This window comes from Podarcis liolepis (genome assembly GCF_965112155.1).
Source record: "Podarcis liolepis genome assembly, chromosome: 8".
In the NCBI taxonomy this organism is placed as follows: domain Eukaryota; kingdom Metazoa; phylum Chordata; class Lepidosauria; order Squamata; family Lacertidae; genus Podarcis; species Podarcis liolepis.
The window spans coordinates 29803191-29873896 of NC_139560.1; the positions used below are offsets into that span (position 1 = coordinate 29803191).

Consider the following 70706-nt stretch of genomic DNA (forward strand, 5'->3'; position numbering starts at 1 on the left):
TAAAAATCAATGAAGACCAAAAGCAGAACAGGAAAAGATATAGCATTATGAGTTGTGCCAGCTTGACTGCTGAGAATGAGTGCCAATGCCTTACAAAAGAATACTAAGAGCTAGGTTTCTTACAGTGCAACCCTTACATGCCTGGCTGGAAGTATACTTAGGGTTACCAACCTTTTGGAGCCTGTGGGCATGTGTGTGTACCAGAGAAACACTTGGGGGCATGACACACACACCACAATCTATTCTATTGGCTACAACATAAAGCTTCTTGAAGCTAAATTTCAGTGGGTGGAGCAGCAAAAAGACATTATGGATGCCAGGGAAGGCCTTTGAAGGACCCCAAGGATGTGTATAAAGAACTGCAGGCACAAACTGCACAGTTCCCTGAATAGGCAATTAGGAAATTCCTAATTCCTGAAGGAGCATCTCCACCCCCATCATCCAGCCTGGACACTGAGGTCCAGCGCCGAGGGCCTTCTGGTGGTTCCCTCACTGCGAGAAGCGAAGTTACAGGGAACCAGGCAGAGGGCCTTCTCAGTAGTGGCGCCTGCCCTGTGGAATGCCCTCCCACCAGATGTCAAGGCAATAAACAACTACTTTACTTTTAAAAGACAACTGAAGGCGGCCCTGTTTAGGGAAGTTTTTAATGTCTGACGCTGTATTGTTTTTAATATTCGGTTGGAAGCCGCCCAGAGTGGCTGGGCAAACCCAGCCAGATGGGCGGGGTATAAATAACAAATTGTTATTATTATTATTATTAGTTCAAGTGTAAGTTCTGAAATCACTTGTCAGGGACGGAGAGGTGGCAGGAGAGAGGAAAGAATAAAGTAAGGCAGTCTCACTTTTGGAGACACCAAAGACTTAGACAGCACTGTGAGTTGTCTGAAGGCTAAGTATCTTAGGGTGGAGTGGCTCCCTCCTTGGCAGGTATGAGGAACCTTTGGTCCTCCAGAAGTTGCTGAAGTACATCTCCCAGCAATCCCAGCTGGCATGCCCAACAGCCTAGGATGAAGCACCAAAGCTTCTGATTTATGGGAACCTGCTGCATGCATATATATTATTTAAATATATTACTTACCAGGCAGAGGGCCTTCTCAGTAGTGGCACCCGCCCTGTGGAACACCCTCCCATCAGATGTCAAGGAAATAAACAACTGACTTTTAGAAGACATCTGAAGGCAACCCTGTTTAGGGAAGTTTTTAAAGTTAAATGTTTAGTGTGTTTTTAATATTCTGTTCGCAGCTGCCCAGAGTGGCTGGGGAAACCCAGCCAAATGGGCTGGGTATAAATAATAAATTATTATTATTAAACTTAATACAGAAAATACTACAAAAGCACCGACACCTTCAGTACTCTGCTCTCTCATCGAAATGAAGCTCAGGCTGCAAAGGGAATTTTCAGTTTTTGCAGAAGTTATGAGCCGGCACCACTATTAAACAAATCCATTTGTTTTCTGGCTTCTTGGTTTATTTATTTTTTAAAGGGGTGGGCTTAAAACGAACCTAGGTAGTTAAAAAAAAAAAAAAACCAAGCATGACAATGCAATCCTTTACTTGCCTACGCAGAACTAAGCCCCATTGGGGATCAATGGAACTCGCGCCCAGGTAAGTGCATTTAGGATTGCAGTCGTGAAACTTTAACTAAATATCACGAGGATTGGCTTGTTTGTTTTTTGAGGGGGCGGCAGTTGATTGGCAGGCAGGAAAACATGGAGACGCGACACTTTTCCTTGCATTCCCCAGCGGACAAGTGAATTTAGGGTACAGCCGCCAACCGCGCGAACTTTAAAGCCGGATCTGCTTCCCTTGGTTAAACACTACCGCATTAGGCCAGTCTTAGCAGCGCAGCGAGTCTTTTCTCACTACCTGTTCCTGAAGTAGCACAACACCTCTCTCCCCCCCCACAGAACTACAAATCCCAGCAGGCTATGCGGGAACAGGTGGCGGAAGGAAGGTGGAATGTTTTCAGCCAGCTTTTCCAGAATACGCCGATTCACGGGTTGCGCGCTTGGCCGCGCTGCTTGTCGGGACTTGAAGTTTTTTTTTTTCTCTTTCAAGCGGCGGTGTTTAGTCCGCGGAGGGGCAGAGCAGGTCTGGCCGCGGTGCACCCCGGGAGCTGTAGTCGGAGACGGGCTGAGGAACCGTGGCGGCGGCTTGTGGCGGCTCGTACCTCTTGGGACTCCGCAGGGGCGGCCGGCGAGGGTGCCTCCGGCGCGCAACAGGTAGGCGACGCCGGGAGCGCGTCCTTGTAGCGCCTTGGCCTCGCCTGGCCAAGCGGAGTGCGGGGGAAGGAGGACCAGGGGCCGGGGCGGCCGGCGAAGGGCAGGAGGCGTCGCGTGAGTAAATGCCCAGACCGAAGATCGTCGAGTGGGAAGGGGTCGCGAGGGTCATCTAGTCCAGCCCCTTGCGGGGCAGGGATCTGTCGCTCAACGCGGGACTCGAACCCGCGACCCTGAGAACGCGCGTCTCCTTCTCCACCGGCTGAGCTGTGGAGCGGAGGGGACGGTGGTCCCGAGCCCCTGGTGGAGGGTGAGGGGCTCACACGTCGGAAACGAAGGTGGGCCTGGGAGAATGTTGCTCACAAATCTTCCCTCGTAAATCTTCCTTCCTTCGCTCGCTGATAGTTTGCAGGCTGCTGCTCCCTGCGGTTCGAGGAATCGGCTTCAGCGCCCCAGTAATAACTAATGGCCACAGCCAAAGTAAGAGGGGGAGCGAGAGAGTTTTGTGGCGCCTCGAAAGGGCTTTATTGTGGTCTACAATTTTGTGGTCTTTGGAGCCTCGTCAGATGCACGGGACTGGCAACTGAATATGCAAAAACTGGTAAACATCTCGAGTAATGATTTGGCTTATTTGCTTGTTAGGGTTGCACCCTGCCCTTCACCACGTTGAAGGGCGGGATATAAATCTAACAAACAGACGGTCTCTTGATTTTCATTGGCCTTTTGCCCTATGTAGGGTTTTTCTTTCTTTTCTTTATAGTTATGTATTTATCTTTGCCAGTCTATATTAATACTTCATGGATCAAATGAAATGGATTTTTGTCCATGAAAGCTTATGTCACTACTTATACTTCATTCATTTATAACCACAACTGAAACACAAGAGTTAATAATACTTTGAAATATTACTAAATAGCCAATGAAATACTACCCTAAACTTTCCACAAAAGCTGTGGCAAAAAGGTATGCTTTAGGCAGTGCCAAAATACAGAGATGGTGTTTGCCTTATCTCAAGGGGGATGGAATTCCATAACTGAGGGGCCACCATGGACAAGGCTCTGTCATGCCCCACTGCAGGACTCCCGTAGTGACAGAACCACAAGAAGGATTTCACCTGCAGATCTTAGTAACCATTGCTGTTGATCTGGGTGCATCAGGACTGGTAGCCTAGTGCTAGAATTACTGTTGGACATGCTGCTAGCATTGTGTTTTTAAAGACAATTTCTACTGTACAGCAGTAGAAATACTGTTGTCAGATGTAAACCACACAGAGTATAACTCTTTTCTTCTGGGCAGGAATAGTTGAGCTAAGTATCATCATCCATAATACTCCCTCCCTCACAGCAAGGAATTTGTACTGTGGGATAGTCTTTACATGCCTTTCCAGAATGTGAACAAATCAAAAAGGAACTGCAATACCTCCTTCTGCCCTGTTCTTTCCTATGGCTGTTTCAATAGGGAGTAAAGTACTTAGCTGCAGAAATTAGTGTGGGAGTAAATGGCTGTAGGTGGAACTCAGTATTTGCCAAAGGGAAGCACTGGGCGCATGACATCCCTGTAGTGGAGTCAGTGCTGCTTCCAGGGAAGGAGGAGGCAAGTTGACAGGGGCATCAACATTGTGAAAGTGCACTGGTTGAGTCACTCTGATGCTCCTTCTGATGTGCCCCACAATGCCAACATCTCCTCTCCCTGCCAGTAAGGAGCAGCAACTACACTGCAGTGGGCTGTCAGGTGCAGAGCGCACCTTTTCCTGCTTGCTGCTATTGAGTCGCATCTACAGTTACAACTGTCAATTGCTTCCATATTAATCTCTGCACTAAAATGGTGGTGAAAAGAGAAAGCATAGCTGAGAGAGAATGGGTTAAAAAGAGATAACTAGGTCGAAATACAGCAATACCTCCATGAACGTCCGCCTCATCTAGCGTCCGTTCCAGTGAATGTCCACAGCAAACCTGGAAGTACCAGAACTGGTTACTTCCAGGTTTGCCACTCGCACATGCGCAGAAGCGCAAACCGCTCTGTGCACATGTGCAGACATGGTGCTTTGGGCTGCATCCTTTTTGGCTAGCGACTGGGGCTCCAGAATGGATCCCGGCCACAAAACGAGGTATGACTGTAGTAAAGAAAATATTGCCTGCTCTTGATGGTGTTACACTTCCTGTGAAGGAGCGGGTATATAGCTTGGGGGGATACTCCTGAATCCATTGCTATTGCTTGAGGCTGAGGTTGTCTCAATGGCGTGGAGTGTCTCTCATCAGCTTCAGCTGGTGGCTCAGCTATGCTCCTATCTGGACAAGGATAGCCAGACTTCTGCTGTCTATGCTCTGGTAGCCTTTAGGTTAGATTACTGCAATGCATCATACTGGGGACTGCTTTTGAAGATGGTTCAGAAACTTCAGCTGGTGCAAAATTCAGTGGTCAGGTTGCTCACTGGGGCAAAACAGTTTAAACATATAATACCAATCCTGACCTGACTGCACTGACTGCACTGACTGCCAGTTAGTTTCCGGACCCAATTCAAAGTGCTGGTTTTGACCTATAAAGCCTGATGTGGCACAGGACCTCAATGCCATAAGGGCCACCTCTCCCCATATGAACCAATCCAAACCCTGCAATCATCATCTGAGGCCCTTCTTCATGTGGCAACACAAGAACAGGCCTTTTCAGTGGTGGCTCTCCGTTTATGGAATGCTCTCCCTAAGGAGGCTTACCTGGTGCCATCAATATAGATTTTTAGGCGCCAGGCAAAAACGTTCCTCTTTAACCAGTCCTTTGACCTCTGTCTGGCCTTTTGTAGGTGTTTGAAATGTATTTTAATGTATTATTTTAAAGTTGGTTTGGTTTGGTTTAAATGTATCTTTTGGAGTTTTGTTTGTTTGCTCATTTGCCCATAAGTTACTTTGAATTGCCTTTGGCAAGAAAAAGCAACTAATTAATGTAATAAAAAATAATATAAAGAAGGTTACTTCCTGCAGTTAAGTCAATACAGTCCTTGAGTTGGGAAAACTATAAAAGTGAACCTTCAAATTATTTGAAATTTTAGTCCATGTAGTAGTTGGATTACAGGTGTTTCCAGTTTTAAGTGGGAATTTTGGTTGATATAATTTATGCTGTTGAATATCATTTGATGATTCAGAGATCCTGGAATCCAGTCTCTGTAGTATCATTGTGAGGAGATAATCACTTTGGAGAAGAGCATCAGTGTGGCTGCTTATTCTTCTTTACGTTTGCTAATCATACTGTTTAATTATACAACTTCTGCTTTTCCCAAAAAGCATGAAACTAAAAGTGTGGATAAAATTAAAATGTTAAACTATTCTTCAGAAACTCAGGTTCATTTGTTTTCTGTTTTCACTGGATGGAATGAGTCTTGCAGTGAAATGTGGTAGAACTATATTAAATAATACATCAGATAGCCAGCTCATTTAAAATGAACATACTTCCGCTTTACTCAGCATCTTATCAAAATATCTATGCTGGATGATTTTGCTTTCTGCATATGCTAGTCAGTGTTCAAAGCTCCCATTGTTCTAGGTGCATTTTGTGACAGGGAATTTTGTTAGTGCATCTAAAATTTCAGATTCAAACTGCAGAGTGCCTCCCCACTTCCAGCTACTCTCTGAAGACTGCAGAAGATACCCTCTTAAGAATATTAGGGGGTGGACAGGGGAAGGACTAGACCATGTAAAAAATGAGGACAGTGGCAGGAATTTAAAATAATTTGAATTGGATGAAGCAGAAGATGACCTCATAGTTAAGAAGGATGTACCAGGCAGGATTAGGTCAGCATCCCAGGGTGTGAGAATTTACTGAAGCATTTTGTAAGACTTTGTGACATGTAGCAACCCTAAGTTACGTTCTGATTGTGTGAAATTATTTTCCTGTTTTCATTTCTTTATAAAGCCATTCATACTCTGTTGTTGCTTAATAGATACATTGAGGGGAATCTCCATGTTTTAAATAAGGTTATGATAATTTTGTTTGTTTGAAAACCTACTTTCTCTTATTTCCAGATAACGGAAGGGAACACGAATGAGAGTTCCATAAATTCTACAGTCAAGAAGTATAAGCTTTCTTACAGTTGCTAATGAAGGATGGCTACTCCATATGTTCCTGTTCCAATACCTATAGGAAGTTCTACTAGTTTTACCACAAATAGAAACCAAAGAAGATCATCTCTTGGGAGCATTTCAACATGTTCAGATTCTTCAAAAGCACAGCTAGAGGAATCTTCTATCAGTAGTTTTAAAAAGAGGAGTGTCCCTGATGCAATTGGTGCCACTTCATCTCCTTGCAATAGTCCGCTTCTTAGGACTAAATTTATAGGTACGAACACATCTATGGAATATTGCACTCAACCATCAGAAGATAGTGAGCAAAACATAAACTCTGGGAGCTGGGAAGATCGGCCTGCTACGCCTACGATACTAGGTTATGAGGTGATGGAAGAGAGGGCAAAATTCACTGTAAGTTGTGCTTTTTTCTTCAGGAATTTTGCTAGTAACGCATCATTTAAAGATTCACAGAATCCTTAAAAAATACTAATCACGCTGCACAGTAAGTATGTGACTCTTCGCTGGCTTTCTGAAATGGCTCTTGAATTGCCTGCTAGATGCCATTTCCATACTATTTGATTCCCCGCCACCATTCCTATCTTGTTTTTGACACATATTCTGGACAATGACTGCCTCATAGTATCCGGCTACCAGTGTTGTGATCTGGCCTTTGTGTATGCACTCGGGATTACTAGCATCTGCAGTTGTGGTGTGTGAGTGTGGGTGAATGTGTGCAGGTGTAGTAGATGGATTGAGGTACAGGTGTGTGAGCAGACATAGAAGTTGAGCAGGTGTAAGTGTATTGAGTGAGTGGAATTCTGTGTCACAGGGTTTGATGTTTTATATATTGTATAATTTATGGGTTCTGATAATTTCCATACAGTATTTCTATTGTTTTACCATTATTGTTGGTTGGTTGTTTATAAGCTGCTAAACTGCTTTATGATCTTTTCTATTGAAAAGTGGAATATAAATACTTGAAACTAATTAATTAATTAAGCCATCTGTACTTGTATAAAAGTTGCTGATTCCAGCACTGTTGAGCTACTAAAAACAATAAATGCTTTCAGTTCTGCAAATTTTAACCTTGCTCAGCTTTATACACATGGGTAGCTTCAGCATGGCTGGAATTACATAAAGCGGTGTTAATTACTTTTTGCAGTCTGAGCTGGATTCAACAATTGAGGATAACCAAGGCTGTGTTTCTGAAGTGGTTGTTCTGTATAAACAACACTTTAAAAAAACAAAAACATCCACAGAAAGGGAATTTTTATGGTAATTTAGGCTGCAGTCCTATATACTTCCTTATTTGGAAGTAAGACCCATTGAACTCAGTGGGACACTCCTGGATGGACATGTATAGGACTGCACTGAAATCACAAAAGGAGAAGAAGACATATGCAGGCACCATTAGTTTAGATACCAAATAGGTGGGTATAGTCCAACGAGTTCTCCCTTTCATCTGAGTCATCATAAATTAATATTGCAGATTATTGCAATGTACCATACTTTTGTTGGTTATACTTTGAATATGCATTAGATTTTTAATCCTAACCTTAATTTACTGGGAAGCAATACTGTATTCAGATCTTTGAAACTTGATTATGATTAACAGTGCAAGCCAAACTATAGGAACCCAGCATAAATTAGGATGTCATAAATTACCCCATTCCAAACTCAATCCAGGAGCAGAGCCAGCCCAAGCCTGACAGAGGGAAAACAATACTTTATAACAGTATGACTTGCACTACCCTTTCTGCCAGTCTAACTTCCACTCGATTGGTAGGTCATGTGATTGAGGCAACTGGAATTTGGAACAGAGGCAAGTCTCCCCCTTACCCAGTTCCTCCTGAGCTGGGATGAGTGACTCAATGTAGGTAGGATCAGGGTATCTTGTTGAAATACACTATTTTTATGAAAATAGTTTAAAATAGAAAATCCAAATTCCATGAACTGGTTCCTCCTGGGAGCAGTAAAACAATACCAGTTCTATATTTGCATGAGATACCTGTTCATTTTTTATACTTTAGTATATATACATAGGCAAACTTTGATAACGCTTGCTTCCTTTCTGAAAGAATAGTTATGTCAGCTTCCTAGTAATTATAGTGTAATATGACTAAAATGCTCACACAACTTATTGAAACTGCTATAATAGTTTTTTTAATTTAACAGGTTTACAAAATCCTTGTAAAGAAAAATCCAGAGGAAAACTGGGTAGTTTTTAGAAGGTATACAGACTTCTCCAGGCTTAATGACAAGGTATATAATTCTTGATCTCCAGCTATTAATATACCAGATTAACATTTTTGCTTCCAACTTTGAAAAGTTACAATGAGAAAAACAAGCAATTGCTTTGCCATAGAACTAGTAAGTTCACTGAGAAGTTAAATGGTATTTGAAAAGACATTCCAGCCCCATATTTATTTACATTTTTTATTGAATTATTATACCACCCTTCATCTGAAGATCACAGGGTGATCTGCATATTTGACACCCGAAAATAATACCTGCAAGCCCTTTAACTTTTTCTGGTTACCTTCCTCCCCCCCCCCCCCCTCCCGGGTTTGATCTGCAAAATCTTAGGTGGCACTCAACTAAGTTTTACTCAGAGTACACCCATTAAAAATGAACAGGCCTAACTTCCATGTTCATTAATGTTGAATGCTACCCCTTGCTTAATCAAGAGAAGGCTAATTTGCTAAGATTCATATATCTCTGCCTATTGTTGTAAACCTTCTTCTAACAAGATGCATTCCCATAATGTGTTTCTTGACTAGCCATTTGTTTGTACCACAGAAGACAGAGGAATAGTGCAGTGGCATAGATCAAATTTTCACAATTTTTTGCTTTTTTGAAAAAGCACCAAATTTTCACTATACGTGAATTGGCGCACTGGTGTTGCATTTGATATGTTGTTGCTACTCTTCAAACCAGCTTGACCTGCCACCCTTTGCTGAGAAAATCTAATCAAAAGAACCCATTGCACATTAACCTGAGGCAAAGGGACAGAAATAGATAAAAAGCAAGGGGGGGGGGACACCTTAGTGATATATTAAATCTATGCAGAAAGTGTAATTCCTTACTATCTACTTGGTTTACTTTTTTCAGCTCAAAGATATGTTTCCTGGTTTCCGATTGGCACTGCCACCAAAACGCTGGTTCAAGGATAATTACAATCCTGATTTTCTGGAAGATAGACAGCTGGGACTCCAAGCATTCTTACAGAATTTAGTAGCTCACAAAGACATTGCTAACTGGTATGTGATTCTCACCTTCTTCTGTCACTTGGATTATTTTAACAGGGTAACAAAAGAATAAGACCCTCTTTAGCTGTTGCTCTTTTTTGGTAATACTTGGTTTGAGCTCTACTGCCCACTATTCTAAATTGTACTCCTGCTTTTCCAGAATTAGACTAATGAATAATTAAATTGCTTTCTGTGAATAAAGAAACCCTCCCCAGACTAACACCAGCACATATGTTTCTGGGCCAGGTTCAGGATTCTTGTATCAATTCACAAGGACTTTAACAACAGTGGTCCAGGAAATCTTAACAACCACCTAATTCCATATATCCATGCCTAATCACTGAAGCCCTTTCAGGAATAGCTGTTAGTTGTCGTCGATGGCTCAAAAGCACAGCCACATTTTCAGCATTGTGGACCCAATTTTGTAGAACTTCCTCCCAGGTGAGATGAAATAGGCCTTTCTCCTTTGGAACTTCTTACACCTAGTGGAGGCCTTTTTACTTCACTAGGCATTTTAAGCAAGTTTTGTTATTAGTTTTAACTTAACTTTACTGTTACTCAGCACTGCTGAGACAACAGAATTAAGCAATATATAAGCTGTTGAAACTGAAAATTAGTAAAAGTGTAGGAACTTGTGTTATTTTAGGTTACAAAAGGGCAAATGTGTTTAAGACTGGAAATTGCAAAAGGAGTTTTGAGAGGTCTTAAAAAATATTTCACACTTCTACATTCTAGCCGCTAGCAGGGTGGAATCTGTCTAAATTACAGGATTTGCCACAATTGGGATGCAGAGAAAGGGCCAAAGGAAGTCAGGAATGTATTTGTGTAGATAAGAAGATACCCTAAATCTGGGGTCAGCAAACTTTTTCTGCAGGGGGCCAGTTCACTGTCCCTCAGACCTTGTGGGGGGCCGGACTATATTTTGAAAAGGAAAAAAAATGAACGAGTTCCTATGCCCCACAAATAACCCAGAGATGCATTTTAAATAAAAGGACATATTCTACTCATGTAAAAACACCAGGCAGGCCCCACAAATAACCCAAAGATGCATTTTAAATAAAAGGACACATTTTACTCAGGTAAAAATACAATGATTCCCGGACCATCCCGGGCCGGATTTAGAAGGCGATTGGGCTGGATCCAGCCCCTGGGCCTTAGCTTTCCTACCCATGCCCTAAATGGTGTGAATCAAAGTTATTTAAAGGACTGCCTGCACCTGTATGAGAAAGCTCAAGCTTTGAGACCAAATTCTGAAACCCAGGTCTCTGGCTGATCAGTAAGATGGACAGATATCAGAGACAAGGCCTTATGAATAACGGCTCCACATTTGTGGAATTTCCTCACCCAAGAAATACATAACTCTTAAGATAACTTTTGAGATGCTTTTATTTCATTTCACTTTTGATTAGTCTGCTGTGCTTTAATTGAGGATGTGTACTTTAACTGTGTCTAAATTTTCTAGTTTTATGTAGTATTATGTTCTATTTATTATCCGTATACATCACACTGTGAGAGCAATGTATTTGGAAGGTGGTTGGTAAAGTCTTTAAATATACAAAAAATCTGCTGTTGGCTGTTTGGCATTGTGTTTTCAGCATGTGGAGTTACAATATGGGGATTATCCGTTAATTTTATTTTTCAGTTTCTAAAAATACATATAAGAAGAAGATTTTTTAAAAACCCTCTAAAATGCAGATTTGAATGGAATGCCTTTGATTCTGCCTGTATTTGTTATATATATGCTTTCTAAGATGGGTGATTTTGAAGATACTCTTTTATGAATGCTTTAGAGCTTGGCATTGCAATCGAAACCATGTGTTGTTGTTTTTAATTATAGAATCTCTAGTTTTATGCTATCTTGAACCACATATGTTATGAGCAGTGTGCTATTTGGCAGTACATTGAATTCTAAATGCCAACCTTGAAGCTGAAATGTTCCATTTCAGTGTGTTTGTTTGTGTTAATGGTGGCTGGTTATGGATGGGTAATTATAGTAGAATCCTGAATGGTTGGGTGGACTAGACCGCAAGTCGTGACAATTTCTCAATGGATCAGAAATTGGTCGGGGTGGAATTTGTCTTTGCCACTATTGTTGAACATTTCAGTACAGGAGTGGCTAAGCAGTTGTTCTCCAGTTGTTGCCAATGGTTAGTGCTGCTAGGGTGTGGGCATAATCTTAAGAGCACAGGTTAGCTACTTCTGCTTCAATATAGCAGCTGAAAAGTAGTGTCAGAAGTGCCTCTTAGCAGGTACTTTCAGTTCCTATCAACTCTGTTATATATGAACTTCTTGAACTTTTGTCCTTTAGAGGTTTGTGCCATCTGATAGCATGTTGGGAGTCTCTCACAGAAATTGTAGCCTTCTGTGCTGTAGCTGTGACAGCAACAACCATATAGAACTCCTCCACAATAGGTTGTAGACCCAGTGTTCAGCTAAGAACTTGTACTGCATAGTGTTGATGTAATTATGTTTGTGTGTGATTTTATTTTTATATAAAAAAATGCAACCTAAAATGTCCTGAGACGCAACAAATAAACTCATCTTTTTCTGTTGCTTCTAACTTCTGCACTTCATTGCTAATAGACTAGTATGTAGAGTTTTCCAAATTCTTTCAAGATGTCTTGGGCTTCTTATGCCAGAATCAATGTTCTCATTAATGGTTTCTTCCTGACATGCAAAGTAGCGACACTCGTTCAAGACTCTGTGAACCAGTTCTCTTGCCCCAATATTAAACAGGATTTTGTTAGTGAGATTCTTCACTTTATAACGCCATGAATAAGAGTACAGTAAAACTGCATCCTAAAGTAACATCCTCATTGGAATGATTTTTAATAGGGATATAAGTTCACAATGAATATCAGAAATACACATTGTGCAAGCTGTGTTTTCCCTTTTATTTGCGCATGAGTATTTCTTTTTGCGTATTGTGGAAACTGGAGAAAGGTGTTAAACCTGTAAAACAGATGCTTGGATTACTTATTCTTCTGACAGGCTGGGCCGGAGTCATTTGTGGCTCCACCCTATCCTGGAGGAGAATCTAAAAAGGGATTCCGTTCTCTGCTGTTCATAAAAGGCAAGTGTGCATGTGCGTTTTCTGCTGCTCTAGTTGCAGCTTTCTGTAGAAGAAGCATACTTTCTGCTTCTATCAGTATTGCCCATCTTAGTGCAATAGAGCTAAAATAGTAATGCTTAGTTGAGTCTGTGTAAACAGCTTTGCTCAATCAAAAACTGTAAGTTAAAGATGGAATTCCCTTCCCCACATGCACCGCATTATGGTTTGGAAAGAGGAGAGGAAATCCAATATTGCTGTTGCTTCCATTAAAGTTCTAAATGCATTTGAATGAACTTTTGCATCACAATCCTAATCATATAAATCACACATAGGAGCATAAGAAATGACTTGCTCCAGCCTGCATCTAACAGATAACCAGCATTTTGTTTCCAACAGCTGCCAATCAGCTGATTCTAATAAGCTCTCAAGTATTGCACGAAGGCAGCACTCTTCTGTTTTGTACTGCATTTTGTCTCCAACATCTGGTATTCAGAAAGGTGTACTGCTTCTGGCCACAGATCAATGTATATTTTTAGGTTATTACAACCTCAGTTGAGAATATACTTAACAAAACCCTACACTTGAATCCCCCCCCCCTTTCCACTAGTGGACAAAGAACTTTGTTTCTTAACTGCAGCCACATATAGTACTTGTTTATTAGAGCTGCCAAAGGCATCATAGCAAAAAAAAGCCTACCCAAGGCTAGCCAAAACCAACTGATATTTATCTTATTAAGTGCTTGGATTCAGTGGTTATATGTTTTTTATAATCATTCTTCCACACAAAAGCTTTATACCATTAGTCACAAGATACACATTTTGTAGTATTTTTCACATTTTGTAACTTAATATTGCCAAAATTTTCCTTACACTCAGTAACGGGGTCTAAAAGAGGTACAGAACAAGTGAAATCAAGCTTGGAGAAAGCAACAATGCTTTCATATAATAAGCTGTTCTGAGGATGGCCATTTGCGATCTCATTCCACATCTTTTCAAAACAGCAGCTCAACCATGAAGAGAAGCTCTACTGTAAATAAAACGGTTTGGAAAGGGTGTGATAGAACTGTCAAATGAAGCAAAGAAGCATTGTTCCTGTTTTTTCTAGACAGTTCATTTGACTGAATAGATGTTATGAGAGGAAAAGACACATTCTCACTCACTTACAAACTCGCTGACGAACCTGGAAATTCTACAGATGTGATGTTAGAACAGTTTTCCACAAGCTTTCTTCATGTTTTATAATATCAAGCTTCTTTAGTCCCAACCTGTGTGGACTGCTGCTCCAGAATTTCCAGCCGCTCAATGTCCTTCGTTGTTGATTTCTTCAAAACAAACAAACAAACTTTGCATATGTAAACTGGCAAATCTGTGAGAGGAATTCCTTCATAAAAATTATTTGCAATGTGAAGTGTTCTCCATATTTATGGTATTTAAAGCAGCAGGCACACTTGTTTGCATGTTTGGTTGAAGCCTTAGTTTAATCTTCTCAAAAGAGATGCTTCCACACAATTGACACATACAACTTGGTTTGTTTTTGTGTTGTTATATGTTTTGTGTTCTCATTTTGTATTTTTATGTTGTGAACTGCCCTGTGATCCTCAAAAGAAGGGCAGTGTACAAATTTACCATAATAAACAAACAAACTTCTGCTAGTCAAAAGTATGCTGGAAAAGAGACAGTTTAGGAATAGTTACATAGGCTAGACATGGCTTGAGAAAAAATCGAAGCCATCTTCCAGAATACAGCAGTGCAAGTCATTCTTGCTCAGTTTATGCAAGCCTCTCTATCGTCTCCCCTTTGAACAGTCTTTATTGACCCCAAACAAGTAGGCAGACAGTTATGTCTAGTGTACAGATAAGGCGATAATCCTGGGTGAAGGCTTATTGACAATCTTTATTAATCTTCAGTTTGAGTGCGGGGGAGATCCTGTTTGGTATGCATAAAGCAACTATTATTATCTTACATTTGTTTTGAAAAGCAAGGTTTTCATGTTTCAAAAGCAATTTGCTTATGTAGTACAGTATAGAGAAATCTGCTATTTGGGAAATGCAAATTCTAAGCCTCCACTGGGACATGGGATTAGTTAGCGGTTCCCTTACTCCTGGCTGTTGTCATTCTGTATTTTAATTCAGATTTATTTATTTTTTACTTTTTACTGGGGAGTTAATCGGATTTTAAAATCCAGGATAAATTAAACTTAAAAAAAAATCCTCACCCTGAATGTCTTTTGTTTTAAACAATTTCATTTTATACTAGACAAGCATCCATTGCTGGGGAGGGTGAAAATGGTATGGAAAACATTTATTTATACCTGCTAACTGAAACATTACACGTTGGTTATAATAAAAACAAACTTGCTCATTTTTGGAGAAATACTGTGTTTTGTGTTGTTTCTCACTGACTTTAGGCTGTTCTGTTTGGAGACCAACTTCTTTCTTTCTTTTCATTATTTCAAAGTCTTGCAGTGAGGGAGTTCCTTTGTTTGGATGATCCACCAGGACCATTTGATAGCCTTGAAGAGAGTAGGGTAAGTGTAAAGTAGTTATTTTGTTGTTAGAATAAAACACTCTTTACTGGCCTGTTGCATGTGATGTTTGTCATGTGGTACCTTTATAACAGGAGAAGCATCTGTTCTCTTTGAGGCGGACATAAAATATATATGTCTGCCACATAGAAAAAGGCATGGAATGAATAATCTATGGACTGTACATTTACACAACAAGCAGCCCAAAGGCAGAAAGACAGGGCAGCTATGGAGCAGAGATCACGAAAGCCTGGGGAGGTGAGGGTGGGAAAAGAATGCAGGTAAGGTAAAGGGACCCCTGACCATTAGGTCCAGTCGTGACCGACTCTGGGGCTGCGGCGCTCATCTCACTTTATCGGCCAAGGGAGCCGGCGTACAGCTTCCGGGTCATGTGGCCAGCAGGACTAAGCCGCTTCTGGCAAACCAGAGCAGCACCTGGAAACGCCATTTACCTTCCCGCCAGAGCGGTACCTATTTATCTACTTGCACTTTGACGTGCTTTCGAACTGCTAGGTTGGCAGGAGCAGGGACCGAGCAATGGGAGCTCACCCCGTCGCGGGGATTTGAACCGCCAAGCTTCTGATTGGCAAGTCCTAGGCTCTGTGGTTTAACCCACAGCGCCACCCACATCCCTAAAGAATGCAGAAGTTGTAGGAAATAATTACAAAGTTTCTTTTGGCTATATTCTTCCTGCAGATTTTCTCAATCTCCGAGTGTTGACTATTGTTTTATTCTGCTGCCTGGTATATAATTATTGATGACTCATATTTGATGCATTGTTTTAAATCTACCTCTGCGATCTGATCCTTTTGCTTTATCAGTTGTGCATGTATCATACTTTAGGGTTTTCCTTCACTGGTTTAATTATATTTAGCATAAAGTATTTTCTCACATATTTTTAATATGTGTATCTTCATGATTTATCAGTTACACTGCTCAGTCTCACTGCTATTTCCTCCTACCTGAAATAGGATATTTTGTTCGAATTGTATGTGATTCTTTTTATTTGTTTTCCTTGGGCATCTGATTTTTCAGATATTGCAGAACCCATCCAAAAGTCTTTCTGAATTATAATAATACCATTTGCTGAATGCATGCAGAAGAACAAAGAAAGAGACTTTTTTGGCTCACATCTAGCAGATATGAACCAGCTTAACACATTATGTTAATATATCCAGTTCAAATACTTGGTAAAATTACTTTTAAGTTAAAACAGTTGGAATGTTGTTAGCATTCCAAAATATATACAGATTGTGTGTGTGTGTGTGTGTGTGTTTTGAATTTGGCTTTTTAGAGGACAACTTTAACTATTTTAAATTGGTTTCAGTCAAAGTATAATGCCATTGATGTATTTTAATTCCTGTTAATTTTGGCTCTAGTAAATGGCAGGTCCCTTCAGAACTGTCCCATAGTTTAAGGGATTGGCAGCATTATATCTGTACCATCCCCTGGTGGATGCCTGGTTAACTGAATGTGCTACACAACCAAATGAGGATCACTGCCAAATTACATAATAGGCTGTTTTGCTAGTGAAGTTAGCGACAAATTATGAAATGCAAACTTCTTAACGTTAATTGCAGGCTTTCTCCTAAAGAGAAAAAAATTGTAAGCCCTCAGTCCATGCTTTGTGATTTTCTGCATCAAGTGGTTTTCTTGGTAAAGGAGAGCTCACAGCTACAGAGCATCTTATATCTATCAAAAATATAGAGGAAGTCAAGAAGAAAAATATATCCACTTCTTATAGAGACAGTCTCAATAGCATGTGCAGTGTACCCAAGCACTGAATCAAATATTATTTCCTCTAGCAAGCTATTAGCATTTCACCCCCCAAAATGTTAAAATGCGGCATGTATGTTGGTTTAATTTTTCCTTTACCCTGTTTTAAACACACACACTTTTAGAGATTGGAGAAGTGGTTCCATTTAAAGAAAGGGAAGTAACTTTGAATGACTCCTTGTGACATCAGTCAGGGTTCTACAAAATATCAATTAACGATTTTGCAGGATGTTTGCTTTTCAGGTACAGTGGTGCCTCGCAAGACGAAATTAATTCGTTCCGCAATTCTCTTCGTCTTGCGGTTTTTTCGTCTTGCGATGCACGGTTTCCCATAGGAATGCATTGAAAATCAATTAATGCGTTCCTAGGGAAACCGCCTTCAGAGCAGGTCCGGGGACAGTCTGTCCCCGGACCTCTTCTGAAGGCTGGGGGGGGGGACAAGGGCTTTTCTTCCCACCCCCAGCATTTTAAAAAAACCCGGGACAGCGGAGGACTTCTCCGCTGTCCGGGCGATCTTAAAATGCTGGCGGGCGGCATTTTAAAATCGCCCCAGACAGCGGAGGACTTCTCCGCTGTCCGGGGCGATTTAAAAGCCCCTGGGAAGGCAGGCAGGGGGGACAAAGACTTTTGCCCCCCGCCAGCCTTCAGAAGAGGTCCTGGACCTCTTCTGAAGGCAGGCGGGGGGCCAAAGTCTTTGCTCCCCCCCCCCGCCTGCCTTCAAAAGGTGTCCCCGCAGCGGCGGGAGGTGTCCCCAGCCCCCCCGCCCGGCTTCGGAGCACCGGGAGAAGCGATCTCCCCGCAGCCCCTTGCTGCAAAAGACGTCGGGGGAAGCGGGGAAGCGAAGCGCTTCGCTTCCCCGCTTCCCCCGACGTCTTTTGCAGCAAGGGGCTGCGGGGAGATCGCTATCTCCCCCCAGCCCCTTGCTTCAGAAGAGGTCCGGGGGAAGCGGGAAGCGAAGCGCTTCGCTTCCCCGCTTCCCCCGACGTCTTTTGCAGCAAGGGGCTGCAGGGAGATCGCTATCTCCCCCCAGCCCCTTGCTTCAGAAGAGGTCCGGGGGAAGCGGGAAGCGAAGCGCTTCGCTTCCCCGCTTCCCCCCGACGTCTTTTGCAGCAAGGGGCTGCAGGGAGATAGCGATCTCCCTGCAGCCCCTTGCTTCAAAAGAGGTCCGGGGGCAGCGGGAAGCGAAGCGCTTCTTCCCCGCTTCCCCCGGACGTCTTTTGCAGCAAGGGGCTGCAGGGAGATCGCTATCTCTCCCCAGCCCCTTGCTTCAAAAGAGAAGACCCGCTGTCCCCGGGGCAAGCTTCGTTTTGCGAAGCAAGCCCATAGGGAAATTCGTCTTGCGAGGCAACTCGAAAACGAAAAAACCTTTCGTTTTGCGAGTTTTTCGTCTCGCGAGGCGTTCGTCTTGCGGGGTACCACTGTACCGTAACTATTAACCTTAGAAACTCGGCAAGGTATCATTGGACCTGTGTGGCACCTTGGAGATGAACTAGCTTAGTGGCTCATGAGCTTTTGAAGACAATTTCCTCTTTCATTGGACTCATGTCTACAAAAGCTCCTACCTCAAAAACCCAATTGGGCTTAATCCTAAACATACTTACTGAGACATAAATCCCATTAAAATCAGTGGAATTTACTTCCAAATAAGTGTATTTAGGAGTGGGTGTTCTTACTGCAACCGTACTGATCTCTTTGCTGCAGTTCAGTCTTGGGATCTTAAGTTCTGCAATAAAATCTTTTAACATCAGATAACATATTTGATGGGGAGGGGGTTCCACAGTACTTGCAATGTTTATCTATGTCACAAGGGACTGGGGGGAAAATCTCTAGTTGACCTTCTGAGCCCCATGAGGGGATCTGTAGAATTATGTGGCATGGCAACAAGACAGCATCATGTGTGCCAAGATGTAATCTCAAGTCATTACAGTGTGCTTCACCTATGCTTTTTTATCTAGCTTTAGCAGAAAATGTCAACTTTTGGTGGACTTTCTCAGTAGCCACATTCAAACCAATATGTGTTATTTTGTGTTTCATCGTGATTATGCTGTTACTATAAGATTCTGCAATAGATGCAATGCTTTTTCTGTTATGGCATAGTAGTTCCCTTACATTTTCCTAGTTCTGTTTTAATGTGTCAGTGCAATGAATAGTAAAGTTGCTACAGTATGCATGTCTGCAGAGCTGTGGTAGCTGTTCATGCAGATATTCTCAGCTGCATGGTTGGTCACAGCTAGTCATTCTGAAAATATTTTGAAATGTGGGTTAGGACGGTCCCTTTGTGAGCCATTGTCTAGTTGTATACCATGAGGTTAGTTTTTGTTTTGTTTTTTGCTTGCATATAAAATAACAGGCTGATACAGTTTGTCCTCATTACTGCCACATAAAAATGTTCAGTGCAATGAAATAAAATTGAGGTTGTGTGCTTTTATGCATATTAAAAATTAAAACTATTGCAGTAGGGGAACATCATCAGTCTCAAGTCTTTGCATTTCTCACACAAAACTATTGCCTTCAAAAAAATTGTTTACTTTTTCTTCTAGGCTTTCTGCGAGACCCTAGAAGAAACAAACTACCGTCTGCAAAAGGAACTTGCTGAAAAGCAAAAAGAGGTGGAAGCTCTGAAAAAAATGCTAAATGAAAAAGAAGTGTACATAGACGCCATAGAGAAACAATTGGGGTAAGTGGACAGAAAATTCTTGAAACTAGAGTGCAATTTAAAAATTAATCCCAAAACATTGAGCACTTATTCATGCATTTCTGAAAACTTTTTTTGTTGCAACCATACTGCACTGGCTCTCGGTGGAGTACAGGGTCAGGTTTAAATGCTGGTTTTGACCTTTAAAACCCTATGCGGCCTAGGACCCACGTACCTACGGGACCGCCTCTCCTGCTTTGCTCCGGGAGGAACTTAAGGTCCACAAATGAGAACACTTTGGAGGTCCTAAGTTGCAAGATGGTTAGATTAGTCTCAACTAGGGCCAGGGCCTTTTCAGTACAGTGGTACCCCGCAAGACGAATGCCTCGCAAGACGGAAAACCCGCAAGACGAAAGGGTTTTCTGTTTTGGAGGCGCTTCGCAAGACGAATTTCCCTATGGGCTTGCATCGCAAGACGAAAGCCCATAGGGAAATGCTGGCGGTCGGGAGCAAAGACTTTCGCCCACAGCCGGCCTTCAGAAGAGGACCTCTTCTGAAGGCCGGCGGGGGGCAAAAGTCTTTGCTCCCCCCCGCCTGCCTTCCCCCCGCCTGCCCCGGGTGATCTTAAAATGCTGGCGGGCGGGAGCGAAGCGTTCGCTGCCGTCCCCCAGCATTTTAAAATCTCCAAGGGACAGCAGAGAAGTCTCTGTCCCGGGGAGATTTTAAAATGCTGGGGGTCGGGAGCGAAGCGTTAGCTGCCGACCCCCAGCATTTTAAAATCTCCCCCTGTCCCGGGGAGATTTTAAAATGCTGGGGGTCGGGAGCAAAGCGCTGCCGACCCCCAGCATTTTAAAACCTTCCCGGGACACGGGGAGATTTTAAAATGCTGGGGTTCGGCAGCGCTTCGCTCCCGACCCCCAGCATTTTAAAACGCTGTTCCGAAGGGGGGGCGGGGACACCTGCCCCAGCCGCCCCACTTCGGAAAGCTGTTCCGAAGTGGGGAGGGGGGGCGGGGACGCCTGCCCCAGCCGCCCCACTTCGGAAAGCTGTTCCGAAGTGGGGAGGGGGGGGCGGGGACGCCTGCCCCAGCCGCCCCACTTCGGAAAGCTGTTCCGAAGTGGGGAGGGGGGCGGGGACACCTGCCCCAGCCGCCCCACTTCGGAAAGCTGTTCCGAAGTGGGGCGGGAGGCGGGAACACCTTCTGAAGGCGGGCAGGGGGCGAAAGTCTTTGTCCCCCCTGCCTGCCTTCCCAGGGGCTTTTAAATCGCCCGGGACAGCGGAGAAGTCCTCCGCTGTCCCAGGGTTTTTTAAAATGCTGGGGGTGGGAAGAAAAGCCCTTGTCCCCCCCCCCCAGCCTTCAGAAGAGGTCCGGGGACAGACTGTCCCCGGACCTGGTCTGAAGGTGGTTTCCCTAGGAACGCATTAATTGATTTTCAATGCATTCCTATGGGAAACCGTGCATCGCAAGACGAAAAAACCGCAAGACGAAGAGACTTGCGGAACGAATTAATTTCGTCTTGCGAGGCACCACTGTACTGGCCCTGACTTGGTGGAACGCTCTGTCACAAAAGATTAGGGCCCTGTGGGACTTGACATCTTTCCGCAGGGCCTGCGAGACAGAGCTGTTCCACCTGGCCTTTGGTTTGGACTCAGTCTGACCCTTATGCGTCCCTCCCCTTATGGTTTTGATCTATGGGCTACTATTAAAATGAGTCTGCATTTTAAATTGTATTTTAACCCGTATTTTAAATTGGTCTCTCCCCCCCCCCCCATTATGTTTTTATTGTAATTTTACTGGTGTTAGCCACCCTGAGCCTGACTCTGGCCGGGGAGTGTGGCGTGTAAATAAACAATTATTATTATTATTATACCCTCAATTCTCTCCTGAAAGACAGGAGATAACCCCCAGAGTAACTCTTGCATAATTTTAAACTTCAGTTTAAAAAGGAAATAAAAAGTCTTGTGTGAAGTAAAACACTTTAACATGTATGTGAGCCTTTCTGACACAATTGAGGTTGGTGCAGGCCACATATAGCAAGTCAGTTTAACTACGTATTGCTTTGGATAGGAATGATGGGAGGGAGAGCAGTTTCCAAGTAGCAATCTCACAAAGAGGAAATCCTTAGTAAAGTTTCCTGAGGATGAGGACTTCTATTTTACTGTCAGTATGAACCTGAAATCTGGTGAAATAAATGATGCTGCTAATTTTATAGTTATTGCTTACTAGCGGCCTTGTACCTGACATTGCCCGGGAATTCTAAGGAGGGTGGGAATGAATGCAGAGTTAAAATTGGTGCCATTTTGAAAGGTTCAGTGCAGTTTTGAAAGGTTCGCCATCTTGATTCAAAGGACCGTCCAATCTTACCCAAACAGAGAGGAAAAACTGCTCCTTCATCTCCAGAACCACTGTGCAATCTGATTATGAAACCTTAAGAGCTGTCCAAATGCATAGCAAACAAAATACTGTACTTTCCAAAATATTTTGTAGTCTAGCATCTAAAATACTTTTTCAACATCTAATATAATTAGATTTTCAGTGCATAATGGATAAACAGTATGCTGAAGCATCAATACAAAATAGATACAATTTGTAATGAAAGTTCTTTGCTAATTAGTATCAGTGTCATTTCAATATTATGTCTTAAACCTAATAAAGGAATGAAAATATAATTATGTGTAGAAAGTCTTCTAAAAGAAGTTCTGCTTAGGTGCTTTTTCATTATTTCCTAGCTTAACTATATTGGATTGGATCTAAACTAATGTTTAGCAGGAGCTACAATTACATTTGTTCCCCTTTATCCTCCTAGAAAACACTGGGAGAAGGGAGAGTTAGCAAAAATTGTGTATTCCCTTCTATCTCTAAATAGAAAATCTCCTTACATTTGTGAAAGTGATTTTCTGGATCGAATCAGCTGTATCTTGAATTCGTTACACAGGGATTTAAATTTAGGAAAAGTGAAGTCTCGTAAGTTGTCCGGACAAGAGAGTGAGTGCAGTGGAGAAGTGGAATCCTCTGCAATAGAGGCAGATCAAGGAGCCCTGGAAGAAGACAACAGGTACAATCTAAAATTTTCTATGTTTTATTTAAGGTTATTTTCTGAAAAGCCTTTCACTTCTACAGTCTCCTGTGATATGCTGTTGTAGAAGTGCCATTCACATTCCAAATGCAATTCACACATATTAAATATATTTATGTTACTTGTGGTTTCCTGCCTTTTTCTCCCCTTCAAAAAGTCCTTGCCCCAAACTGAGGTTAAAAGGATAATAGTTGAGGGCTGTACCTCTTCAGTAGGAGGTATGCTGAAGAAGCTGCATGTGGATAATGCTGGTTGAACATGAAATGATCTGATAGGCATGCATCTGTGATCCACCTTAACCCAGAGGTCTAGGTATCCATGACTAATAATATAAACAATGGAAAAAACGGCATAAAACACAAAACCAGCAACCTGGCTTAGCATATTTTGCGGGGCAAGGGTCTACCTCTATAAACTCTTAGTAAAAGAGATTAGTTTTCCAAGTGTGCTGATCAGAACCATGAGATAGATATGAAATGACCCCCCCCCCCCAAAAAAAAAGTGTGTCATACATATTGATCTGTCTCTACAGTTCTGAGAAAGAGAATCGGGCAACATCTTGGAGCGGTTCATTGGCTGAAAATCACGTGCCAGAAATCGAAGTTGCTGAGGTAGCGTATACCACCGATGAAGAGATGTAAATGCTACCAGCTGCCTTTAGAGTAGTGTAAAAAAGTCAATGTCTGGATTGCATTGAACAGAAGTATATAGTAGCTGTCAAGCAGAAGCTGAGATGGCAGAAGCTTGAATGTTTACATAAACCAATCTAGAGAAACCTATGGCATAGGAAGGATATAAGTGCTGCTTTGTCTCACCCTTTATCTAGCCTTATGAGAGATATATATTAATATATAAAAAAGCTCTGGTTAAAGGCAGGTCAAGTTGGAATCCTAAGTGATGTATATAAGTTATATGTACCCATATATAAAGGATAAATGCCACACATGTAGATATACCAATCATGTACCATGTTGTATATCACATGCTTGCTATTAATATTTCACATTTTGTATGACAGCTTTTTGGTATTTGGATTTTCAGATTCTTTATATAGGCATGTAACTTCTGCTCTGGGAAATATAATTCTGCCATATGGACTTGGAAAATGTATATGATTTCTTGTGGTTTTTAAAGTCATAAATGTAAATAAGTGATATGTAAATTATAATGCAATGATCTAGGAAAGCTTGCAGTACCAAAATTAAACCTTTCAGTAATGGGAATGTTATTTGTTTTCATAATGCGGAAAGTAATATCACACTGTGGGCATTCACCTGCACTTGAAAACAATATAAAAGCTGTCTTTTAACTGTTTTTCTTTAAATCTCCTTACACTTTTGCCACTCAGCCACATAATCACCGAATCAACAAATTTGCCTTATATAAAGAACACTACCTCTTTCTTTTGTTGCTAATGCATAATTGCTCTGTTTAAAGTATGCATATTATAAACAGATATTTGAGTCATTAAAGCCATACTTCTGCACAGTTAAATAACTAAATCTTAATGCAGTTTATGTTTGTGTGTGTTTATAAAATATTGTATACCCAGGAACACACTATAAGCTTCACTCTCGTTTTAAAATTTGTGTTGAACCTAATAATGCACTTTATAACAAAGAAAATATTGTGCCAAGTTCATTGGCTCTGTGTTTTTTGTGCTTTTTGTTCGACCTTTGGACTGAGGGAAGGTGCAATTGGTTTGTACAGTAGTGCCTTTTTGTATTTTGCTTGTTATAATAGTGTGTCAGCTTTATGGAATCTTCAGAAACATTCTGCTCAGCAGTTATTTGCTGGAAGTGCCTTGTTTTGTCTGCTCTTTCAGTAGGAAGAATGCTTCTTTTGTTCTTCTCTGTGCCACCTACTCCTTCGTTTGATGCTGTTAACACACAGTCTCATGTGCCGGAATTTTCAATGGTCGCTTTGTGTTTTAGGGTGTGAGGACAAAGATCTCTGCAGGACTGTATGAAACCATCTGGGGCAAATAAACCTTTGGACATGACAACATCTTTTTTTGGTCGTCTGTTGCAAAATAATGCTGGGTTTAAAAGAGTCTGGAGCTTAGCTAACTTGCTCCTTGGCTTTTTAAAATCTACATTCCATGTTTTGTCACGGTGCGTGAAATTTTAATGTTGGCTTGGAATGCATTTTCTCTGCCTTTTATTGCAGGAGATTTTTGTATATTAGCACCATTCACTCTGCTACTTCTCCCTTCAACTGTGTACAAACACTCTTACTAGTCATGGGTGACTTGTTCCATCTTCATTGTCAGAGGCAGTAGCTCCCTGGATGCCAGTTTCTGGGAGTTGCAGATGGGCAGATGGGTGTTTGCATGCTTCCCATAGGCATCTCATTCACCACTGTGAGAGCAGGATGCTGGACCGTTGGCCTGATCCAGCAGGCACTTCTTATGCTCTTATATAACAATAATAATTTATTATTTATACCCCGCCCATCTGGCTAGGTTTGCCCAGCCACTCTGGGTGGCTTCCAACAGAATATTAAAATACAGTAATCTATTAAACATTAAAAGCTCCCCTAAACAGGGCTGCCTTCAGATGTCTTCTAAAAGTCTGGTAGTTGTTTTTCTCTTTGACATCTGGTGGGAGGGCGTTCCACAGGGCGGGTGCCACTACCGAGAAGGCCCTCTGCCTGGTTCCCTGTAACTTGGCTTCTCGCAATGAAGGCCCTCGGTGCTGGACCTCAGTGTCCCGGCTGAACGATGGGGGTGGAGACGCTCCTTCAGGTATACTGGACCGAGGCCGTTTAGGGCTTTAAAGGTCAGCACCAACACTTTTAATTGTGCTCGGAAACGCACTGGGAGCCATTGTAGGTCTTTCAAGACCTGTGTTATATGGTCTCGGCGGCCGCTCCCAGTCACCAGTATGGCTGCCGCATTCTGGATTAGTTGTAGTTTCTGGGTCACCTTCAAAGGTAGCCCCACATAGAGTGCATTGCAGTAGTCCAAGTGAGAGATAACCAGAGCATGTACCACTCTGGCGAGACAGTCTGCGGGTAGGTAGGGTCTCAGTCTGCGTACCAGATGGAACTGGTAAACAGCTGCCCTGGACACAGAATTGACCTGTGCCTCCATGGACAGCTGTGAGTCCAGAATGACTCCCAGGCTGCGCACCTGGTCCTTCAGCGGCACAGTTACCTCATTCAGGACCAGGGAGTTGTTCACAATGACAGGTCTCCATAGCTCGATGGGTCAGTGTGTCTGACTGTTAACCAGAAGGTTGGTGGTTCGAGCCCACCCACAGACAGCTGTGGGCAAGATTCCTGCATTGCAGGGAGGTGGACTAAATGACTCTCGGGGCCACTTCCAACTCTACAATTCTATGATTCTATGAAAACAGGTTAGGTAGGTTGGAAGGTAACTGTTATTCTCACCTTGCCTCTCTCTCATTGCTCTGTGCATCTTAAAAAGCCCCATGCATTGTGGCCTACCTTCTTAATGTGAGAAGTCTTTCTTCAAACCCCACCACAGGGCCTTTGTCTCATCACCTTTGCACTATCGCTGTTCCTGCCCATTTACATGGGACCTAATATTGTGCTAACAATGGATTAGGACTACTAGGAGTCTAGTCCTTGTTGTAAAATGGAGGTATGGGGGGGGGGGGAGGAGTTGAAACAACTGGAAAAGCAACCTGCCTACTAGCTTGGGTGTGGATTTGCGTTACTTAGTAGGTATGAAAGCATTAATTGTTGCAGATACTTCAGATTAAATGTGATTATTCAAGCGTCCATTATTAGATACATGCCTAGATTTCACTGTAATAATTTATGGTTAAATCCTTCACTAATTAAATATGAAGGTAGGTTTCTTTGGACTAAACTACGTAGAATCAAAATAAGATTTGTACTGAAAAACCTCATTGTGTTTGAAATTTTGCATAATTCTCAGTCACTGAAGCTTAAAAAAATAACAACAGTTTTTGTTTTATGCATCTGTTTAGAAAAGCTCTGTATGAGAATTTCTTTTGGCTTTATAATAATAATAATTTTATTCATACCCCGCCCATCTGGCTGGGTTTCCCCAGCAGCTCTGGGCAGCTTCCAACATATATAGCTGTGGCAGGAAGGTAAACGGCGTTTCCATGTGCTCTGGTTTCCATCATGGTGTTCCATTGCGCCAGAAGAGGTTTGGTCATGCTTGCCACATGACCCGGAAAGCTGTCTGTGGACAAACCCCAGCTCCATCAGCCTGAAAACTGAGATGAGTGCTGTAACCCCATAGTCACCTTTGACTGGACTTAACTGTCCAGGGGTCCTTTACATTTTCCCCTTTACCTTACAGCATATATAAAACATACCAATGTAATGCTGGCATCCTTCCATACCCAGTTTAGTTCTGGATGGCCTCTTTAACAGCTGCAGTCAAGTTTATTAACAGATCAATTCTAAACTATTCCTCCCACTGCCCCCGGGCTTTTGGTTTGCTGACAGGTTTAAATTGACTCAAAAAAAATATTAAATATAATTCAATAACTATTCTGATGAGCCACTGCCAGACTGTGGTCACATTCGCAACTTGCATTTAAAGCTCTACAACACCACCTTTAAACAGTCATTGTCAATTCCCCCAAATAATTCTGGGAGCTAATTTGTTAAGATACCTCCGTTCCTCTCACAGAGCTATGATTCCATGAGAAAGGCCTTTGATAGATAAATCACTCTGGGAATTGGTCTATAGGAGGGGAATCGGAGTCTAATGACTCTGGAGAAAGTTTCAACGAATTGGGATGTATTCAACTAATGTTTGCTCAGAGGCCCATAGAAATTACGGGACCTAAGTTAGCTGCGGCCATTAATTTCAACGAATCTGCTCTGAGTAAAAGTTAGTTGAATGCAATCCATGTTTATGAGAGAGGGGGGGGATGTTAGTAAACTGTCTCCTAGCCCCCACTCTAGAATAGTCATGTATTTCAAGTTCTGGCCAGGGTGTAAGATCCTGCCAGAAACTGGAAGACCTGTGATGCTTTGTTGCATGGCTCAGCAAGCTTCTCCCCTTCTACTGAAAACTAGATGCAGACCTTGAAAATGGATGGGAGGAAAGTATGAAGTGGGAGCAGTGTATGACTGAACCTAGTGGGAAGTGTTTTGGTGGTGCTATTTCAGATTGACTTGAATAGGAACGTGAAATGGAATTTAATTTCTGGTAATCGGAGGTTGCTTTGAAGAAGCTGTGGAGAAGAAAAGGGGGGGGGGGGAACCCTAAAGGAATCAACTAGTCAAGAGAACAAGGGAATCAGTTGTGTGTTAACCTTGGCAAACATGCATTAAATAGTTCCTTTATTTGCTTTCCAGAACAATCATCCATGGACAGGAAATGTTTTGATCAAAACACTACTGCTTTGTTGGATATTATTTTATATACTGCTTTTATACTATTGTCAATGCTTTTTAAGTAGAGAGCTTTCTTTGCGCACTGTTATTCAGGATAATTAAGGGCTGGCATTCAAGGCTAGAAACATCTGCAGATTGTGTGTGACCATAAGCAGGTCATTTAACTATTTCCTAACTCTGAATTGGATCTAAAAGTGTAGCTACTGTATAAATCTTCTGTTTTTTTTTGTTTTTTGAATAGCTTATTCAATACTGTTTTATGCCATTTACAACAAAGAGTTGCATCATACCTAGAAGACTTAACACATTTATTATGGCACAAGCTTTAGTGGCACAGATTAGACTTTATCAGATGCAATGAAATTTACTTGCTGCTTAACATTCATGGTGTTAAAAAGACACCCTTAGTTTGGAACAAGTGAGCACTAGTAGGCCTGCACTTACTAAAGTGAGTTAAGGAAGTTTGGAAACATTTTCTTTTTTTAATCTACATGCAATTTGGGGGAGAACTGTAGCTTATGTGTTTATTGTGCAGCTTACAACTCTTGACTGCCTTTCAATTGAAAGCCCAAAATAGTAATCAATTGAATTTTGGTTTTTTTTAATGTTATTCAAAATTAAATATAAATTCCATGATGAAAATACATATTGAAAAACTTAGTTTAAAAGGGGGAAAGCTCATATTTCTATATACATGCTTTAACAGGCACTTTGCTTCATAATGAATTATTAATAAATATTCCTTATACACAAATCCACTATTATAAAATATTAAAGTTTTAAATTATTAAGTTTCAACCACTAGAACTAGGAGGACAGGCTCATGTTAATTTTTTTGCTCTAAAAATACAAATCTATTCCGCTCCCCAAAGTTCCTAATTCTAGTTTTATTTAGTGGGTTATGACATTGCAACTCTCTATAACTTCCCTATACTTTTCTTGATCTAAATAATAATCACTGTATTCAAATGTTCCCAAAACCTCCCTAAATAATTGGTTGTAATGTAATATATATAAGGTTGATAGGGCATGGCCATTCCATCAGTCTCACTCCGTTAGTAATACTTCCACTAATATTTTGGACAGAACAATCTTTGGGGTTGGAGAAATGAAGCTACAGAGCCTGTGGGTCCTCAGTCACCCCCCAACAATGGGCCACTGTAGCCCCACAGCTGATGGAACACCACTGGCAGAACACCTGTGTCCACTGAGAATCCACTAGGTGCACCGATGCGATTTCAGTGGCTGGGTGGCACTTAATGCCTCTTTCTATAGCCCATCTGCCTGAATGCTGTTTGTAGGATTGCAGCCTAGGTCCCTTCTGTAAGCAACAAATCAGGATCAGCTAGCAGGTGCTGGGAATGCCTGATAAAACACAGTAAGTTGTGTTGTAACTCTTAATGAAAATGCTTCCATGCATGAAACATAATTTAGAACTTGGCGTTTAAATAAGTGCCATTTATTGCAAAACCTGGGCAAGGTGTTCCATGACTCATTGTTTCCACATCTCCAGTGGTGTCTGATTTTGTTGCTGTTAATGCAGAAACCGGCTAAACCTTTAGCTGCAGCCAAGTTTGGGGAAAGCTGCTAGTTTGTTCAAAGACAGTATCTAACGTTTATTCACTGCCAACAGTATAGGAGCTACTGGGCAAAGATGGCTGGGACAGAGGTCACCAATCTTTTGGGAAGTGTCCTGGAAGTCAAGTCCAAGTAGGAGCAAGCATGTAATGAATAGGAACACAAGGAGAGAGCTCTGCTGAAGTAGGCCAAAGGTGTGTCTAATCCAGCACCCTGCTTTCACAGTGGCAAACTCGATGCCTGTACAAAGCTCACAAGCAGGGCACAGTGCCATATGGTTTTATTTATGTCTACCCTGCATTTCCTTCAACGAGGTCGAGGTTTGTCCCGTCCCTCATCTTAAATTCATGAAAAATTTGTTAGGCTTCTTATCCCACTCCAGCTGTTATTCCCCAACGACAGAGATACAGTGGTACCTCGGGTTACATACGCTTCAGGTAACATACACTTCAGGTTACAGACTCCGCTAACCCAGAAATATTACCTCAGGTTAAGAACTTTGCTTCAGGATGAGAACAGAAATGGCGCGGCGGCAGCAAGAGGCCCCATTAGCTAAAGTGGTGCTTCAGGTTAAGAACAGTTTCAGGTTAAGAACAGACCTCCAGAACGAATTAAGTTCTTAACCTGAGGTACTGTCAGACTTGCGTTAGACCGAGCGACTCTTCCAGTCGAGTCCTCCGACGTGATTAATAACCTGAGCCTTTGATGAGGCTCCAAGTACGTTCCCCCATTACGCAGAGTATCCAGCACGCAGGGAAGGAGCCGAGATAGTGTGAGCTACATTGCAAAGAGTGTCTTATTTCTAACTATGCAGACAGAAAAGAAATATACATGCTCTCTCTCTGAAAGCAGAGAGCAACTGAACAACAAAGGAACAGGAAACCAGTAACATCACATCCGTCTCCTGTCTTCCGTGAGACTTCCAATAGCCTGGAATCTCTGGAATGCAAAACAGAGTCTTGTGACTCGAAGCACTGCACAGTGGCACAAACAGAAACTAACAGGTACCACTGTATACTATTTTGGAATGGTTTTGCCTTTAGTCTGCTGTAGTGGGAAGCTGGTAGAAGCAAAGATATGGAGACAAGCAGTATGAGCTGGACTCTACTGGAACATGCTCAGATCTTCCCCAAACCACAACTGCCTGGGGTGTGTGGGTTGGCCATTTATCTGTGACTGAGAGGGTGACGTAAAGATGAGAATCGTCTCTACCATACATTTGGTGGAGCACTTGTTTCCTAACTTATAAAAAGCAGTTTATTACTTTTGAATAAAAGTGAACCAAAAACAATGCAGCATAGTACAGTGGTACCTCGGGTTAAGTACTTAATTCGTTTCGGAGGTCCGTTCTTAACTTGAAACTGTTCTTAACCTGAAGCACCACTTTAGCTAATGGGGCCTCCCGCTGTCGCCGCGTCACCAGGGCACAATTTCTGTTCTCATCCTGAAGCAAAGTTCTTAACCCGAGATACTATTTCTGGGTTAGCGGAGTCTGTAACCTGAAGCGTATGTAACCTGAAGCGTATGTAACCCGAGGTACCACTGTAGTTTGGGGAACTAAAGAGATCCGAATTCAAATCCCCACTAAGCCATTCATCTCAATGGGTGGCATTGGACCAGTCAGCCTAACTAGGCTCTCAGGCATGTTTTAAGGATAAAGGAAGGGCAAGTGTGCATGGTGGCTGGAAGAGAGGAGTAATAATAAAAACTGAGCCATGTCCATCCTTCTTGACAAAGTATCTTAATATATTGGCACTAGTCTGACACAAGCTATTCTCATAACCTGTGGCCTATAGACATTAACAAATAAGGGGTGGGAAGGAGAGGAAATGTAGCCTTCATTCCCCTGAACTAAATCCAGCACTATATGTCTTCTTGCATTTCTGCAGCAGATTTTAAAAAAAGGCTATCCCTCTGGACCAATTCTATTTCTGTGTATAAAATGAAGCAATATATACATATCCTCAAAAAGAGGTTATGCTGATTTCCTCATGTAAGGGAGCCTAGCATGAGCAGATCTTCAAGCAAAAGTGGTCAAGCAAGTTTAACATTTGTTATTGAATTCAGAGTGCCACCTACAGGCCAGCAAAATACCTCCCATCTTTTTTTTAAAAAAGACATTTCACATGCATCTCTCTCATACATATTAACTTGGTCCAAAGGCCGTTACCATGATGCAGGTGAGTGGTTCTAGAAGTTATAACAATTGTTTCAATCTAGCATTATTATTGGGACGTGGGTGGTGCTGTGGTGTAAACCACTGAGCCTTGAGCTTGCTGATCAGAAGGTTGGTGGTTCGAATCCCCGCAAAGGGGTGAGCTCCCGTTGTTTGGTCCCAGCTCCTGCCAACCTAGCAGTTCAAAAGCACGTCAAAGTGCAAGTAGATAAATAGGTACCGCTCTGGTGGGAAGGTAAATGGCGTTTCCGTGTGCTGCTCTGGTTTTGGTGTTCCGTTCGGCGAGAAGCAACTTAGTCATGCTGGCCACATGACCCGGAAAAACTGTGGACAAAGGTCAGCTCCCTTGGCCAGTAAAGCGAGATGAGCGCTGCAACCCCAGAGTTGTTCCCAACTGGACTTAACTGTCGGGGGTCCTTTACCTTTAGCATTATTATTATTTTGCAGAGATTCTAGTATTTCATTAAAATGAGGAGGGCAGCTTTCCTTCTGAAAGCTTCAGTTGCACTTTGGAGCACAACACAGAAAGGCTCTGTGTCTTTAAGATGGATTTCTAGAGTGTGATTTCCACCAGTCTTACAAGATCTGTCCAGCAGTTCTGTAGACCGCATGTATCTAATGCATCTACACTTAGAAGAAAGTCCCACTGAGTTTACACCCAAGTAGGACTGTATACTTTGACTCTACCTAAAGAAAAGCAACACCTGATCCACTATGATGCAATTCCTAGTTAATAAGACTTCAGCCCCAGCTTGCTTGCTTTGCACCTATCAGGAGAAACAACATTACCAAGCAACTTTTAGCTAGTTTTGGGGTTGTTGTTGTTTTTTAAAAAAATAAAAATAAAGAAGAAATTGGAGACAGAGAGAGAACATGCCAAAATGTGCCATGACTCTATATATAAACTGCAGAAAAATTATTTGCACCAATAGCATTTTAATTTAAAATAATTTTTAAAATCATTTTATCGAAGGATTTCAACAGCTCATGCTTTCTATATCCAAAATCTATATAAATATACTTGTCATAGTGGATGCTGGTCAGGATTCAAAGAGTTGTACACACAAAAGCTTTTTTAGGCTCTCCTGAATGCAGCCCCCTCTCTCTCTACACACACACACACACACACACACACACACACACACACAGCCAAAGGATCATTTACAGCAGAGGGAGCAGGTTTTCGAACTACACAATCTGCTTGTATTTGAACCTGGACATCCACTACCTAGAGCCAGGTACTAAAAATACATATTTACAATAATTTACAGTGGCTCTGAGCTGCTGCTGAGCACAGGATTCGTTTTGAGTACTGTACCAGAATAGACCTCGGCTCACAATTCTTATCCAAGCTGCTTTCACTTAAGCAGTCAAATTTGCTATTATTGAACAACTTAAAACCAGAAATCTTTGCCAAATCTGTTGCAAATCACCCAGAGATCCACCTACCTCCTGATCCATGAAAGAATTATTACTTGATGTTGGGTATGAGTGTCACATTTTCCAGGGTATTACATGATTAAGCATCAGTCATCAGGGTGAAGAAAATATGTGTAACTCATCCCCAATAATGCTGAACCAAAGCATAGGAGTATTAAGCCATATTAATATCACATCCTTTAAAAATAATTTGTGTTTCCATTGGCCAAGCTGGTTGGGACTCAGTCGCACCCTCCCATCAGATGTCAAAGAAATAAACAATTATCTGACTTTTAGAAGACATCTGAAGGCAGCCCTGTTTAGAGACGTTTTTAATATTTGATGAATTGTTGTATTTTAATATTTTGCTGGAAGCCGCCCAGAGTGGCTAAGGAAACCCAGCCAGATGGGTGGGGTATATATTATAACATTATATTATTATTATTATTATTATTATTATTATTATTTTATTAAAACAATATTTGAAGGGGCCAAAGGTTTCCCACCCCTGCTTTACAGCAAGATAGGAAAAACAATTGCCAAGTCAAACACAAATATTTTCAGACAATATATTTATTTGCACCTTCATTATCCAATCATCTGAAACCCAGCTCTGTTTCTCCCAGGTCAAAAAAAATGACCCTGTTTGAAATTTGGTACTTCAAGTTATATAAATTATTCCACTGTAATGTGTTTCATTCAGGCAAAAAGGGAAAAAAGAAACTGAATGAGTGTAAGGAGGACATTTCAAAATCCACAACCTTAAACACCTATTAAGATTCTCCATTTAATAATAGGCATGGCAATATGAAAGGTTCAGTGTTAAAAGAAAGCTAAGTGGGAAGAGGGGAACAGAAGATTCTCGGCCATTCTCTGCCCACTATTCTCCAGCATAAAGTCAGCCCTTTGATTTAGTGGACTGTAACCTCCATGCTAAAACAGTTTGATAAAATCAGTTTTAAGTCGGCTGGTCACATAACCAACCACCCATTATAAACTGGTTTCTCAGCCCACCTGCCTCCCCCCCCCCCCCTCATCAAACATGCTCCACTCAACTACCTTTGTTGGCTAAAATTAACTCCATTTTAGCAATCAAACACACGAAAACTCGGTGGAATTTAGCCACTTATAGCAAGCCAAACTGTATCCAGCATTTTAGACTGCAGAGCTCTTCATGTGTTATGTGCCTATACAAGACCCAAGTTGGCTTTCTATATACAGTGGTACCTCGGGTTAAGTACTTAATTCGTTCCGAAGGTGTGTTCTTAACCTGAAACTGTTCTTAACCTGAAGCACCACTTTAGCTAATGGGGCCTCCCTGCTGCCGCCACGCCGCTGGAGCACGATTTCTGTTCTCATCCTGAAGCAAAGTGCTTAACCCGAGGTACTATTTCTGGGTTAACGGAGTCTGTAACCTGAAGCGTATGTAACTCGAGGTACCACTGTATACGCTTGACAAAGATAGTGTCCTAGTCTTTAAGGTGCCACATCAGTCTTTGACTCTTCCATATAGGACCCCGAGTGAACAAGTAGCTCCATGGAAGGAAACTCCCATAGAAAGCAAAGAAATCCAACAGCACAAAACTCTGGCAGGACTTAGACAAATATTTTCACAACACCCTGTAGGGGTAGATGAATCTGCCAATTTTGGTGTCTCTCAGTTGTTGGTTTGTCAGATTTTAAAATAGGTTCATCATAGTTCCAAATCGGTTTTTGAGATTCTTCTGTTATACATATTTGTGAAGGCAATTTCTCCTAATGTAACACATTTTAATGCAAACTCTCTTAACAGACACATTTATTACACCTTTTGGTTGGAAAACTGCATTGCAAAATTCAGAAAAGTGCAAATATTGAAGGATAAGTGCATTTCGGCTTGTCTGTTGTTTGGGGAGGTGTGCATTAAAATGCAAACGAAATCAAATTTCTCCTTCATCTCTACCTAGTGGGACCAAATGGACCACGTATTCCAACGACTCCAAACTTGTTTGAAACTCTACAGAGGATGTTGCTCTGTATCAGAAACATGCCTGCTCATACCATCCTCTGCAGCAAACAGGGTTTGCAAACTGTACAAGCAAAAGTCAGTATGTATGAAAGAGGAAAAGCAACAGCCTGGGAGAGCTGCATATATCGGCTCTCAGTTTTGAAAGTTTCTATGGAACAGAACCAATTAATTCAAGTAATAAGCATGCATGCCTGTACCTATATACAGAGCTTTCAGAGTCAAAGGATAATACTGTGTAGTAGTAATAGACTACCCCAGTCAATTTTCACCAGTAATTAAAAAAATAATCAGATTTCTTCTGTATGAAAAAAGAAATTCATATGAGGCTGCATCTGAAGAAGGCGGCACACTTCAAGTACAGGTCTTAAGTAATCCTGGCTCTCTTAAAAATACACACACACACATATACATACATGTGTACATATACACATACATACAGACATAAAATCCCACCAGGGACAAATGCCGGACTGTATCAAACACAGCCATGCTCTGTATAAAACAAAACACTGTTCCATAAACTTCTTCCATGGCGTTTCCCATAACTCTGCAGATTGCTGTTAAGAAGCCCATGCCGCAAGCTGCTGCATATCATCTTCATCTTCCACCCTTTTCCTTGAAGATGCTGTAACAAAGAGATGTGCAAGAACTGTTAGAATATAAAGACAAGGTGCAAACATGATGACTCAATGGGAAGTCTTAGCCATAGCCATCATGCACCTGATCCAAATTCTAATTATATCACTTGAAATACAAGACTCATCATCATCATGGAGGATGTCAATTGAAGGTATGCACTAGAACTACTCACAGAGTGCCAGGTAAGACCCAGGTCTTGGGTCTTGAACCTCAGTGCTAAAAAAAACCTGTTCTTTACTTAGTGTATTCTGTCTCAATTCTTCCCGTTCATCCAACCAGAAATCTTGACAATTTCAGGATATATATACTAAAATTTATTTCACCTGTATCATTCTATATCATATATCATTAGCAGATAGCTTAACATAAGAAATAAAAAAGTTTACCAGGATGGGAAGGCAGCGGCGTAGCTGGTACACTTGGTAGTCGAACATTTGCCATTTTATTATTGAGTTCTTCTTGCTCCAGTTCTTCCAGTTCTGCCAACAGCTCATCCTGAAAGTTTTTTTTAAAAAATGGAAGGTTATGTTTTGAGAAACAGGGTCCACTGTCTCAAGAGACTAATAATGGCAGCCATGTAAACAGCCACTCGCCTACTTGCCAGTAGCAAGTAAGTATCTGCTCCAGGCAATCAGGGAGGGAAGCTTTATTAAACTGGAAAATGGGTTGTTGTCATGTCATGATTGGCATAGTCAGAGGTGGGGGAACTCTGCACCAGGGGCCATATCTGGTTTGCCAGTCGTCATTATTTGGTTCACAGGGCCACTGTCTCCATATCTCGTCCAGCTGCTGCACACCTGATGTCATATGTGATAGCAGGTGTGGGGCAGGTGGAGATGCAACTGGACTGGCTGCTCATACAACTGATCCAAGCAGGAAGCATGATTTATGGCCCCACATGTCAGCTGATATACAGTGGTACCTTGGGTCTCAAACATAATCCATTCTGGAAGTCCGTTCGACTTCCAAAACATTCAAAAACCAAAGCGCAGCTTCCGATTGGTCCAGGCACCCCGGAAACAAGAGCCGACAATTGCATCAGACATTTGGCTTTCAAAAAAACATTTGAAAACCGGAACACTTACTTCCGGGTTTTCGGTGTTCGAGAGCAGAAATGTTTGAGTACCAAAGCATTCAAGAACCAAAGTTCCACTGTATGTGGGAAATGGACTAGTATTATTTTTGACTATAGACTTATTTTCAGGACTCTACAATCAATTACAAATCAAAGCACCACACCCGTAAGCACGTACAGAGCCTTTTTTGTAGTAGAGGCTTTGCTTTAGTTGAGATTCCTGCATTGCAGGGGATTGGACTAGATGATTCTCAGGGTCCCTTTCCAACACTACAATTCTGTGATTCAAAGACCATTAAACTTCGCTGGGTGTGTGCATTAACATGTCTCGCATATAGTTCTGAAAATTTTCTTCAGGGAAGTACTGAGTCCAATTTCCCACCATTTAAACTGTTATCTCCTCAGTCAACTGAGAACTGAAGTGCACTTAAAGACAGGTGTTAAGTGCTTGGCAACCAGCCTGACAAGATTTTATCGAGCATAAAATTAAGCAGTGATATTTAGTCTGCTTCTAGTTTATGTCCTTAATTTCATTACCAACCTCATCAAAGTCATCACCAACTTTTCTGGTAAGAGCTTCTGTGATTTCCTGAGCGATGTCTTGCTGTTCAGTGATATCTTGCATCATGTCGTCAATTTTGTCCAAGTCCCTGAAGAGACAAACGTTGATTTAATGAACCTGTATGCCACACATGAACATTTTATAAAGTTACCAGGGTGGGACAGAAAACAGACAAAAACCACAGAAGTATCATGAAGCACCAAAGAACAGCAGAATAAAGAGAAGCAATAAAAAAACAAGCAGAACATCTACAGAATTATAGAACTGTGGAGTTGAAAGGGACTCTGAGGATCATCTAGACCAACCCCCTGCAATGCGGCAATAGATGTTAAAAAGCCCAGGGAAATAACAGGTTCAGCTGGTGCCTAAGAGACTTTGGGTTGGAGTCAGACTTGGCACATCAGAGTTCTATTCACTATGGAGGAAGGGGCAAGATGATTTTTGCCTTTACTCTTTTCCCCTGCAGAGCCTGTTTCCCTCACCACCTCCACACACAAAAATCTCTTCTGAGCTGCTGGAGGACCACCCTGTTCAGCATCAAAGACAGCACAGGATCTCAGTCCCTTTAACTAGCAAAAGGGACACTTTGGACGCAGCCTTCCAGCTTAAGTGTAAGGCAAGCCTCCCTGGTGAGAAAATGCCATAAGGGCTGCCACAACATTGGACCCTCACCCCTAGTCACCACGACCAATTCCAGAACACAGGCAGGTTGATGTGAGGGAAGAGGTTCCTTCTAGAATCCACATCCCAAGCCATGTAGGGCTAAGCACCAGCACTCTGAAGTGTGGTCTGAAACAGATGGTAGCTACCGGAGCTTTTTAAGCACACCTGAGGTGTGTTTGCAATGACCAGTTAGTATCCTAGCCGCTTGTAGCTGGGCAGTTTCCAAAGGCAGCCCCACATACATTACACTGTAGTAGTCTAATACCCCCAGAACATGAACATGTTTTAGAATCATCCCTCCCCACACACAAATAAATTGGCCATAACCTAAAATGGAAAGGAAGGACACCCTTCCAGCTCATCAGTTCAGCACATGCTTTGCACACCAGAATCTCAGCGCAGCACAGACTACAGGGAGCAGCTAATCATGTTAATCTGGACTGCCACGGGGCCTGCAAAAACACCACAGGAGCCAAAAATGCCACACTCAGCCCCTAATGTCTACCCATAAAATCTTGCCACACCTGAGGATCTAACGAAAACAACAGCACAAACCAAAACAAACCCAATGGTAACCTTAACATCGAAGGGCATTTCCAATGGACAGCTGACAGTGTGTTTTCCACTTACATGTTTTCATGCACCTTTTTCATCGCTTGGGCTGCATAGCCCATGTTCTTGAACACTTCTGTGTTAGTGTAGGAATTTTCGAGGGCTTCGCGTTGGAATTCAATGGTGGAAAGGGTCCCATCAATTTGGGTCAACTGTTTCTCGTATCTCTTTTTCCTCTTCAGTGCCTGCAGTGCAGCTGTTGGTGTAACAAGGAGAGGTTGGCAGGAGAGCTTTTCGTGATGCAGCTGCGGGGAACCTGTGGTCCTCCAGAGGCAGCTGGACTGCAACTCCCAGCATACCCTGACCACTAGCTGGGACTGATGGGAGCTGGAGTCCAGCAATGTGTGGGAGGCCACAGGTTCTCCACCCCTGTCCTAATGCAGTGCAAATGGTGCTGCTTCACACCAAATAAAGCAGAGTAGCAGATAAAAATAAAGAAAGGAAGAGGGCTTAGGAATCCATCAGGCCACACACACAAAAAACCCAGGGTCCCCCCATAGCTTTCAAGAGGCAACACAATCTATATGAGGAAAATGAGGCAACAACATTCTAAGATATAAAATATTGTCAAGATAAAAGCAAGATTTTGATATTTCAGAGATAAGATACAAAAAGCCCACACTTGGGATACTTTCTCCTCTACTGCAGAGGCACATTCCAGAGAAAGAAACAACTAATTCCACATTACCAGTAGGGCTTTCTGGCATTCACATCTCGAAATCTGTCTCAATAGAAATTGGTTACAAAGCAAAGGAGGAGGAGGGCAGAAATAAATGGTGTTCAGTTGGGAAAAGTGGGAAAATCCCCTTGGATGAATGCAAGACTTACTTGCATTGTTTGTTTTCTGCTTTGTGAGTGTTTCCGCCCCAAAGCTTTACTTAAATCAGGTATTAGGGTCTCTACAAAAGGGCACAATTTAAGGATTCCAGAGATCATGCAGTTCCTTCCACTCTATTTCTTAGACAAGGTCCCCTGCCCTAAATGGCCCGTCCTTTTATGAAGGATGCAACAGCCACATCAAAACACAAGCAGAGTGGTAGGAATTGGTTCATCAGCTTTGGCAAAGCTAGGTATCAGTAGCCCTATGAAGTCTAGGACGGTGTGTCCGGAATCTGCTTTAACCAGAATCTGCCACAGATGCTGCAAATTCTGTATTTCTAGCATTGCTTCCAGAATGGAACTTGCCAGGACAAATCCATGGAAGTGTGATCAAAATAATTCCAGGGAATAAAACTAATTAGAAAATCTTTAAAATTGGTCCCAGCCCTGCTGCGCCCAATTTATTATCTGCAAAATTACACATTTGGAAAATCAGCAGGGAGACTGAAAGAGGCTACAGCCTAAAAAAAACAATAAAAAACTGGTGAGGGAGGGGGAGCAAATATTTTAGACTGCTTTTTTTCTTTAAAAATGTCTAGGGGTACTCTCATTTTGACTCAAGAAAATCACCATTTTATAGTTCAAATTGGGGAAAATAAACACAGTAAATGGACAAAAGTAGAAAGATTCACAAAATGTTTAGGGTCTGAGTATCCCCAGAAAAAAAGGCACTGATTTTAAAACACCTGCATCTCCACTGATCTGTTCTCTGAAACAAAGTGAAACTCTGAGCAGTATTGTACTTTGAACTTAGTGCCACTCAGGAAACTGGGAGTGTCTCACAGAACAATACAGCTCTGCTGCTGTATTTGTGAAGGAGGCTGGTGAGGAAAAAGATCAGCCTTAATTCATTTCCTTAATGGGATCTAATGACAATGAAATGCTTAGAGATTTCACTGGAATGTGAAGTCAGTGGTGGGGGAGACAAATAACTGCTGCATTCAACCCAGATGAAGTTGTTGAGCAGCAGGTGTGCATAAACAGAACTGGGATTTCTTTGGTTCACTGTGGCCAAAATAAGAGGATTCCATGCTTCAAGAACGACCCAGTTCAACCAGTCCAACAACTGCAGCATGGAATGAGTTCATGCCAGGAAACTCCATAAGAATCTGAACAGCTAGTGCCTTTATAATACAATTTTTTAGGAAGACAGAATCCATTCCCTTTAGCTTTAGCATATGTACAGTCATTTTTACAAATGGGTAAAGGTAAAGGTAAAGGGACCCCTGACCATTAGGTCCAGTTGTGGCCGACTCTGAAGTTGCGGCGCTCATCTCGCTTTATTGGCCGAGGGAGCCAGCGTACAGCTTCCGGGTCATGTGGCCAGCATGACTAAGCCGCATCTGGCAAACCAGAGCAGCGCACGGAAACGCCGTTTACCTTCCTGCCACAGCAGTACCTATTTATCTACTTGCACTTTGACGTGCTTTCGAACTGCTAGGTTGGCAGGAGCAGGGACCGAGCAACAGGAGTTCACCCCGTCGCGGGGATTTGAACCACCGACCTTCTGATCAGCAAGTTCTAGACTCTGTGGTTTAACCCACAGCGCCACCCGCATCCCCCTACAAATGGGTAGATTTATCGAAATAAAAACATATAGTCATAGATATATGTCTTTGGATCATACGAATCTCCTTAAGCCAGTGGGGAACCTGTGGCCCTCCAGATTACAACTCTCTTCATTCTTGACCAACAGCCATGCCGGCTGAGCCGGATAGCAGTTGGAGTCCAACAAGGACTGGACAGCTATAGGTTCCTCATTCCTGCCTCCACAGGCATTTTAAAAACTCATGAAATTCGAAATCCAAAACATCCTAAAACGGAGGCCGCTCCCTTCAGCTTGACCCTGAATTGTATACAGATAAATACCGGTATATGAAACCATTATGCTGTTATACCAAAAAAAAATTCTTCTCAGCCTTCTAAAGACTGTATGGCCCCATCCAGTCAGAAATATATATGCAGTTTCAGAAATGAAAATAAAAAGTAGACATAGGACTGCCAATTGCAGAGGTGTTAAAGACCAACCAACACTCTGGAAAGTCAGAGTCCGAGCATCTGTCTGTCTGCTTTACAACAGTGGATAAGACAGGCTCAAGAATCTGGCTTTGCTTATCAGTATAACCATTTACCGTATTTTTCGCCCTATAGGACGCACTTTTCCCCCTCCAAAAATGAAGGGGAAATGTGTGTGCATCCTATGGGGCGAATGCAGGCTTTCGCTAAAGTCTGGAGAGCAAGAGGGGTCGGTGCGCACCGACCCCTCTTGCTCTCCAGGCTTCAGGAGAGCCCCTTCGCCAGCCCCGCAAACTCGGGGGACAGCGGGAGAGGCGCAGCGCGCCTTTCCCACTGTCCCCCGACTTGGCTAGAAGGCTGGCGGGGGGGGGGGAGAAGCCTGCTCCTTCCCGTCGCCAGCCCCGCAAACTCAGGGGACAGCGGGAGAGGCGCAGCGCGCCTTTCCCGCTGTCCCCCGACTTGGCTAGAAGGCTGGCGGGGGGAGAAGCCTGCTCCTCCCCGTCGCCAACCCCGCAAACTCGGGGGACAGCGGGAGAAGGCTGGCGGAGGGCTTTTTCCAGCCCCGCAAGCTCCCAGAGCGATGCCAAAGCTGCACGCAGCTTCCACATGGCTCTGGGTCCCGTTCTGGGGGCTGGGGGAGGGGGAGGCTCTGCTTTCCCCTCCTCCAGCCCCACAAGCTCCCAGAGTGATGCCAAAGCTGCCAACACCCGAGCTTCCCCAGCCCCGCGCCGGGGGGGGAATAATTTTTTCCCCTTTATTCCCCCCCCCCCCAAATCTAGGTGCGTCCTATGGGCCGGTGCGTCCTATAGGGCGAAAAATACGGTATTTATTAATTGACAAATGCACATTTGTTGTTTGCTGTACAGTCAATATAACCTAACCTGATGGTTTCACAATATTGGAGAGTAACTTACTTCACAGACAAGATATTCTGAAAGACCGGAAAAAGAAGGTTCCCACTCCAAAGATTTCAGAAACAGAAGAAAGCCAGAGAAGAAACAGAGAGTAATCTGAGGAAATAAACATAACATCACAGGTCGCAAGACTATATAGATTTATCTTTAGTTGTTTATTTTTTCTTTAAGAGTGCTGCGATTTTAAAGAGTGACAATTTCAAAATTGCAGTAGTAAGAGAAATACCAAGGGTAGAGTTTGATATTGGATACTTCTCTAATTACAGAAGTATTCATTTGGTACAACAGTTGTATTCAAAAAATAAAATGAAAACTTCCTTTAGAGAAAGAAAATACAGCAAGCGTACAGTCTAGTAAGGCAGAGGCTACAGTTGCAAACACAACACTGTACCCTTCAAACTAAAATGTAGAAGCAAATGGAAATGCAATGAATTCTCCACCAATCATTAAACCACAATTATTTCCACAAAACTCAATGATCATGGTGTAACAATAGGCAGGATTCCAGAAAGTTCTGCTCCCCAGCAGCTATTTGTCAATTTTTTACTAGCTACAGCACACACACACCAGAGGTTCCCCAATCTACTGGAGCAGAAATGAGGGGGTTTATTGGTGTGGGGAGGGTAAGGAGCAAAAGCAACTATGGAAAGAAAAAGTTCTTTCACATGAATAAGGCTCTACTCATGATTTGTTAGTATTTACTTTAATACATTTACAGTAGTACCTCTGGTTACGAACTTAATTTGTTCCAGAGGTCCCTTCTTAACCTGAAACCGTTCTTAACCTGAGGTACCACTTTAGCTAATGGGGCCTCCCACTGCCGCCACACTGCCATCGCACAATTTCTGTTCCCATCCTGGGGCAAAGTTCTTAACCCGAGGTACTACTTCCGGGTTAGCGGAGTCTGTAACCCAAAGTGTTTGTAACCTGAGGTGTTTAAATTTCTATTAACACCCTTCTCATCTGATGATCACAGGTCCATTTACAACATAAAAACCACAGTAAAAAGATAGGAAAAAAGAGATTGTATAAATTTAAACTAAGTTTAATTTTTGTGAATCCAAAGAAGAGTATCAGTACATGATTGTTTTCATTTTTGTCAAATTAAGAGTGTGTATATTATGTACGTTATTTATGAATTTCAATAAAGTTATGTTAAAATAAAAAAACAACAACATAAAAACACAAAAATACATGACATAGTAACAAACAAAAACAATACCCCCTCCCACAAAATATCAACAGGCTTAAACAACATTCATTTTCTTTCTTTCTTTCTTTTTTTAAAGTAACAGGTAAAAATAGTCTGTCAATTCAGTTTACACTTACATGTTGGCAAGGGCTACTTATGAGTGAAGGAAAAACTGATAACTTGGTGTTAGAGCATGTGCTTTGCATCTGGTTCAGTCTCCAGCATCTCCAAGCAGGGCAGGGAAAGACCCTTTGCCTGAAATCTTAGAGAGCAGCTGCCAGTCAGTGCAGACAATACTGAGTTGGGTGGACTGAGTGTCTGACCCAATGTAAGGCAGCTTCCTATGTCTACTTCTGATACAGCCCATCTCATATGAGACAAAATGAAGCAATGCTAGCATGTTCAGTATAAACTTAGGGGAGAAAGTTAACCAATGAAATGAGAAGGTTTCCACCCTCTATAAAGATAATATGTTTTTAAGCAAATCTCACAGAGCTTCCTTTACCACAGTTCCAATAAACTCAATATTTACACTTAAAAGAAGTAGATCAGCTCCATTGCACACCATTTGACAAATATTTATCCTTAGGGCTCTTAACTCATGTGTCAGGACTAGGAGGTGCCGACTTTGTACACCTCATGTGGACTGCCGCTGGATCAGTTCTGGAGTTGATTAATGGCTTAAAGACATTCATACTAAGGGAGAACTGAGTTGTGGCTTAAGGACAACTCTAAGGAACTAAGTCCTGTTTTCTCTTGGCATGAGATTAGAAATTCACACAAAGTTTCCCAGCTGAAGTTATTACACAGGGTAACCTATTGTGTTGCAAGAATAGCAGGAGCAGATCTGAGCCACTCCTGTTCTGAAGAAGGTGCTTTTTTCTTATAAAACTCTCTGGAAGTTACAAAACACTTCTCTCAGTGGCTGAATCTGTCCATTATTGTTTCTCAGTTGTCCAGTCTTAAGTTCAATTCTTCACATTTCCACATCAGTTTGCAATTTTGTTTTTTAAAGGCCTCATGAAAATCCATCAATATTTTAGTACAATTTTCCCCCAATAAGCACATTTTTGTATGCATGTTTGCCTTTTTTACACATTTTTGTAAAGTATTTTTGCTAATGTAATGGTATTTTCACGAATACAGTCATACCTCGGAAATAAAACAGAATCCGTTCGACTTCCAAAACGTTCAGCTTCCAAAAACGTGGCTCCTGATTGGCTGCAGGAAGCTCCTGCAGCCAATCAGAAGCTGCGGAAGCCCAGTTGGACGTTTGGCTTCCAAAAGAATGTTCAAAAACTGGAACACTCACTTCCGGTTTTCGATCATTCGGGAGCCAAAACGTTCGACTCCCAAGGCGTTCAGGAGCTGAGGTATGACTGTATATGCTTTTTAGATAAACTTTCCCCTACTACGCACATTTACATATGCATTACTTGTCTGGAGAAACTGGAGGAAAGTGTGAATTTTGAAGGATGGTTGCATTTGGTTTTGCACATTGTTTCAGAAAGCGTGGATTCGACAGGTTCACTCTTAAATGACAACCAAATTGAATTTCTGGTCCAGAGCAAGACATGCATTGGGCAGGAAGGTAGAGACTGCAGCAGGATCATGGTGCTGGAGGAATGGAGTCAAACTCTTCTCTTCATATCATTTTCCCAGCTATAATCTCACCCTTCCAAAGAAACAACAAAAAATCAGGTATCCATTCAATACGTCGGTATTTTGCCTGACAAAACAAATGAAGCAGCATTTTAATCAGGAAACCAATCAAGAAGAAAGGCTTAATTCCCTTTTCCCCAGGACCATGATGGTCTCACTCTTAAGTCCCCCTCCCCACCAGTGGGCTCCTAATTTGACTTTTACAGACTACAGCAAATCCTGATGATGGATCTCCTGCTTCAAATCGAATGTGGTTCTTATGCACCAATGCATCAAATCTTGAGGAGAACCAATTGTGCATTTTATAATAAGAAATTCGTAAGCTATTGCCTCTTTTTATATTTTGTGGTTTGCAAATGAAGCTTACGAAGCGACTTCCTAGAAGACTGGAACAAAGCGGTATTTGAGATATTTATGGGTGCACGTCAGCCTCGCTATGGTGTTCTTAATAACATGTCGCTAGGCTTGTTCTACAGTAACATGAAACATTTGCATCATTGCCTGACTCTTGCGTTGCCCAACCTCAAGTAACAACAGTCAGGATGGCTAAGTCAAACACATGGAATGCGGATCACCATCATGAGACATGCAAAACGCCACCAGCAGTACATACATTTTAATTCTCTATTACCAGCCCCCCAGGCTTGTTCTTTTAATCCCATACTTCAACTTTACCAACAACTTGCTATGCATCTTCTAGACAAGAGTGTTGCTACATTTTCTGAGCAAATAACAACTAATAACATTTGGTGCAAGGAAAAATATATTGTTGGAAAACATGCCCATTGCTTTATGCAAATGCGATTATTTTCTAATAACCTAAAGGACTTCAAATATCTCAAGGGCTGTCCCATGGAAGATGGAGCAAGCTTGTTTTCTCCTGCTCTGGAGGCTAGGACCCAAACCAATGGATTCAAGCAACAAGAAAGGAGATTCGGACTTAAACAACAGAAAGACCTTTCTGATAGTAAGAGATGTTCGGCAGTAGAACGAACTCCCATGAGAGGTGGTGGACTCTCCTTCCTTGCCTTGGAGGTTGTTAAGCAGAGATTGGATGGCCATCTGTCATGGATGCTTTAGTTGAGATTCCTGCATCGCATGAGGTTGGACTAGTTGACCCTCGGGATCCCATGCAACTCCACAATTCCATCATTCTATGATCTGGATGTCATGGACATCTACCGCATATAGGTTGATATAATTAGTGGCAACAGTCCTTCTAAGCCTGTGCCACTCTATGAAAATTTGTTTTTCTGGATTACTTTATTTATTTAGTAAATAGCCTCAAAAGGGTATCCACGTTTGGGCTTTGTAGCCTCAAGAGGCTATTCAAGTGGCTTACAAAAGATTTACACAATGCAATTATATTCAAAGGGTGAGGACCACTTGTGCTGAATTACTTGTGCAATTGATTTCTGCTTGTACAAAAATCCCCTTGAGCACTTGAGAAGCCTCTGCAGCAGGCTGAGGACAAGCAGGGACTGCAGAGGGAAGGAGGAATGGGAATGAGGAGAGTGGGATTATTGGTTTGTGGCAGTTTTGTTGTTGTTGTTCTTATGTATTTTGTGTTTTTACCTTATATTTTAATGTTGTTAACCGCCCTGAGGTCTATGGATGAAGAGCAGTAAACAAACAAACAAACACATGGAAACCACAATGTCCCCATGATTGCCACATTCGCTGAATACAACAACAATCAAGACACAGAGCTGGAGGCTGCGGAGGCATCAGCTAAGGACCCAGATCACATTCAGAGCTCTGAGCTAACGGCTGGAGATCCAGGGAACTCTGTAATTGAGGGGGGCAGATAGAACTAGCAGGACCAAACCCTGGACCCTCATGGGTGCCTTCCCAGAGGATCCAGATGCCTCCCATTACACCAGTCCAGCAACTAGACCCGTGAAGAGCTTGTCTGAGGTCCAGGGCCAGAGTCTTGTTCTTGGCATGATAGTGTAAGTCTGGCAGGCCTCTGGCTGGGGCCCCCAAACAGCTTAGTCCTCCAAGGCATGGGGCAAGTGTACCCAGCTGCTCCACCACTCTGCACAAACTTCCCAGAGACACAAGGAGGACATCAGTAGGGAGGCTAGGGGATGGAGGAGGAATGGCCGCCGCCAGGCCCAGGCCCTTTAAGCCTTTGAAGTTCTCCATGAGACGGTGGAGCCTAGAGGAAGTAGTCTGTTTTCTCAGAGTTATTTATGGTTCTGCAACTTTTGAGGATAGGGAGGGAGAGGGTGGGTGAGTGGGTGGAACTTGGCCTATTGTACAAGGGTAAAATTCACAGTCGCTGCTCTGCCCCACTTTTGCCTCTGGCCCTGCCCTCTGTTGACATTTGGCTCCCATAAAGGTTTCTCAGAAGGAAATGTGGTCCTAGGTTTCCCACCCCAGCCCTATAGCTAACATTTCAACTCAAAGGTTTTTTTTTTATCTGCAATGTGTTTTTAAGCAGTTTCTCATCACAAAATTATTATCCCCATGTTCCTCTTTCTATTACACATGGAAGCATATTGTGCTTGTGGAAGCATCACACAAAGCCTAATGTGTCAAGGTTTGATAGATTATGTGGAAAGCTGTAGAAAAACCAGTGTTTATAGATTATTGAGTTCTGGAAGACGACTATGTCTGCATAACTTTAAAGGCTGTTCCAACAACAAAACTGCAGGTGCCAACTTTGCCTTTGTTCCCTGGCTCCCTTTCTGTAAGTACAACAAAAGTTTTCTTATCTACAGCTCACACATCAGGGTAAATTTCCTTGACCCACTTCCTAGCTAAAAACCTTTGTGAAATCTCTGCGTTTTTATATTCTTGTTTCACAAAACAACGGTACAGTCAAACATTGCTTTGATATCAGTCTAAATTAAAGCACTCTTGGTCAAGATAAGGCAGCTTATTGGGCGATTGTTATTGTTACTTTTCTTTTACATAATCAAGAATAAATCTTAGGTTTTCAGTGTTGCTTGTATGCTGTCTAAATCCATTCAACTGCCCTTGGCTTTCCTTTGCAATTATACCATGATCTACCAAGCATGCCCACAACATGGTCTTCAAACAATTCTATTGTCACCAGACTATTTCACCACCACAAGCTGCTCTCATTTCATTGATGTTGCAGTACTATACCCATTTACCCATTGTACTCATAGTTTTGAGCAGAAGTGCATAGGATTGCATTGTAAGACTGTGGTCAAAAGAGATATTTGAGAATCAAGGCTTCCCGATAGAATTCACCAGCCGCAAACATCTACAGGCTAACAGTTTCACCCAGGTAACCATAACCAATGGAAGCACATAGCTTTTGTGGTTAGCTTGGAAGATCAGCCTATCTGTGCAAGAGACTGCATTCGCTGACGTGGGTGGCAGCTTTGCAGCTGCCCTTCATCCTCGTCCTCTCCCTCCCTCCTGCCACTGTTGACCTCTAACTCCACATTGGGCAAAAGATTCCTGCATTGCAAGGGGTTAGACTAGACAATCCTTGTGGTACCTTCCGACTCTACAATTCTATGATTCTATGACAACAAATGTTTGGATTGCCTCATGCCAGTTTCTGATGTAGCAATGCTTATTCAGAAATGAAACCCCACAGAGTTCAATGAGGTTAATTCCAAAGAAACTACAATATGTAGTGGCCTGCCCAAGTTCCCTTTATACTGAAGGTTGAAAGGGGAGCACTCTCACAAACCAGAAAGCCATTCTTCCAAAGTACTGTTATATAAATCTCAAACACACCTACATGACTTCATCCAGCTATTTATATTGGCTAGCTAGGGTGGGTCTACAGATGCAGGCAAACGAAACACTGAAATTACTGTGTACAGTTCTAATTCTAACTTAGATTCTAGCCAAACAATGAAGACCAACAACAAATCTAAGAATATACTTCAGCACAGACCACACAATCATCTTCCGTTTATTTTTGTAACAGTTTATGCAGCAACTAAAAAAAAAACCCTAGTTGCACAATACCGTACAATTACGGTAGATACAATAAAAAAGTCACTAATCTGCAATATTTCATACATCTAGAACTACTCATAGTGATGGAATATTTTAGAAACTTAAAACAATTATATATGATAGTCGCAAATGAGCTCTAGAGCCACTGCAATCTTAGCCTTCAGCCCATTTGTATAGGGTGATGTGCAATTCAAAGGATATTTACTCAGAAGGAAGTCCTGCTACATATAATGAATTTTACTCTCTGGCAAGTGTGTTCAGGATTACAGCCCAAATACAGGACTAACAACCCAAAACCTAGAAGTGGTGTGGTCCCTTATACAGTGGTACCTCGGGTTAAGTACTTAATTCGTTCCGAAGGTCTGTGCTTAACCTGAAACTGTTCTTAACCTGAAGCACCACTTTAGCTAATGGGGCCTCCTGCTGCTGCCGCGCCGCCAGAGCATGATTTCTGTTCTCATCCTGAAGCAAAGTTCTTAACCTGAAGCACTATTTCTGGGTTAGCGGAGTCTGTAACCTGAAGCGTATGTAACCTGAAGCGTATGTAACCCGAGGTACCACTGTAATACATATTGCAAGGTATCTTTTTTTGATACAAAAGTATCTTTAAAACAATCTGCTCCTGCGGACTTCTGAAAACTAATTTTAATGATTATTCTTGTTGTATATTTACTTATTAAACGAACAAAGATCAAAGTAACAAACTTTCTAGTGGGTATAAAGTTCACATTGTGATGCAGTGTGATTGGGAAATAAGAGGCTGTATACAAAGATAGCATCATATAGACACAGTTTGGGGGGTCATTAATGTGGAAATGGGTTCTCTATCTAGGAAATGGGTGTGAGAGCAGCATAGGTAGAATTTCTAGGGAGCAAGCATCCTGGCTTGGCAACAGGAAAGGACATCACTTTCGTATAGGAAATAATATGTGTGTACATCCTGCACTCAGTTGTCACGTGGTATGATTGCAAAGAAGAATGGGAAGGAGCTTGTACTGGATACAATCACAGGGAGCAACAGCCAATTATGCCTTCTGAGTCAAAACCTAATGCACTATTTAGTTACTAAGATGCATACCCCACCTTTCAAGGCAAAACAACTCCTCTCCAAGACCGCTTACAAAAACAAAATAAAACAAAGATTTAAATTGCAACATTCCAAAAACCAAGTAATACGCAGTAGCAGCAGCATAGATCAACATAAACAGAAAAATGTAAAAGGCAGATACAAGTGCAAAATTATTTAGCACATTCTAATTTAGAGAGCTATTTTGGATGACAACTCCCATCAGATCCAGGCAGCATGGAAATGGTCAGGAATGACAGGACGTGTAGTCCAGAACTTCAAGAGGGAACCAGGTTGAGGAAGGTTCCTTTAAAGAATGCTATACATTCCAGTAACCCAGCTGAAACTGCCTCTGGTGCAATACACTTTATGACACAGCTGCCTTCTTCGGTCTCTCCACTCCACACACAGCAGAATCGACAATTACATTCCTAAAGAGTGGGAACAGAGAGAACCGCAACCGCCAAAGCGACAATGTTTGGGGCGAAAGCAGCGGGTAGTCCGACGCGAAAGCGTTTGCGCTCTGCACATGTTCAGAGGCGCCGCTTCCTAAAAGCGCCTCCCCCACAAAGTTTGACCAACTTGACCCTGAAATCGTGCCTTTTAAGGCCTGAGCCGGGCCAAAGCTCACCTCGCTTGTCTCGGGTGCCGTGTTTCTTGGCCAGCGCCAGCTCCTTTTGGATCCTCGCCTCCAGATACTCCTGCTTCTTGGTCAGCATCTCCTCGGTCTCCCGCAGCCGGGCTAAAGCCTCCTGCGGGCTCGGGCCCCCTTTGCCTTTCCCCTTGGCGCCTCCTCCGCCCTTGAAAAACTTGTGGATCTTGCTCATCTTCGCCCCGCCGAGGACCAGCCGCCTTTGCCAGGGATACGATCGCGCCTCCTCGACGCCCCCAACTCCCTAGAGCTCTTCCCTAGAAAACAAGCCCAGAGACGCGCCAGAGAAGCGCCAGGAGGGGAAGGAAGTGGCTGCTGTTGCGGCGGCTCCCGAGGCCGACGGCCGAGCCACGTGACCCACACGTACCTGCGACAGGTGTTGCCACCTGGGGAACGTGCGGCGCCCGCGGAGAGGCTCTTCTCAAACGGGAGCCCCAGCAGGAAGAACCAGCCAAGCCGTGGGACAGCCGCTGCACTCTGCACATGCTCGCCAGCGCCCTCGTTCTCATTCCTTCCCTACATTCCTGGGTTGAGCAGTGATTCGTTTGGGGCTTTATCAGGTGTCAAAGATATAAACTATCTGACGTTTAGAAGACATCTGATAGCAGCCTTGTTTAGGGAAGTTTTTAATGAATGATATTTTTATGTATTTTTAATCTTTTGTTGGAAGCAGCCCAGAGTGGCTGGGGAAACCCAACCAGATGGGCGGGGTATAAATAACATTATTATTATTATTATTATTATTAGTGGTACCTCTGGTTGCGAATGGGATCCGTTTCGGAGGCCCATCCGCAACATGAAAAGAGCGCAACCTGAAGCGCCATATGCGCAGGTGCGCGGCTTGCTTTGCTGCTTGTGGCGAAACCCAGAAGTAATCCTTTCCGGTACTTTCGGGTCGCAGCGGGACGTAACCTGAAAGAACGTAACATGAAGCAGATGTAACATGAGGTATGACTGTATTATTATATCAGAGCCAGGTTGAAAACTTGGGAAACCTTAAGACCCTCGTGGTACCTAAATGCAAATACTGTAAGACTATTATTATTAGCCTGGATAGCTGGTTAGAGTGTGGTGCTGATAATGACAAAGTTGTAGGTTCAATCCCCATATGGGACAGCTGCATATTCCTGCACTGCAAGGGGTTGGACTACATGATCCTCAGGGTTCCTCCCAACTCTATGATTCTATGATAAGCTTTCATGGGCTGCCGTCCATCAGAATCGAGGCTGGTCAACGTTACTCGCATTTTACTGATTTTTAGGGTTTGACCCCACCCAACCCCCCAAATTGTTGCATTAGGAAGGATCTGGATTCGGGAACAATCCAGCATGATGGTTTAATATTGCTTTATACGGAATACCTAGTTTTCGCGGTTCTTGCTTCGTTGAGGGGTACAATGAATCCAGCGTTATGTTAGAAAAAACTGAAAATAAACGTAAATATCCAGCAATATTAAGGATACCAAAGCCATGGGGAGCTAAGCATTCGTGCCATGACATCTTGCTTTAGTCATAAAGCTTACAATAGGCATGACTACCAAACAGCGTGCCTTGATTAATCCTTCGCTTTACATGTATAGATTCAAAAGCCAAAGAGATCCCTAGGTAATTAATGTGTCATTTTAAATTGTAATGGCAAGGAAGATTCCTACTGATCAGCGGTGGTCAGGAGAGCAGTTATGTCATGAACCGCACGAGTCACCGCGTGTACCTCAAATGATTGACAGCACAGTGCAACGTATGCTTGCTCAGAAGTAAATCCCTCACATCCAGTGGGGTTTAAGGTAGACTCTAAGTTATAGTTACTTAACTGGAAGCAACCCTCACTGACATACTTGGGCTCTTACTCTCTAGTAAACTGATTTAATGCCTAATAATGCAACTCTAGACATACCTACTCAGAGGTAAAGCCCATTAAGTTTACTCCTGGGTAAGTGATATAGTAGTAATTTAGACTGTCTAGGTGAGTGGGAAAGCTCTAGAATTTCTATTTATGACTTTTGTATGTCTCTGTATTTTTTTTAAGGTCTCTGGAAGTTTTTAAGAACTTTAAAACAAAATAAAAAGTAGAATATAAAACTATTTTTTAAAAAAATTGCGGTTGCAAATCTACGCACGTTTACCTGGGAGTAAGTCCCATGGAAACGGGCAAGACTTAAATAGGAGTAAATGCGCTGTGCGCCCCCCCCCCACACACACACAGACACACAAACACACAAAAGTACATCAGAAAGGGGGCAGACGTCACTTGACAGCGGGTAGGCGCTGCTCCTACACTGAGCCCGGCCCACCTATCCCTCAAGCTCCACCCCTTAGATGACGCCCAATGTTATTTGGAATGCCGCGGCTCGGGAGGAGGAGCCCATTTTATCCTTTTAGAGCCGCCGGAACATGGTGGCGGGGTGCGCATGCGCCTTGCACCAACATGGCGGAACTGGAGATTGGGCAGCACTGTGAAGTGGAGGACTGCGGGCAGCTTGGTAAGGAGCCCTTGAGCGGCAGGGCAGACCATGGGACTCTCCGTGGCGGGGGAGGGGGAAGTGCATCTTCATGGTACCACTTCTGAGTCTCAGGTTTAAGCTCTGAGGGGCGAGTTGGAATTGGACGAAGCACCACCATAGAGATTCGAGGGTAGAGCGGCTTCCTGCTCCTGCCCTTCCGGAAGTGTAGCCTAATGTACTGTTCTGCGGCTTTTTGCTTCTATGGGAGTGGAAGGCAAAGGGGAGGAGATAGTGGACAGTAACCAAATTAAGGGGCGTGGCTCTTTCCAGAAGTGGGCGTGGACTGTTGCTTGGTAGCCAGTGGAGTTTAGCCAGGACTCTGGTTATCACTGAAGGCAAAAAGGTGTTTATCCTGTAGCCGATTTGCTTAGATAGAAAAGGACATGCGCTACAGCTCAGTCTGCCAGGCCAAGTGTGTGTGCGTATATGTGTAGGAGAGTAGTTATCTTTTATTTAAGTTTCATTTTATGGTCTTATCACAAAACGTAGCTTGCACTCAATACAAAACCCTAGAACGGCCAGTTCTAGTGCTTTATTAAAGGAAGTTGGAGACTTACAGCAAATCAGCCCGCCAGTTCTTCTGGCCTTTGCAGATGCAGGACGGACTTCGCAGCAAGGAGATGGCTAGTCTGCCCCCAAGCAAAAGTGTCTACATTCTTTATACACAAAGCAGCATGTGTCATTTCGCTTGACCCAAACCTTACAGATGGCTCCCCTTTCTGGGCTTAGAGCCCAGCACTCCAAGCCCACAGATAAGGATAACAGCAAAGCCAGCCAAATAGCTTATATAAAAGCAAGTGAATGCAAACATATATGAGCTCATTGCTACGACAACTACCAGTTAACTCTGGGGTTATCGTGACTACCAAAATGGCATTAGCAAAGCTTCCAGAACACTTCAGCTTCGGTTCAGCACAGGTGTTGATTGACATATGAGATTATCTGTCTTATTTTTGTCACAGTCTTATTATTGCACCTGTAAAATGTATATAGATATGAATTCATTTAAATCACTTCTACAATGCTTTACATTTCCAAAAACAGCTCTCTACAACCTCTCTTAAAAGATCAAATGAAATGTTACAAAATATCCACACACAAAAATTACAAATGAAAGTGAGATACAATAAAGATTCGTGTTTAAAACAACACGAGTAACCTAAACAGAAAAGTAAAAATATCAAAAATTCATTTGAGTGTTATCGTTTTCATTTTAGATTTTCTCCCCTTTGTTTGTGATGGCTGCTCAGGAGTCTTCTGGTAAGAAAGAATTTATGCTACAATCCTAACTCCCCAGATATACCACATCCTAATCTCTCCCTGCAGGAATATCCTTCCCTGCACTTTAAACTGACGTAGATGACTTGACCCAGGCATATTTATTTATGGGTGCTGAGGGATAGCCCTGCTGGCTTAAGTCAACCCAGCAAAAGCAATGTCAGAGTAAATGCCCCAAAGGGCATGTCAAGGGTGAGAATGGGAGTGGTGGGGTGGTGTGAGAAGGATAGACAAAGCTGCATTGCATCCTGACTCACTTTGTTCACTGGTCCTACCCACAAAGCTCAGTATAACATATCAAAAAATGCAGGTGTAACTAAATTCACCCCATAGGAGACAATGGAAGGTCAGAAAATGAAAGCTTACACTGTCACCCACACTCTGGTCTTGATCCACTGGCCAGGAGCAGTTAGGATGCAGGAGATGCACTGGCTTAACTGCCTTCTGGAATATCTGTCTGTATAGGATTGCTCTGCTCTTCTTATTTGTACAGCACCATCAGTTTTTGTGGCACTTAAAAGAAACAGAAGAACAAGAATATATATGAAATATTCCCCACCCTCAGGAGGTTAGAATCTGTAGTTGAACCAGGGATGGAGAACCTGTCACCCTTGAGATGCTGTTAGATTCTCAGCTCCCATCAGCCCAGCCAACATGACATCTGGTAGGGCTGGTGGAAGTTATAATCTAGTTACATCTGGAAGGCTACAAGTTCCACATCCCTGATTAAGTCATTTGGATGGATGGGCTGGGAAACAACATAGCTAACAAATAAACAGAGAGAAGAGAGGAATGAGCAAAAATATGCATGTTTATTATGTATTTTTAAAGCTTTGTTCAATTGAAGCTGTAGCATTCTTGATTAGTTTTGCTGAGATAACTTTTCAGAGAAAATGTGCCAAGTCTTTTTTTGTTCTCCTGTTAATTCACACACTAATGATGTGTTGGTCTTTATTTTTTGTAATTTTAAGTCTTCAGCACAGAAGTCGGGCTGCTCATGGTTGTTCTGAGGTAAGTTGATAATTTTTAATCATCTGTAGCATTCAACACCTCTGGAATATTTTAGTTAACAGTGAAGTTCCCTTAAGCTCATTCTGAATAATTTTGCAAGCAATGCTTTGTAAGTTCTTGTTCAGCAATTCACATGATCTTTTTGCCAAATTATGTTTTAATTGTATGCTTGTAAATCACCTTGAGACTTAGGTGAATGGCTTGGCTTAGCATGTCATCCAAACCAGAGTTCATGGTTTAGCTCTCCCAGAGAAACCACAAGCCATAATGCACAAGACAAACCTTGGTTACAGCTTGTGGTTCCTCTGAAAACAGCTAAACCTCAAGCCTGGGTTCAGATGGCATGCTAAGGCAAGACATGGCTTAGGTAAGTGCAGGGCAGCACCAAAATAACTGTGTTGGAACAAAGCAGCTGTGATCTCTTCCAGAGTCTGCAAGCTCTCATGTTCACCCTAACCCATAATATGTCTTAGCATGTCATGCAAACCAGACCATTCTCTGCCTTTTCCCCCTAAGTTGCTTAGAGAGTATTTATTATTTACCTTAAGTTGTGAATTGGTTGCTTTTAGTTGCTGTTATTCTTTTATGGTGTCCTTTTTCCTGCTTATAAGTTACTGATAAATCATAGGCATATAGTGAGCATGAGCACTTGTATTTTAGATTATTGGCTTCTATTAGTTCATTAGGAGTAACTTCCTGGACATATTTTATTTTACTCAGTCTCTTTCCACCTGGCATTTGGCAAAAGTGGTCTTGTATTAAGAACATAACATCCTCTCTCTTTATTAAGAGAGAGCTACTAAATAGCTGTGATGCATGATGGAGAAAATGCCCAGTTATGTTTCAATAGAATTCAGGATGTGTATTTGTAAGTAACATGAATTTCCTTTGAAATTGTCTTAGGCAAATCTTAAAAGTGGGGAGGTGAAACCAGATCACCACAAATCTTTCTTGTGCACATATAAAGGTTGTGATGAAAAAGAACTTGTACCTGTGTTGTGCCCTTCCTGTGGAAAGCAGTTTTGCTTTCGGTGAGCAAACTAATTAATCTAAGCAACCTCACTCCTCATTTTTCATTAGCTTGTAGACTAACTACTGAGAGTTTCTTCATCTATTGTTTTCAGTCACCGCCATGAACTGGACCATGAATGTGAAAAATTGGAAATCCCTAAACCTCGCATGGCTGTTACCCAGCAGCTTGTTAAAGATATTGTAGGTAGGTACAGTAAGACTTGCTAAAAATAGTGTTTTCTGCTGCAGAATGTATGTGACTGTAGGTAGACTCCTCCTTTCCTGTTGTGGGGACATATTGAAGAAACAGGGTAGCATTGGAGCCAGTAGATAAAGCACCCCTGGAATGCCCCATTTTACTTTTATTGCTATTGGAGCACTAACAGCATAGGTTTCTACACCCACGGTGGTAAGACTTCTTAGGGCAGGCTTCCTTTGCTCACGGACCTCCCTCTCTATGGCCGAGGTCCCTAGGATGTCTTTTCAGGGGCCATAGGATAGGTTTCTGATACAGAAAGAGAATAAGAGAGGCTAAGTTTTTCATATTTCATATTGTGTCCTGAAATTAAGGATGGGTCCTGCAACTTCCATCTCCTTGCTACAATTCCTAAAAGTAATTGACTTGTCCTATTTTTCTGTGTTCTTGAGCTACGTCTGGGTCTACATCCTATGAGAGTTAAGTGGAAATCCTATGCAGGAATAAGTCGTTCTGTGCTAGCAAGATATAATGAAGGATTGGAACCACTTTCATTCCCACAAGTTCTCAACTGTAATTGAGCAGTAATTTTTTTACTGCGTGAAACCATCCCTGAGACACGCCTGTGGGATCAAGTTGGTTCCTTCATATCTGAGCTCCCCTGAACATCTTCAGTTCTGTATATTGGTGTGGCCCATTCTCAGTGACACATGTTGATTACTGGCAAGCATATAGTACTCAGAGGTTGGAGAAAAGGTTCCATCCTATGTACACAAGCAAGAGAAGGCTGCACATTGTTCCAGTGCACCCGTTCTGAAGAAACTTTAACATTCATGCTGGTGCATATTTCGTTTTTAGCAAAATGAGAGGGACTGGTGATAGCTACTAAAATGAGTCCATGCATAAATCTCAGATTCTAAGAAAGAAGCCACAGTGAGTAAAAGAGGCCGAGGAGCAAAGAACAGCGAAACAGCAGCAAAGGTGGCCCTAATGAAACTGAAAATGCACGCATCTGGGGATAAGTCCTTGGTGCAGGTAAGTCACGTTCATTTGTCTCCAAACACCATACCTGTTTGTAGTTACTCCCATATTTAGTGAAGCAAAAGTGGTATCTGTACTTCTGCTATTGTGTTTGTTCAGGGTTTTCTAAAGTGGGGGCAAGGGATACCTCCTTCCCTCGATAGAATGCAAGTGTAGGAGAGTGTTGTCTATTACACTGTCCTTGTAGAGCAATTTAAATAACTGCAGGACCTGAAGGAAAGAGCAATGAAGCCCTATTAGTAAAATCTTCTTCCCACAGGGTCTGTACATGCAGCAGCTTTGTATATTAAACTCTGTACAAATGTAAAATATGGTATAGGATGAAAACACCTGGAATTATGGGGAGAGCGAGGTAAGTGGATTCTAGATTGCTGCTGGATAGTTTTAGTGAATTTGTATTCTTGTCAACTGAGGTCCTCAAAACTCTCAATAACATTCAACTAATATTTGTATTTTATTTGTATTTATTAAATTTGCAAACTGCCCCACCCCATACCTTTTTTTAAAGTTTCAATCTTTATTGAAAGTTCAAAAGGTACATAACCATACATGTACCAACATGGTGAGACACAAAGAGAGAGAGAGAGAGAGAAACAGAACCCGTGCAGAAGGGAAAACAAAAGGAGGGGGGGACCCAAAACTGTATATTTTACAAGTTTGTTATTGTGCTTCACCAGATCTTAACCTATTACAGTATTTGTAAGAATGGATTCCGAATATCATTGAATATATCCATGGAAAGTCTGCGTTTATATGCAAGTTGTTCATATGTTGCAAGTTTGTGTAAGTCTTTGATCCAACTGTAGAAGGGAACCACATTTTTATTTTTCCAATTCATTAGTATCAGTCTTTTTGCTATGGTAAGGGCATGGAGAGTCCATTTGTATTGTCCTTTTGTGAGGTTCCATGTGCTGGGTTCAAGAGGATATTTTGCTCTGTAAATGTAAAGTGGCTCCGTACAGTTCTGTTGATGGTTAGTTACCTTCTGCCAAAAGTCTTTCCATATCGTACAATGAAAAACATGTTTTAAAGAAGCATTATCCGTATTAATCCATCCCTATACCTGTAGATCTCAGGGTGATTCGCAACATAAAATCACAATATAAAAAACAGAAAATACATAATAAAAACAAAAACATCCCAATAACCCCCTCTTTCTACAACACATTTTTTAAGCTAATAAAAATGAAATGAAACCATCCCAGCTAGAGCAAGAGTAGGGACCTGATGTTTTCTTTGCCTGCCTGTCTCATGAACAGCTGGTGGTAGTGGCATTGGGGAGGGGACATTCTATGTATGTTGTTTTTTACAATTGGAGGATATGTTGTTGTTGTTTTTTACCTTTTCTCTCTGGTTTACCTGACCCTGATTCTTTGTAGAGTTCCTTTCTGAGGAATATGTTCCTTTCTAAAGCCGCATCAATGCCATTTTCTATTGCAGACAGAGAGAATCTACTTCCAAGTGTTTTTACCTAAAGAGAGTAAGGAGAAAAGCAAACCCATGTTTTTTAGTAGTAACTGGAGCATTGGTAAAGTGATAGATTTTGCCGCTTCCTTAGCAAACCTTAAGAATGATAACAACAAAACCACAGCTAAGGTAAATCAACTACAGCAGCTATTTTTTATTGTTCAAATATTTTTAGTTTCTTTAGAGAGCTGTGAAATAACAACAGGGTATTCCCCCCCCCTTTCTCTGGATTTTCAGAAATTACGACTCTGCCACCCGGCATCGGGAGAAGCTTTGCCTTTGGACCAGACACTAGCATCTTGGATAAGCAACAGAGAATCCCCACTAAATAATGGTGGAAATGTGATCTTGGAATATCTTGATAATGAAGTCCAGTTTCTAGAAAATGCAACTTTGTATATAGAGTAGTTGTGAAAAACACTCTGCATGTGATTGTCAGGCCTAACAAAAGACAGAGTCTGTTTATAGTTTCATCATATGTTATTTTTATCACCTACATGAAGAAATTTAATAAATTATGATTTATGTCCATTTCAAAGTAGTCCAAGGAATTACTCATAAATACACGCTCCTCAGTTGATACCTTTTAGGGCAATGGGTGAACTAGAGCTTGTGCAAGCCCCGCCCCCCAATTGAATTATAATACTGAAATGATCGTTGATTGTCAAAGGAATCCTTTAATTACAGCTGTTATGTCACTGGCAGCACGTTCGGATCTCAAGATTCTCGCTAAAAGCAAAGAAAATGTCATAAGAGTCAAGTTTTTGCATCGGCGCCACAAACAGCTACACCCCCCCCACACACACAATTGCCTTTGGCTGCACTCCAGTTGCAGCTGATGTTTGTCCATAGCTGTCAACCTTCCCTTTTTGTGGGAAATTCCCTTATTCCAGTGCTGCTTCCAGCTGCTATCCCGGATTGCTAGATATCCCGTAGACTGTCCCCGGGACAGGTGAGGCTGCTGATCCCTTATTTTCAAATCTGAAAGTTGACAGCTATGTGTTTGTCCCGCTCTCCCTCCTACCTGGCGTCTAAAGACGTACTCTATAAGCTCCCGCCCCCAAGAAACGTCAGAACGCGCAAGGGCCAATAGGATGCCTCGGCTTGTATGGCGCGAGCCGGCTTGTTATTAACTCCGGCACAAGCACAGTGAAGAGACCACAGGGCTGGCTTCCTTCCTTGCTCCGTGATTCTTCCCTGCTTCTCTCTCCCCCCCCCCTCCCTCAGGCAGCATCCCATTCCACCCCACTGCCAGCGCTGAGCGCAGCGGAGGCAGCAGGGCAGCATCTCCCTCACATCCCCCCAGGAGCGCAGCAATCGACCATAATCAGTCTCAGGTTCCCCCAGTCATCGCGATCGACGTATATATGCAGCGTTAGGGTCACACAACAAGGCGGTCGCGGAAAGGCAGCGAGCTGCAAACGTGCCATCAGTAATAACTCTAAAAGACAGAATAAAACTTAACCAGCTAAGCATCACATAGCCTGGCACCTGGTGTGCCATATCTGCCTGCCCTCCCATTAAAGAGAATAATAAATACCAGAAAGCTCACAAAAAGAACCCACCCCGCTCCAAACATGTCAGCAAAGCCTTGCAAGACAAAAGGGAATTAAAACGGGAAGCTCCCTTTGCAGGGAGCCCGCCCGTTGCAAACCCGTGTGTGCGTGTGCGCACGCGCGCGCGCGTGTGTCCCCTCCCCGTTGGTCCTCCAAATGCCGCTTAACCTCAACTCCCATAAGCCTTAGCGAGTTGTAGTCCAGCATCATCTGAGCACCAGCTACCTCCAACAGCGGTTCTCAACCTGTGGGTCCCCAGATTTTGTTGGACTACAACTCCCATCATCCCTGAGCTCTGGACTTGCTAGTTAGGGGTGATGGGAGTTGTAGTTCAACAACATCTGCGGACACACAGGTTGAGAAGGGCTGCTCCAGAACACCATAGTGTCTTTCTACCATTCTCATCTATTTCTAGTTGTTATTATTTTTAAAAAAACACGTTGGACTAGAATGCACTCTGCACATGCTCAGGGGCATTTGCCAAAGATAATTGTGTATCTAGCAAGGCCCTAAAGGTCGCCATTACTTGAGAAGAAGCCTCCCTTTTTCATAAGTGCGAGTCGGGCAAGCAGCCAACCATCTGAGTCCCCAAGGGGTCTGCCGCCTGAGGCAGGAGGCTGCCCGGTGCTTGCTTGCCTGCCTGCCCCTTGGGAAGGGAGAGCCACCCGCCCCTGCGCCTCTCCAGAGGCATCCCAGTGTTGCCAGGACGACGGTGGGATGCCGGCGATCGCCTTCCTTCCGCTTTTAGCCGCGCCTCTTGGGGGAAAAAATAAAAATACCGGTGGCTGCCTAAGAAAGAAAGAAAGAGGCGAGGAAGGAAGCGCGTAACGGAGAGAGGTGCAAAGGTCATCATTTTCCTCCCACGGAGGTTTCCGCGCGCCGGCTTTGTAGATTTCCGTTTGAGGAGTTTGATCTGAGCAGTGCTTCGATTTGCTGACGGTAAGCCCGGGGCCTGGTGGGGCTCCTCTTTAATGCATTTCCATGAGTTTCCTTTTACTGCCCAGTTATTTCTGCTGCCTTCCGCCCCCACTTCGTGATGAGAATCAAGCACTCATGGAGTCGCCACCCCACCCACCCACAACTAAATATATAGCGGGGCTGGGCTGTGGCTAAGATTAAGCCCCAGGATGAGTAACAACTGAAAAATCGGGTTGTTTGTTTGTTTGTTTGTTTGTTTGTTTAGGGGCAGCTAAATACAACTAGTCTCCTTCCTTGTCAGGCATTCCTGTTAAAGCATGCAAAACTCAGAGGAATCCATGTTTTGTGAAATTTAGACATCCAACAATATGCAGCCTTTTTATATAGCGCTGAAATAACAAAAAAATGAAAAGTGTAGCCCTCCAAATGCTATTGGATTAACTTCCCCATCATCCCTGGCTATTGGCCACATTGACTGGAGCTGATGGGAGACGTGTGATGTGGGAGTACTGAGGTTTTATTTTTATTGCTATAATAATTTAATGCAGGGTTGATGTGAAATGTGTTGCTTATTATGTTAGAACTGTGTTGCTTATTACATTAGAAATTATGCATTGGGTACCCTTGATGGTCACGGCTGTCTTCCACACAATGCTCAGTATTGCTATGGGAATGCTTAGTTGAATGGAGAAAGTCACATTTCCCTAGAAGCAAAACTCCTGTTTTAAGTGCTAGGAAAGTGCAACAGCTACACAACACGTTTGCTGGATCTTTCACAACAGCTAAACGTTAACAGCAACCTTGTAGCATATTATGAACTGTTTGTCTGGAAGATTGAAAAGTTTGGAAAACATGGCAGAGATGCTATTGTTGGTCATCATGAGTAACAACTTTTCATACATTTGGTCTCTGTTGGTTGATCAACTTTTATATGTGCAGAAACATGCTAAGGGAGCCTACAGTGTGAAATTGCTAATAAACTATAAGTGATCTTCCCCCCGCAAGGTTTCCCATGTTGCACTTACTTATACACATCACTCTCTGTCAGCTTTTATAATCTCTGCAATTGTGTGAACACAATACTTCTACTGCAAGTCACTGCCAGTTCTAGTTATCTGTGGCAAGGGCATGTCTCTTGCTACATTTATGCAGGAGCACAAATTTGCTCAGCATCTGCCTGACATTATGCAGGTTGGCAACATACAGGAAATTGTGTAGTTGCTGTGTAGCCCATATTACAAAATAAAGCATTGCTCTGGTCTGAAAAGAAGTTTATTTCCCAGTATTGTGCAGTGTTGCAGCTTTGATATCAGCGTTTTGAAACAAAGTAATAGTATTGTTTATGTTGAAATAGTTTGAACCTGCAGATTTAGCATTTTAACACATCAAAAATGTTGTGCTGTTTGCTCTTTTGATTAGTATAATTTGGTGGTGTGTGTTCTGTTTCCTAGAGAAAGATGGCTGATCCTTGGCAAGAATGCATGGATTATGCAGTTATTTTAGCAAGAAAAGCTGGAGAGGTATGTTTCAGGAAATTTTTAATGTTTGATGTTTTATCATGTTTTTAATATTCTGTTGGGAGCCACCCAGAGTGGGGAAAGCCAGCCAGATGGGTGGGGTATAAATAAATTAATAATAATAATAATAATAATAATAATAATAATAATAATAATTAATAATTAGCTTTGAATTTTTGTAAGCACATAATTATTCTGAAAATGTATATATCTTGCTTTTACTTCTGTTTAGTACTTCAGCAGTATAAAGTGATGGGGTATTTGCAGAACAAATAAGGAGACCAACTCCATTTTAAAATATGAAAACAAAGGGAAGGTTTAGAAAAGCATGATCAGCTTTGTAAGGAAGTCCAAAAATATAGCAGTCAACAACATGCTCTAATTCCCTTTTGCTAGACATTTTTGGATAGGAGGCAATGATCACAAATGGCTGTCTTCAAGCCTGAGCATGATAGCTGCTTTCAGATGAGCTATTTACTGTGAAATTGCCATTCCCCATCGACTCACCTTGAGAAGTCATCCATATGACACTGCCATGCATTTGTAATCTTCCCATTGCCCTTGGTGGTTTCTGGCTTTTTTCTTTTTTTTTTGTACCATAAAGAATCTGATATGTTCTGAAAAGGCTGGAATAGTAGCACTTAGGTGGGGATCGTTCATAACACCATTAAGTAGTCTTTGGAGAGCGCTTTGGATGTGTTAAGTGACATTGATGGGGCAGAGAGAGCATGGCACCTCTCCTCATTTCTGGTGCATAAGTCCCTGAGCTTCTGCCCGTTCCACAAGGGAGGAAATGTTTTTGTGCAGCTGACTGAGTACATTAACCTTTGTTTTCAAAAAGTGTCATGCAAATAATTTTCTTTGCAGGTAGTCCGGGAAGCACTAACAAAGGACATAGCTATCATGATTAAAAGCTCTCCAGCAGATCTAGTGACTGTCACTGATCAAAAAGTAGAAAATATGCTTATTTCTTCTATAAAGGAAAAATACCCATCTCACAGGTACAGAATATTTTAGAACTTGATTTTTTATTATCACTGGGGAGAGGAAGGATGTGTCTGAAGTACAGGTATGAAACCTTTGGTCCTAGTGGCTCAAAATAAGCACAGGGAACCTAACAAACTAATAACTTAGTTTTTTCTACATTTTAAATTGTGCTTGTCTTGCATAGCCTCCATGCATCACACTTCAATTCTAGTTAGGTAAGGATGGGAAAAGGGAGAATAATGGAACCTCCAAGACCTGTAGGCAGTAACTAAGGAAGCTTCTTTCAGTTATGGCAAAATGGCAGGATGATGCAAGGGTGTGGTAGAAGCCAAGAGAAATGAATGACAGGCTATGCAAATATGAAGAGGTGGATCAGAGAGTCAGCATGGTGTTATGGTTGCTGCTTAGGTAGGGGTAGCCCATTTGCCCGGGATGCAGGCAAGCCACGATCATTTGCGGGTGAGCATACAAGTGATTTCAGTTACTGCAGGTCAGCAAGAGTCTTAATTGTAAGATGGTACGCCATGCTGTTAGGCCTATGTGTTTTATTCAAAGTGTTGTGCACGTAGAACGGGTGAGAGGATGCCTGCTGTCTATAGAGACAGAGTTTGCAGATCCTAAAAAAGTGGGAAGGTCAGATAATATCTAGCTAGGTATGGTTGTGACAGCTTCATAGATCTGGAACATGGATTATAGGTCAGACACGTTTTATCAGTGTGGTACAAAATGAGAAGTGGGCTGCTCCTGTTGGGAGAGATGAAATCACTGTCATGTGGGGAATAGCCAGGCGATGGCAAGTCTGGCAGAGAACAGCAATATGCACATGGGCATCTTGTTTCTCAAGACAGAAGAGCAAGCCTGATCCAAGAGATCAGGACTTCCCAACTGACCTGCTGTGACAAATCTAGCCCTCTTCTTTGGCCAGTGCTTAGGGGAGATACACAGGATAAATCTATTAACTGACACATCCCAGTTCTAGGACTCATTTTAGGTTCAAAATCTCACATAGGTTCAAAGGAAGGATGCAAAATACCAGTGGTGGCAGAAGGGCCTCTCTCTACTTTAAGCAAGTTCTGCTGGGTTATATGGGGAGATCCAATATAGTGGAGATTTCCAGTGCAACCTCATTGCTTACCAAGCATTTATAACAGATATGTAGCAGAAAGCACTGTATCATACAACACATAACTACTTTGTGGAATTCACTCCCACAAGATATTGTAATGATCTCTGGCTTATGCGACATGAAAAGGAGATCACAAAAAGACATGAAAGATGGAGTTTTGTAGACACACCAGGACAGAGGCAGTAGTGGGGAAGGTTGTTGTATTCCTGTCCTCTTTGTGAGCTGTCCAGAGTCATCAACAGACCACTGTGGGCTGCCAGGGCTACATCCTGCCTAGTCTAGTAAGCTGAAATAAATACGACAAGCCTCCTTATATTTCCTGTGCATAAAATGAATCTGTACCATGGAGAATGGGATGTTCCATAAATGATTTGTTGGATGAATGATCATTTTTGAAGTTGTGACATTTTAAGAACTATATGTGACAGGTGTAAATCCTGTATATATTTGTTTGTTTTTTTAAAAAATATCCCTTTAGTTTTATTGGAGAAGAATCTGTTGCTGCTGGTGCAAAAAGTACCTTGACAGATAATCCCACTTGGATTATTGACCCTATTGATGGAACTACTAACTTTGTTCACAGGTATGTTTTTTGCATCTTTCTCTTAGAGTCACGGTGGGTGTGTTTAGGTGTCACATTAAATCACAGACCGATCACACCCACTTCACTCTTCCCCACTAGCACTGGGAAGAAACAAACTATGATCTCATTCTCAGCATTACATCAACCAGGGAGTACAGTTTGGTTTGCTCCAAACAAACCACCATATCTAAGCCATGTTTCTCCTTGACTTCTTGATCATAGTTGGGTTTTTTTTAAGTCAACTAAATTGCAGTCTTTGATTTGGACATCACATTAAGCCATGCTTTGTTTCTCCCCTGTGAAAATAGTGAAGCGAGCATGATTGACTTGTGCGAGATACCTCTCTGCTTTCTCCCCTGTGGAATCAGAGTAAGATCTTTGTGCTGTGCTGTGAGATGGTCATGTTAGACTTTGCTTTCCAGTTTGTATTTTATTAGGAGTAGCTAGTTAAAACTTTGCCTTAGTTCTCTAATTTACAGTTGAACACATGCTGCCTGTCAATCATTAACATTATGCCTCTGAGCTTACAAGTGCAATATGCTTATCTCTTTGGTTTTCAAGGTTTCCCTTTGTGGCTGTTTCAATTGGCTTTGTTGTAAAGAAACAGGTAACTTATCATTTCTTTTTAACATACAGTAAAAAAGTAAAATACTACCATTGCAGCCTACACACAAAATGTAAACTTTTTTTGAAGGTGTAACCCCCCCCCCATGATATTGCATTTGTTTGGTTGCAGATGGAATTTGGAATTGTATACAGCTGTGTAGAAGACAAAATGTACACCGGCAGGAAAGGAAAAGGAGCATTTTGCAATGGGCAAAAGCTCCAAGTATCAAAGCAACAAGGTAGGGCTTTTGCATTAATATAGCAGTATGACTATACAAAATTGGGATAGTGATGGGTCAGATTCAACTGACCTGGTGCCCCAGCAGAATGACTTCCACTAGCACAACAGGGCTTCTCCACCTCTCACTGTGCCTCCCCCAGATCCTACTGTAAAGGGTAAAGTGAATCCTCGGGATAGTGCTCACAGGAAGGAGAGGGGAGATAGTTATTTCCAGCAAGCAGAAATGCTTATGCTGGCAGAATGGTCATCTTAGCACAATGTTGAATTTCACCCTGTGGATTGAGAATTGCAAAGACCCAATTGTTGACTTAAATTTATTTTAGATGTACAGTGGTACCTCGGTTTATGAACTTAATCCATTCCGGAAGTCCGTTCTTAAACCAAAACCGTTCTTAAACCGAGGCGCGCTTTCCCTAATGAGGCCTCCCACCGCCGGTGCCCTTCCACCATTCAGATTCCGTTCTTAGAATGAGGTAAAGTTCTCAAACCAAGACACTATTTCTGGTTTTGCGGAGTTTGTAAACCAAATCGTTCTTAAACCAGACTGCTCTTAAACCGAGGTACCACTGTATTAGAATAGAATTCATGATTTCACCCAGAGAACGCTATCCTGGAGACTAGATCATTCATGTGAACAAAATGTGATGAGTGTTTTTCCATACTAGCTTCACTGTTCATTTTACGTATTATTTGTAGGATAATAAACATAAAATTTTCAGCTCAGAAGACCATAGAGAACCTTCGGGTGCATAGTGAAATCTGCTCCTTCAAGTAAGGTTGAGGCAGCAGGGTTGGCCCATGTATCAGTCTTGTGCTTATTTTTTGATCTTATTAGAGACCATATGTTCACCAAAGGGCACTGTATAAATTCAGGTAAGTGCAGGAAGCAGAGGCCAAATCCTGACACCCCTAGTGTGTTATATGCAAATTTCTATTTATTTGCAGATTTATAAACCGCTTCACAACCAAAAGCTATTGAAGTGGTGTACAGTAAAGTAAGATAAAAGTACAAAAGATCAGGAACTCTGTGAGCAAAAGGCAATAAAACCATTTGTATGGATATTGTATAATGAGTTATATTCTGTGGTTTAATGAGTTATATTCTGTGGGGGGAACATTGTGTGAGTACTTTTCTTAAACACTCACTGTTTTTCCTTTGAGGTACAACAACCAAATCTGAATTAAAGTAATGGTCAGACTTGTCTACCTTTCCTCTCCCCCCCCCCAACCTCTCTACAGATATTACAAAAGCACTCTTAGTGTCAGAGTTGGGATCCAACCGTGATCCAGAGGTTATAAAAACTGTTCTTTCTAACATGCAAAGACTACTGAACATTCCTATTCATGGGTATGTCTTCTTCTTCTTCTTCTTCTTCTTCTTCTTGTTGTTGTTGTTGTTGTTGTTGTTTATTTATTAAATTACTCTACTGTCCTGCATCCAAAGGTCACAGGGCAGTTTATGCATGCCATTACCAAAAAACAATAACCCTCCCACAAACAGTTTTAAAGACCGTAAAGGTAAAGGGACCCCTGACCATTAGGTCCAGTCGTGGCCAACTCTGGGGCTGCGGCGCTCATCTCACTTTATTGGCTGAGGGAGTACAGCTTCCGGGTCATGTGGCCAGCATGACTAAGCCGCTTCTGGCGAACCAGAGCAGCACATGGAAATGCCATTTACCTTCCCACCGGAGCAATATCTGTTTATCTACTTGCACTTTGACGTGCTTTCAAACTGCTAGGTTGGCAGGAGCAGGGACCGAGCAACGGGAGCTCACCCCGTCGCGGGGATTCGAACCGCTGACATTCTGATCGGCAAGCCCTAGATTGTTTAACTAGCCAAAGGCCTAGAAGAAGAGGAAAGTTTTTGCTTAGTGCCTAAAGAAATGTAATAAAGGTGTCAGGCAAGCCTTCCTGAGGAGAGCAGTCCACAAGTGGGGAGCCACCACACAAAGGTCCATTCCCATGTTACCGCCGTCCAGGCATCTCACAGACAAGGCACACAAAGAAGGTCCTCAGATGATGCAGTGGTTCATATGGAAAGAGGTGGTCCTTGGGGTATTGTGGTCCTCAGGTGTTTAAGGCTTTATTGGTAAAAACCAGCCCTTTGAATTGAACCAGAAGCCAATCGGCATCCAGTACAGTCAGGCCAGGATTGGTCTTATATGCTCAAACCATCTTGCCCTGGTAAGCAGCCTGGCTGCTGAATTCTGCATCAGCTGAAGTTTCCGAACTGTGTTCAGAGGTAACCCCACGTATAACATGCTGCAGTAATCCAACCTAAAGGTCTATGCTCTGGCATAGATGACAGAAGTTAGGCTATCCCTGTCCTGATAGGGGCGCAGCTGTGCCACAAGCTGAAGCTGATGGAAGGCACTCTGGAGATCTACATGGCATCAAAGAGGCTTGTTTAGAATGAGGCACAACTTAGTTTTTTTAACAAATAGTCTTTAAAACTGTAGTGTTGGCTATCCTTTCTTTTAAAATGTTTGCTTGTGTGTGAATAACAGCATATTTCAGTTGATGCAGGAAGGCGAGGGCAAGGCAGAGAACTTCAATGTTTGTAGCAGTTAAGTGAGCTTAATCTGGTGTTTTGTCGTGACCATGTCCTGGCCAAAAGTTCCACAAGGGGGCACTATTAAGAAACCAAAAAGTCAGCTATTCTAAAGTGTTTAAGAGGTCACACATAGTGGGGGGGTTATATATAATTTAGGACATAATGAAGGAATGGTATGATGCAGCAGTGTGCTCCTGTTCAAAATAATATGCAGCTATTGAGTTAGATCCAGACTGAGGCTGCCTTCCTAAACTCACATACTTGGGAATAAGCACTATTCATCCCAATAGGATTTACTTTTGAGAAGACACGATTTCACAAGACCTAAGTTGAGTCACGACTAACTTATCTCACTGATTTCACTGAAAGAGACCAAGGTCAAATGATTTGGTTTGCATCTGCTTCTTTTGCATTTCAAATGACTGGTGATTGCTGTGAATATTTTAATGTGAAACTGCAGGGTTTGAATTTGTTGCGATAATATACTTTTTCTGTTTTAGGATTAGAGCAGTTGGGACTGCAGCCGTAAACATGTGCCTGGTGGCGACAGGAGGAGCAGATGCCTACTACGAGATGGGCATTCACTGCTGGGATATGGCAGGGGCTGGGATTATCATTATGGAAGCGGGCGGGGTGCTGCTCGATGTCTCAGGTAAAACATGTTGGGAATGTAACAAGACCAGTTAATTTCTGCTTTCTTAACTGAGCAATGTGCATTTGTGATGTGCAATTCTGATTGTGTTCTATGTCTTTAACGGTTGTCAGTTTAGTAAACAGTAGGTGGAGCTTTAGTATTTGAGTGTATTCCATCCAGTGGATTGTCAGGGTCTCAAGTTTTTGCAGGATTTAACCCACTACTTTTGTCCTGGAAAACACACCAGATTAGTATGACTAGCAGACAGGGGTTGCCTGTACTGTAAACCACTATGCAATCTTCAGATAAAGGGTGGTATATTATTATTATTATTAGGTTACTTTGGAGTGGTCCTTAATAAATTTTCACATGACTTATCCAGAGGATTTCGATAATTATAGCTAAAACTCTGCTTCATAATATTAGTTCATAAATAACACTATAAATCAATTGTGTTTGTTGTTGTTTTTTTCATCCCCAGGG

At 42.4% G+C, this 70706-nt stretch overlaps 4 protein-coding genes across 5 annotated transcripts in view; 3 read left to right on the plus strand and 1 right to left on the minus strand.

The window, feature by feature from the left end:
• The first annotated feature begins 2059 nt into the window (after positions 1 to 2059).
• Positions 2060 to 24589, plus strand: SNX16 (sorting nexin 16). Its single transcript, XM_083517389.1, has 8 exons — positions 2060 to 2221; positions 6232 to 6684; positions 8449 to 8535; positions 9385 to 9533; positions 15030 to 15099; positions 19413 to 19549; positions 22444 to 22563; positions 23117 to 24589. Exons 2-8 carry the CDS (start codon positions 6313 to 6315, stop codon positions 23223 to 23225), a joined length of 1044 nt encoding a protein of 347 aa, XP_083373515.1. The 5' UTR covers positions 2060 to 2221; positions 6232 to 6312; the 3' UTR covers positions 23226 to 24589.
• An 8032-nt stretch (positions 24590 to 32621) lies between these two features.
• On the minus strand, positions 32622 to 51546 carry CHMP4C (charged multivesicular body protein 4C). 2 transcript variants are annotated; one of them, XR_014529216.1, is made up of 6 exons: positions 50977 to 51546; positions 38684 to 38861; positions 37370 to 37478; positions 36140 to 36248; positions 34547 to 35739; positions 33662 to 34317 (listed from the first exon to the last, which is right to left on the minus strand). XR_014529216.1 is itself a non-coding variant. In XM_083517455.1 (5 exons), exons 1-5 carry the CDS (start codon positions 51170 to 51172, stop codon positions 35675 to 35677), a joined length of 657 nt encoding a protein of 218 aa, XP_083373581.1. In that variant the 5' UTR covers positions 51173 to 51546; the 3' UTR covers positions 32622 to 35674. The 2 variants fall into 2 exon arrangements, 1 of the variants encoding a protein (XP_083373581.1); XM_083517455.1 differs by having other exon boundaries at positions 32622 to 35739.
• A 1763-nt stretch (positions 51547 to 53309) lies between these two features.
• Positions 53310 to 60039, plus strand: ZFAND1 (zinc finger AN1-type containing 1). The gene is made up of 8 exons (XM_083517399.1): positions 53310 to 53476; positions 54715 to 54757; positions 55747 to 55786; positions 56690 to 56817; positions 56911 to 57002; positions 57907 to 58028; positions 59475 to 59630; positions 59739 to 60039. Exons 1-8 carry the CDS (start codon positions 53323 to 53325, stop codon positions 59907 to 59909), a joined length of 906 nt encoding a protein of 301 aa, XP_083373525.1. The 5' UTR covers positions 53310 to 53322; the 3' UTR covers positions 59910 to 60039.
• Positions 60040 to 61591: 1552 nt separating this feature from the next.
• Positions 61592 to 70706, plus strand: part of IMPA1 (inositol monophosphatase 1) — a 12298-nt gene continuing 3183 nt past the window's right edge. The window contains exons 1-9 of the mRNA XM_083517411.1: positions 61592 to 61996; positions 63427 to 63495; positions 64360 to 64493; positions 66084 to 66188; positions 66750 to 66795; positions 66925 to 67033; positions 68275 to 68383; positions 70090 to 70241; positions 70705 to 70706. The exon at positions 70705 to 70706 is cut by the window's right edge and continues 2173 nt beyond it. Coding sequence (XP_083373537.1) covers positions 63433 to 63495; positions 64360 to 64493; positions 66084 to 66188; positions 66750 to 66795; positions 66925 to 67033; positions 68275 to 68383; positions 70090 to 70241; positions 70705 to 70706 — 720 coding nt within the window. The 5' untranslated portion in view covers positions 61592 to 61996; positions 63427 to 63432. The remainder of the gene's footprint in view (positions 61997 to 63426; positions 63496 to 64359; positions 64494 to 66083; positions 66189 to 66749; positions 66796 to 66924; positions 67034 to 68274; positions 68384 to 70089; positions 70242 to 70704) is intronic.

Bases quoted from the DNA above. Each gene is read 5' to 3' on its own strand.
- CHMP4C (XM_083517455.1), bottom strand. From the start codon at position 51,172: ATGAGCAAGATCCACAAGTTTTTCAAGGGCGGAGGAGGCGCCAAGGGG. The intron at 38,862-50,976 runs GTGAGCTTTGGC...TTACACCAACAG, and splicing joins CGGCACCCGAGACAAGCGAG to CTGCACTGCAGGCACTGAAG. The intron at 35,740-36,139 runs GTAAACTTTTTT...TCTTTGTTACAG, and splicing joins GCCGCTGCCTTCCCATCCTG to CATCTTCAAGGAAAAGGGTG.
- ZFAND1 (XM_083517399.1), top strand. From the start codon at position 53,323: ATGTTATTTGGAATGCCGCGGCTCGGGAGGAGGAGCCCATTTTATCCT. The intron at 56,818-56,910 runs GTGAGCAAACTA...TATTGTTTTCAG, and splicing joins GGAAAGCAGTTTTGCTTTCG to TCACCGCCATGAACTGGACC. The intron at 58,029-59,474 runs GTAAGTCACGTT...TTTCTATTGCAG, and splicing joins GGGATAAGTCCTTGGTGCAG to ACAGAGAGAATCTACTTCCA.
- SNX16 (XM_083517389.1), top strand. From the start codon at position 6,313: ATGGCTACTCCATATGTTCCTGTTCCAATACCTATAGGAAGTTCTACT. The intron at 9,534-15,029 runs GTATGTGATTCT...ATTATTTCAAAG, and splicing joins CACAAAGACATTGCTAACTG to TCTTGCAGTGAGGGAGTTCC. The intron at 15,100-19,412 runs GTAAGTGTAAAG...TTTTTCTTCTAG, and splicing joins ATAGCCTTGAAGAGAGTAGG to GCTTTCTGCGAGACCCTAGA.